At 39.9% G+C, this 72089-nt stretch overlaps 1 protein-coding gene across 6 annotated transcripts; it reads left to right on the forward strand.

Annotated features, from left to right (window-relative positions):
• The first annotated feature begins 7267 nt into the window (after positions 1-7267).
• Positions 7268-54063, forward strand: CD47 (CD47 molecule). Of its 6 annotated transcripts, XR_004138260.2 has the most exons (12): positions 7354-7586; positions 19403-19750; positions 23366-23455; positions 40944-41051; positions 42260-42352; positions 43405-43497; positions 44829-44921; positions 46809-46855; positions 49867-49898; positions 51238-51262; positions 51878-51910; positions 53820-54063. XR_004138260.2 is itself a non-coding variant. In XM_031456161.2 (11 exons), the coding sequence occupies exons 1-11, from the start codon at positions 7541-7543 to the stop codon at positions 53822-53824; spliced, it is 966 nt and encodes a 321-aa protein (XP_031312021.1). In that variant the 5' UTR covers positions 7268-7540; the 3' UTR covers positions 53825-54063. The 6 variants fall into 6 exon arrangements, 3 of the variants coding, with proteins under 3 accessions (XP_031312021.1, XP_031312027.1, XP_031312034.1); XM_031456161.2 differs by lacking the exon at positions 46809-46855 and having other exon boundaries at positions 7268-7586; XR_004138259.2 differs by lacking the exon at positions 51878-51910.
• Positions 54064-72089: the final 18026 nt, after the last annotated feature.

Below are 72089 nucleotides of genomic sequence, written 5' to 3' on the forward strand. Positions count from 1 at the left end.
CTTTAGATGGTATCCCTTCAGGAGAGATGACACATTTATTTCTATTCTAGTCATGTTCCCTTTGTAGGTCAGCTGGGGCTCTGCTTTGTTTCATCTTCACCCCAGGACCCAGGCTGAGGGAGCAGCCGCTGTCTGGAGCACTGCTGATTGCCATGCAGGAGGGAAAGAGAGAGGCAAATCTTAGGCTTTTGCTCAGAACGAACACATTTTATTGGCTACAGTGGGTTGAAGACTAGTCTCTCCAAATTCACGTCCACTCCTGGAACCTCAGAATGTGATCTTTTTTAGAAATATGACCCTTGAAGATGTATTTGGTTAAGGATCTGGAGATGATATCGTACTAAATTTAGGATGGGTCCTAACTCTAATGATTGGTGTCCTTATTAAAAGAGAGGACATACAGAAAGAGCAGAAGGGCATCTGGAGACAGAGGCAGGGGATGGAGTGTTGCAGCTCAAGCCAAGGAGTGTCAGGATCTACCAGAAGCTAGGAAGAGGTAAGAAAGGACTCTTCTCTAGAGCCTTCAGAGAGAGCATGATTCTGCCGACACCTTGATTTCAGACTTCTCGCCCCTAGAACTATGAAAGAATAAATTTCTCTGGTTTTAAGCCCCCTTGTTTATGGTCATTTGTGAGGGCAGCTCTAGGAAATTAATGCACTGGGCAAAGTTAGCCACACTAATTTCAAGGTTGGTTGGGGGGACCATCTTGCACTAATGTACAGTCTCCTCAAGATCAACTCTCCACCCTTCCAAACTCTGCTGAGACTGGAAAGCTGAGCTTCAAGAACTGCATGAGCAGACCCTGTCCCCTCTGGCTTCTGGCTGAGACTCCCACAGCAGGAGTCCAGAGGGTAGGAGAGAGTCAAGTCTGAGTACTGACTTTACCACCTTCCTCTCTACCAGGCAGGTGGTAGCTGGGTTCTTCTGTCAAAGGCCACAGCTCATGTCCAGCAGCCCTCCTTCAGCTTCTCCTTTCTTCTTCTGGTAATGGGGCAGCAGTTACTGTTAGCTGACAGCACTTGGCCACTCCTTGTCAGTTTCTCTTAACCCTTCCCACATTCTGGTAAACAGTCCCTTTATCAATCTCCTGTAAATAACTTCATTTGAGTGTGCCACCTGTTTTCTGCTGATACCCAGGGGATACACTTATCTGGTACCTAGAAGGGGAACTGGAAATTTGGTGGATACAGTGGTAACTGCCTCACTTTTAGTTGAGAAGTGCCAGTAAAACAATTGTTGGAATAGCAGTGAGAGTGACAGATCACACGATTGCTTTGCTCCCACTATTTCTTCTCTCTAGAAGAGGAAGGAGGGTGAGCGCTGAAGCAAGATTAAACTCCAGCTCCACCATTTACTACCTATGATATACCCCTCTCTGAATCACAGTTTCTTCACATGCACAGTAGGTATAACAATGCTTCCCTTTCTGGGCTGTTATGAGGGTTGAGGGACATAACCATGAAAGGAACCTAACTGTGGTAGGCAGAATAGTGCCTCCCAAAGATTTCCGAGTCCTAATCGCTGGGAATCTTCGAAAATGTTACTTTACATGGCAAAAGAGACTTTATAGCTGTGATTAAGGTTACAGACCTTAAAATAGGGAGATTATCCGGGATTACCCGAGGGGCCCCAATCTAATCACTTGAGCACTTAAAAGTAGAAGAGGAAGGCAGAAGAATCAGTCACACAAATGTGGCAGAGGGGGCGGCAGAAGAGATACGACAGCATAAGAAGGATGTTGTGCACCTTTGCTAGTTCTGACATGTTTGGAGATGGCGTGCAACTGCACACAATGGCCCAGAAGAGGCCTCTAGATGCTAAGGGTCCCCCCTAGATGGCAGCCAGCAAGGAAATGTGGACCTCAGTCCTATAGATACTGAATTCTGCCAACCGCCTGAATGATCCTGGAAGTGGATTCTCCCCTAGAGCCTTCAGAAGGAAAAGCAGCCCAGTCAATGCCTCGATTTTGGCCTCGTGAGACCAGACAGAGAAACCAGCTGAGCCCACTGGACTTCTGACCTACAGAACTGTGAGATCACAAACGCGTGTTGTCTTAAGCTCCCATATTGGTGGTAATTTGTTCCGGCAGCAATAGAAAATAATACCCTAGCACAGTGAGGTCTTGGTGCATAGTATGACCCACTGCATGTATGTTATCTGCCCTCAAAGAGGTGAGTTAGGCAAGATACATGGGGCCTTCCCAGGACCCTGCATGTTATGTGCTCTTAGAGAAGTAAGCCTGCTGCGATTTTACAACCCAACCTAGAAGCTGCCTTTCTCTAATGCTTCCAGCTGTCGTGAGTATGGGCTCCCCCACAGGAGTAGCCTCCAGCAGCAGCAGGAGGAGCAGGACATGCTGTGCTTCTCCCCGACCTCAGCAGACAAGCCTGTGCACACGTGACATCCACAAGGAAATTCACACCAGATCAGACTCATCTCTCTGGTAGGATTTCTCTTACTTGAAACCTTCCTACCATCCTCCCACCCTGAGGCAGATCATTTCCTGCTGCTGGAGCCTTCCTTCTGTTTCCCTAAGACAAGTCCATCTCTCCAACCACACGTCAGTATCTTCCAGCTGCCTAACCAACCAAACCCAGTCCTTGCCCAGAGAGCACAGGCCTTCACTGCTACACTGCTCTACTTAATGACCAGGGCTCCTAGGCTTTAATAACTGGGTCAAGTTGAAATAACACCCTAGGGACACTGGGCTCCGGGCCAGGCGACAGAGATGTGGGTCCCTCAGCATTCAGTCACCAACAAAATGCACAGAAGAGTGAGAGGATTAAGAACTGCCCACTGGACACAGAATCAAAATTGGAGACAGTCCAGCAACTCACAGTACTTTTTCAAGCCTCCAGACCAGCAACTGGGGATCCTTTGGAAATAATTTTCACTGCCCTTCTAGGAGGCCTATCTCACTATAAGGCCGTAATAATAAGGGCTAATATTGATTATGCGCTTACTGTGCACCCGGCACTGCTCTGTGTGACTGTAAAAGCGTTAACATTAAATGCTCAAGGAAATTTGAAGAGTTAATTTCTATATTACTTTTATCACCTAGCTTTGAAAATGAGGAAACTAGGGCTCAGGAAGGTTAAGTAACTTCTCCAGGGTGACTGGTAGTCCACGGCTGGAGCTGGAACTGAAACCTAAGCTAAAATGTTTCTGTAGACTATGTAGCACATTGATGTCTCCTGATTGATTTAACACACATACAGAGCCCTTAGATCTCAACCAGGCACTGTGCCAGACCCTGGAGATACAAATATACCCAGAAACATTTCACTTTTTTCCCAGCTAACACGGTAGAAAAGGAGACAGATATGTAGGAGAAATAGATATTGACACATTTTATAAGCAGCATGAACAGAAGTGTAATGGAAGAGGTTACCAGCTCTGCAAAGTGGCAGGGAGTTATGGGAAAGAGGAAAAGGAGGGTTGAGAAAGGCTGCTTGGAGGAGGTAAAATTTGGCCTTAAAGGATGAGTTTGAGTTCTTTGGGTTGAAGGGAGAAGAAGAAAACATGGGGAAGGACATATGAAGCAGAGGGAACAGCTTGATTAAAGCACAGAAGCCAGAGAGCAGAATAGTCCCAGCATGGAAAGTGCCTGACCACAGCACGGAAGTCACATTAGCCAGAAGTGTTAAAAATACAAGAACTTCATTTAAAAAACCAACAAACCAACCAACCAAACACAAAACCCCACAAACCCTGTATATTCAGAGACACTAAGAAGAGAGAGAATACTCATCATGTACTGCAACTAGCTTGATGATTGATAAGCCAAAAATTGGAACTTAGTGACTATAAACATGCCTGGTATATCAGATAAGTGTCAGGGTTAGTTTGATAGTTTAGCTCATAGGTTTTCAGTTCACTGGACAGCCCTTTATGCTAGTACTTTGCCAGACACTCATGGAAGACAGAGTACCTGTCCTTGAGTGGTTTATTTATCATTCGTTCATTCATCTTTTTAACATCCATTTGTGGGTGACCTACTACGCGCCAGGCAGTGGGGGTAGCAGTGAACACGACTCATGTGGTCTCCCCTCACTGGGCTTACAGTCTAGGAAAGAGCCACTATTGAACAGGAAGACAGCCACACAAATGGGTACTTTCAATATAATAAGGTAACTGATACACACCAAACAAGACTAAAACACAGAGAAGGGGACTTTAATAGCGAGATTATCCTGGGCTTTGGTCTACTGCGGGATCCTTTGATGTAGGCCGACTTATGCAGAAAGGTGCATCCGGCTCAGCACAAAGCACAGGCCATGCAGAGTAGGTTCTGAGCTAACTCGCGGGAGTATCAGGAGATAATGCACGGCACTGCGTGGCACACCAGCATGGGCAAAAAGAAATGTCTAGCTGAATGAAAATTACAGTGAGGATATCCCTGTATCACTATAAAATTTTAGGCAATTATCAATATGGACTATGGAGTAGGATGTAAATACAGTTTGGGGAGGAAGATAAAAGCAGATGTACTGTTAAGATGAAAGTGAAAGAAAGAGGAGTTGGCCATGAATTGAGAAGAGAAGTTTGTGAACATTTCCACTGGCCTTGGAGTCAGACCAGCCACAATCCCCACCCTGAGCTTGTGAGCAAGCTTCACTTTCCTCATCTATAAAGGATAATGACAATGCTAAAAGGTAGCAATTGTTCTGGGGTTGTAAATGTATCCATCTATAAAGGGGAAACAATAACATCTTTAATGTTATAGAGTGAAAAGAAAAAGTAGGAAAAAGGGGCCAAGGGAGGTAGATACAAACAAGGGAGACAGAGAGAGAAGTATCACACAGAACCATAGGCCAAAAGCTCATTATCTTTCTTACCTTTGTTTCCTTTGTTTCCTCATCCCTAACGTGAAAATCATAATGCCTATGCCAAGGCTGTTATGGAGATTAACTTAGGTAATATACCTAATGTGTATTACCTCTGTTCAAAATGTTCTAAAATGTATTACTCCCTTGGCTTCCACCCAAGAAAACCCCTCACGTGAAGATGAGCTCAAAATCCAAGTAAAAATGCTTACAAATGTTCAAAAAGAAACACAAATGTGAGATGGTTAGATACTAGAGAAGGGAGCCCAAGGTTATCTCAGAGAGAAGGTCATCAAACCTAGGCAGGTTGCTTTGGATTGTCTCTTGTGGCGCAGGCCTCCTCCTGCCCCATCATCAAAACACATCCCAGCTAGATTCCCAAGGACAGAGGTGATCACTCAGGTGGCCTGTCATTCACCTGACTTAAGTGTATTCCATTTTCTGCACAATGCCATTTTAAGCACACAGCCTCAGCAGCTCCCAGGATAAAACAGGACATCACTGATCTGTACCTCTGAAGGTTGGGGACAGTCCTTCCCAGTCACTCTTCAGCTTTAGGGAGGTTGGTTGATCTCAGGGACAGCTGACAGCCTTATTTAGCCAACCAGCTGCTCGGTGATACACAATGTCCCGAATGCTCAAAGTCTGATGGATGATTCTTTTGTATCCATAGAAGCAGCAGTTGGAGGAGAATCCATTAGTCCCTTTGGTAGCCTCAGGGTGTCAATGAGGCTGCCGTTCTAATCATTACCACCATAATTATTAACCATTGTTTTAGTGAGATATCTGCCAGGCAATTGTTTTTTTCTTTCTTTCTTTCTTTTTTGAATCATTAAAAAACAATCAAATTTCACTGGAGCAAGGCTTGCCTCAAGTCACATCAACACATTTATTAAACTCCTTCTGTTTGCCCAGTTCAACAGGAAGTCTTGCAGAAGTAGATACTTCAAATACTCTTCCTGTTTTTTTTTTTTTTTTAAATGATAATGCTGTGGAGAAGAGGTTTACACAACATAAATTATACGGAAAAGTTACATGGTATATATAACTGCTACAGAGGGTCAGAGAGTGGCATTTTTGTCCCCTGGATTTCATTTCTATGGGGATACAATGGAGGAGACGCCATGGGTAGATGATTTGGAGGAGAATATTGTGGTGGGAAATTGCTTTCTTTTCCAGCAATTAGGAGAAAAACAACCAAGAGAGTGGGCAGGATATGCACCCCCATTAGAGTAGCCACCGGAGCGTGACTTTTTGACAAGTGTTTTCATCATTGAATATAAATGTTAAAGGAGTTCTAAAAGGGTTTTTGCTTCAAGATGAAGTGTGATTCAGTGAGATTCTCAAAGGCCTTGTCTATATTGTGGCTTGAAGCCACACTTTGAACCCATTTTCCAAGCATGCTAAACCCAAATAGCATAGAGGAATGCACATGGCTAGGTCACAAACCGGGCTCAATGCACTACAGGAACAGATGTCTTGGATTCCTCTTCTAACATCTGCGACCGTACCTGATCGCCCCTGGGGTTTCAGCGCTAACCACATCTCAAAGTGTTTATTTACCACCACGGGTGGAACTTGTGATACGAAAAGGTTAGAACAGCCTAGCTGCCCAACATCAGCATAGTTGCGAAAGCTTAATCTTATTTTTCGGGGTGGGGGTGGGGCAGATGGGTAGATAACTAGATTTATTTGTTTACTTGTTTATTTAATGGAGGTACTGGGGATTGAACCCAGGGACCTCGTGCATGCTAAGCGCACACTCTAGCACTGAGCAGTCCTGTTCAGAGGTTGAAAACAGTACCAACAAGGCGACAGAGAAAGCCGAGAACCTGGGAGCCGCTGGGGGAAACAAAAGCAGATGGAGGCAAGTGAACGGAGGAGGGCGCGGGAGTCCAAGAAGGACGAGTGTACGTTCCCTGCGGACAGGCACTCGCCACCGCCCTGCCCGCGGCGGGGCGCCCTCGAGCTCGCTGCCGGCATGGGAAGCGTGGAGACGCCCCCAGGCGGTGTGCGCATCGGCGGCAGCGGCGGAACTTAGGGGAAAATGGGCAGAGGTGAGAGGCGTGGAGGCGTCGGGGTCGAAGCGCGCGGGAGGACGTCTGATGCCGAGAGGGGCGAGAGATCAGGGGCTGGTGCGGGGCCGGGGCTCCGAGGTCGGGGTGAGCAGCACCTTGGGATAGTTCTTGAAGCGTGGGGGTAGGAGCGAAAGCTGGAGGGTACCAGCGGAGAGGACGGTGGGGCCCAGGGCGGTGCGAGAGGTAAAAAGGGAACTGCAGACTGGGACGGGTGCACTGAGGTCCCCGGTGAGCGTGGGAGCACACCCTCAGCCTCCGGTGGGGGCAGGGACACTGACGCGGGGCGGAAGACGGGGCGGCAGGGCGTGACCGGGAAGCCCGGGTGCACGCCACCGCCCGGCAGCGGCGGGAGCGGGAACTTGAAGCCGTGAGTCGGAAGGGCGCCGCCGCGTCAACAGTCGCGGCGGCGGGGCGGGGGCGAGGCCGAGTGCGCGTGCGCGGCCCGCGCGGGCGGGGGAGCGAGCGTGGGGTGGCGGGAGCGAGCGTGCGCGCGCGCGGCCAGGCAGCCTGGGCAGCGGGTCCTGCCTGTAACGGGAGGCGGTGGACTGTCCTCTGTGTGACGGCGGCGGCTTCTGCTCCAGACACCTGCGGCGGCGGCAGCGGCGGCGCGATCCGACTCCGCGGCGGATGCGGAGATGTGGCCCCTGGTGGTGGTGCTGCTGCTGGGTTCGGCGTGCTGCGGTGAGTGGTCACTTGCTCTTGGGTCCGCGGCTGGTGTCTCGCCGCCCCCGCGGCAGCCCCGCGGGCGTATGGGCTGCGCCCCGTCTGGCCCGGCGGCGCCCTGGAGAGGGTGGCCGGGGTACGGGACGCGCGGGCCCTGCACTCTCCGGGTGCGGACGTGGGAGGGCCCCGCGGGTAATCGGCGCCCCCTTCCTTTCTTCCTTTTACCTCCTCTTCCTCTTTCCCCTGGGTGAGAGCGGGGCTCATCTTTTCCTATTTTCCACCTTCAGATGCCCACACCGAGGAGGACTCCAAACCGTTCACCTCGCGCAAAAATTAACTGTAGAGAGAAGGGGCGCGATCGGAGGCGAGAGGTTGGCAGCTGTTAGGATCCCCCCTTTCGCACTCCTCTCCCTCCTCAGTGCTTTAAACGCATTTGGGGTTGAAGGAGGGAGAGTGGGAGGGCCCGAGCCTCTTGCGATGCAAGTGCGCATTTTGGCGAAGTCTGCAAGAAGGGGTTTCTCCTGTTTGGCCTCCCACATGAACATAGGAGTTAAGGGGACATAAAGGACGCAATTAAGTTACATTTCCAGCCCAGCATTTAATCAGAAGAATCTTCTGGCCAACCCCCCCCCCCGCGCCCCTTTAACCATAGGAATAAGCTTCCTGAGTGGAAACTCTTTCACTACCCCCACGCCCCGTCAGCCACTTTAATACAGTCCAAATTGCATGTTCAAGTTTTCCTGCTTTATTAAAGGGAACCGTTCTAAAAGTAATCCAGATTTCGCTTGAAATATGAAGACAGTAACCTCTATATGAAGACAGTCAAAACCATACTTGCGGCAGAGTGGGATTTGGTGTCTGTCTTTCGACGCCAGAGGCGTGTTGGCCCCCCAAGCTTTTGGAATCCATTTCGCTTTTTTAAAACGTGTGCTTCGTCTGTAAAAACTGAGAAAGGAATGGGAATTTTCGTGGTTCTACAGTGCATGTCACACTTCACATCTATAGAGCCTCTTGTGAACTTTTTGTAAGATTCAGAATTGAGTTTGAGTAACATTAACAAGCAGTTGTTACATTTAATTCTAAAATGCTAAATTAATTAGATTTTAAACGGGGTATTGGCCTCACGGTGCCATTCCTAAAGGCTTGTGACTTCGAGCTATTTCCAAAATGCCCATAAGTCCAGGCTTAGCACTTTCCCCACTGCCTGAAACCTCCCGGGATGTTGGAGCTGTTAATAGTCAATGTTTGTTATGTAAAGGGTTGATATTAGTAAAGCAGTGTTTCCTGTTATCCTTAACGGCTTGTTGCTCTTACTATCATTATCACTCAAGTAATACTGCTTTCAAAAACCTGTTGTATGATCAGAAAGCCTTCTGGTGAACCAGAGAGTAAATTTGTAATAAAATATTACTAATTCAGACCTTTGGTCTCAAAGCTAGCTTGAAGTATAAAAAGTGTAAATCGTGTACTATTTTAAAAACAGAGGTCCTATTTTCAAGTAGATTTAAAAGAACTGCTAGAATGGTACTTTGGGGGATAGAAATTGTTAGGCCTCCTTTAGTGATACGGTGTGATCATGTATAATTAGCACTCATTTACATACAATGTTAATGTTCTCCAGTCCCTGCAGACTCATAGAATTCAGAATTTATGGTATCATATTGTACTTAGTTAATAATAACCTGAAAAAAAAGTAGAGGCAGTTTGCGTTTGAGTTCTGTTAATTGTTGACTATAAAACAGGAAGGGGTAGTGTCTGTCATGAGACATAATGGAATTTTGTGCCTGTTTGTTTAATATGTAGTTTTAAAAGGACGTGTATGAAGAGATGTTAACAGTCTCAGAACACAAGTGGTTACAAACCAAGATATTTGGGAGACTGAATTTAGATTCTGGAATGAATAAGGAAGTCATGGGTTTGTATGCTTATTTGCTCTGAAGTTTGATTTTGCTTTCAGTTTCACTTATAAATGATAGGTAATCAAAAGCTATTGCCTGGTAGCCACTACAGTTTCATTTGGCCTTCGTAGGAAAGGGAGTTACCAAAAATGCCCATTCCATCTAATTAAAGGCAAAATGCAACAGCCTGTATTGGCTTACAAGACACAGAATGAATGACTATTCTCCTTTCCTCCCCCCTCCCCCATGAGTCCAATTATACTTTGTTTAAAAGCACATCAGCAGTTTCAGTAGTATTCACAAACTGGTAAATAAAACGTTACTCAAATAATGACAGTAATATGAACTGTCTTTCAGGGTTGAATGATTTTTCTTTGTCCAAATGAGTTTTTAAGATCAGGGGTACACATGAGTAAAAAATATTTTTATTGTCTTAGTCTAGTAGTAATTTGGCTTGCTTGTACAAAAAAATGTTTTCTTTTCTTCTAAAGAATATATTACTTTTAACCACAATTTGCCATTTTAAGGAAATAAGTGCCTATTTAAAAGTACTTATTTCCGGGGCCACCCAGCAGTCTAGAGGCAGTGTGTTAAAGCATTACACTAAATGCCTGCGATTAGGACACTTGCTCATGCTGTCATCAGTGTTTTGGCAGATGTTTTATCTTTGCCACTGAGTTGTTAATGTGGATTTGAAAGGCCAGGTTCTAAAGATGAAAAATAGGTGGTTTTCCCCAAATTGATAAACATTCTGAATCCAGAATACTCTATTAAAACTAAGTTCACATTCCTAAACGTTAATTCAGCTCCAGCTGGTGTGGGCATTGGTTTTTTTTTTTTTTAATACATTCATGTTCTTTTTGTGACATATTTTTCATATAACTATTTTACCCATTTCAGGTTTTTGTTGTCATAGCTTTTTATAAAAGATAAAAATTCCTGTATTTTTATATCTTGTGCCTCAGCCTGATATACTCTCGGGTTGTGATAAAGCAACTTTCACTTTGTGTACCAGTGCACATATTTCCTCTATAATAAAAGAATAAGAGTGTTAGTGTAGGATCACTTTTACTAAACTCACTGTGGTACTAAAGTTAAAAAAACAAAAGAGAGAGCACACAGGAAGTTTGATTCTAATATACCTAGACTAAGACTGAGACAGGAGAACCTAGGTGTTCCCTCTTTCTGGTTACTAACATGGAGTTCAAACAGGAATTAGAAGCTGCACCTTCCTCTGAATATTTCATTCCATAGCCATGGGCATTGTAAAGAACTCAGAATCTGGCCAACCCCAGGGTTTGAGATTTAGATTAAGAGAATAAATGTGCATATTTGAATACATGTTACACTTACAGGTTAAAAAGCAAGGCAAGGGATTTGGCAAGGGCAAAATTGCCAAATCTGTCAAAACTGCTTTTTCTCTTTCAAGCAAGTATGAGCCCATGTTATATTCTGAGAAGCACTTTGCAAGGTCCTCTTGGACATATAGACAAATTTCAGACTATATGCCTCTTCGTAACTTAAAATGTAGTTTTTAAAAAGAAGGGATTTTTTTTGTTTTTATACCTCAGTGGTACTTAATATATTTTAAATGCTTGATAAGGTTGTAATTCTGGATACTACTGACTTTAAACTGCTCTGGGCCCTGTAATTCTAGGTTGACCACTTCTATTCTTCTGAGGCCACTTTAAAATCTAGTAGGGGATTAGTCTGAGTCAGAACTAAACACAGGTGGACACCTCCATTTTACTCCAGACTTTAGTTGGTTTCTGTTGAGGAGAGATCTGACTAAATCCTCCTTTTGTCCCTAATTCTAACCTGATTCAGCTTGAGATTCCAGTTCTTCATACCAGGGCCCAGGTCTGATGGCAAAGATTAGTAGGCTTCGTTTCTAGCGGGTGCCTTTTACTCATGAGCTTTACTTCCTTTACCTTAGTGACTGCTGGGGCTTCTTACCCCGTTCCTGAATGTCCATTCCAAGCAGGTAATTAGCTTTCTACTCCACGGCAAAAAATAGTGATGTGTGCTGTGGAGTCTCTCAACTTCCCGCCCACCATTGTTAAACTTGTCTGTAATATCTTAGGTAGCCTTCGTCTCATTCTCCTCCTTCACTCAGGTCAGAAGTATTCCTTTTCCCCTTTCCAAGGAAAGGACCACCTGTCTACAGCTCTTTGACTTCCACCATCTTGGAGACCTGCTCACTCAGCTTAATTCTTCAGTCTTATCCCTTAGATCTTTCCCTCTCCTCTCCCCTGGTTCCTTCATCTTAGCTTGCAGACATGGTCAAGTTTTACCCCATGTTAAAAACAAACAAACAAGAACAACAACCCAAAAAACTGGCCCTTGTCTCTGCCTCTATGCTTTTTCCATTATGGCCTCTCTCTGCTTTCTTATATTGCCAGGTTGATTCAAAGAGAATCACTGCCTCTTCTTTCTGCTCTCCCCTTCACTTCCCAAGTGCAGTCTGACTTCTAATCCCTATGCTGTTGACATTGCTGCAGACAAAGAAGCTGATGATGAAATTTTTAATCTAGAGGCTGTTTTTACTTATCCTGCTTAACATCTGTTTTGTCCATATAAGACCCTTCTTGGTGCCTGTGGTGGTGTTCTTTGCTGCCTCACCTACTTTTGTTTTTCCCCCCCTCACATCCTTGGTTTGTTCATCTTTAACTGTTTGCTCCATAAATACTGATGTTCTCCAACATCTTATTCTCTGATGCCTGCTCTACTTGCTTTGCGAGGATTCTCTGGGTGATCTTGTTTATGCTCACAGCTTCAGTTACCAGCTGTATTCTTGGTGATTCCCAAGCCTTTGTAGCTCTTAAATCCAGAGCCATATACCTCGGATCTATTGGACACCCCCATTTCATTGTACTACAGGTACTTGAATCCTGAGCCTACTGAGTATTGAAAGAATATTCACCCCTAAATCTCTTATCTGTAGTTAATTCACAATCTAACTGGTTACACATATTATTTTAGTTAACAGATCTTAATTCTTCTCTCCTCTTCCTCCTTACCTCCTGTATCTGACTTTTGTTGACTCTGCTTCTTTGTTTTTTTACTGTAATTTTTGGCCTTCTCTCCAGTTGTCCTTTAGCTGGACTATTACAGTGATCTCTTTATATATTTGTATTCTTAATGGGTTTCCTTTCCCATCTCCCTTCCTGCCCTCAATTCACCCTTTTTACTACTGTATTATTCTTTAAAGTGCAAGTAAATCTGAGTGGTTTGCTAATGCTTGTGTTATCAACTCCAGAGTCCTCAGAATGACATTCAGGGAAGCCTGTACAATATTTCTTAACCATCTTTTCCAGCCCCTTTTCCTGGCGCTCACCTAAACAGTATCCTGCTTCTGATTACTTCACTTGTCCACGTTGTGTACTCTGCCTAGAAAGCTCTTCCTTTTCCATAATATTCCTACTCATCCTTCAAGCCCCAGTTGAAATACCACCCTATCGGAAAGAGCATTCTTAGACACATCATGTAATTTTTAAGGAACTCTTCCATCCAGTCTGCAACTCACTTGATAGAGATTTTTCATTAAGATGTGTAGCTTCACGGTAACCATAATCAGATCTATAGAAGTGAGAAACAGTGGAGGATTCTTTTGAAATATGGAAGAAAAGTGAATCTCCCCTGATATGATATTTAGATTTTCCTTTCTTGAGATTCATACTTTAAATTTTTACATTCAGATAGAATGTATTGAGTCCTACTTGCTGGACCCTGGGTTGGAGCCATAGGATACCAAATGAAGCCATTGTTCTTGCATTTCTACCTTTTGAGCCTAAAGGAGAGGTCAGTAAAGTAACACGGTGATTACAAGATTAGGTAGTAAGTGCAGTGACAACACATGGACAGGAAGCAAATGGGAGCAATAAGGAGGGATGAATACAGTTGAGTAGCTGCAGGGAAGGGGACAGGATTGAACAGCTCAACTGTGCTTTAACAGGAAGAGCCCGAGTTAGCAAACTGTAGCTGCCATTTGCTGAAAGTTTACTATGGATGTGAGAGGCACTGCAGTAAGAACACTATGTTCATCGTCTCATTAAATCTTAACAAAATCTCTTTGAGGTGTGCACTGTCACTATTCACATTTTACAGATGAGGAGACTGAGATACAGAAATTAAGTAACTTACCTAAGGTCATACAACTAGGAAGAGCTGTCGTGAGCCAAGGTCTGGCTCCAAGGTATGTGCTCTTACCCATACTCCCAGGAAGGGTATGGGCCTCTTCAGGCTGGGGATAGGCTTGTGCACAGGCAAGGGCATGGAGATGAGAGTGCATTTGCATATTCATGGAAGGGCAAGAAGTTAATTATGATTGGAGCTTGGTTTGGAAATGAGGGAGTATAGGAGGTGGGGCTGGACAGGATCTTGAAGGACCTACTTTGTATTCCATGCTAATACACTTAGAATTTAGCCTGAAAAGGCCGGGTGGGGGGTGGGGGATTGTTGTTAAAGTATATTAGGCAAAAGAGTGCACATTTGCATTTAGAACAGTTATTTTGGGAACTGTGGAAAATACAGTGGGGCAGGGATGGGGAAATGCTGAGGCTGGAAGCAGGGAGCTAGCTAGTTAGGAGTGTGTGGCAATAGTTAAGGGAGAAATGATGACTGTCTAATTAATTCATACGACATTGGGTTTAGGAACTATTCAATGGGTTGAGCCTAGTAAGAACTTTCCATGGCTCAGGAGAGGGCAGAATCCAGCATAATTCTTAGGTCCAGTTCTGGTTGACCAGTAGATAATAGAAAATACTTTAGGGCAGCAAGGATTTGGGATGAGGGCAGGCAGAGAGTAAACAGATTTTTGGACATTTTGACTCTGAAGGAACTGTAGGACATACAGGTGGAAATGCACAGCAGACGATTGGCTTTCTGAGTTCTGCAGTGAAGGAGAAATTTGGGGCCTAGTTGAATTAAAAGTGTGTGGGTAGTTAAAACCACAGAGTAAGAGAATACTGGAGCGGGGCCGGGTGGGGTGCAGTGCTGGATAGGAAGTCCTTAGGAAGTCTAATGTTTATTGTGAGTCAAGGAAGAGATTTCAGTAAAGAAAGCAAGCTGCTGTGAGGTGGACAAAATATTAGGAGGAAATTCAGAATCCGGAGATACAGAGGCCAAGAGACAAGAGCAAGAAAGGAGCTGCCCACTAGTTCAAGAACTCTAGAGAAGTCGAGATAGAAAGTGAACCACGTACCTTCAGTTTTCACCAGGGATTACTGGGGACTTTCCAAAGAGCTGTCACAGTGAAGAAGGCAAGGTGGATGCCAGGTGGCAGAGGTTTAAGAAGTAAGTAAGAGGTGAAAAAGTGCATTTAGATAATTTTTTTCAGGATGCTAGGGAAGAGAGAGAGAAGTATGAGGAATTTTTTTTTCAGTTGACTAATACTCAAGCATCTAAAAAAAATGTTTTTAAACCTGTATGAATGAACTTGGGGGCTGTAGGAGGCTGATAACCCAGTAGGGAAAGTCCTTGAGGAGGGTGATGAGTGTGGAGGCAGAAATGGAAACTAGCTCTCAGGTGAATGGGTTCATTTCTGAAGAGGAATTGAGGGGAAGAAAAGTGTAGATCGTTGCAGTTGCAGGTACATTTATTGGTGGAATTGCTGGAAGCTTCTGGCTTCTTATCCGGAGGACTCAATTTGAAATGAAAAATAGGAAGAGAGGGCTCCTTTGGAGGGTATAGGATAAGCTCTTACAAAAAGACAGCGATGTAAGAGTTGTTACAAAGGACGGAAATACATGAAACATGTGAAACGATAAAAGATTGAAGGCCCATGGGAATGGGGGTATAGCTCAGTTGGTAGAGCAGAGCGCATGCTGAGCATGCACGAAGTACTTGGTTCAGTTCCCAGTATGTCCATTTGAAAAAAAAAAAAAAAAGATTGAAGGCCCAGATGGGTGGGGTCTTGTTGTTCCCCTAGGAGCAATGCCAGTTTTCTTAGAAATCTGTAAGACTGACTGCTCTCCTGCCCGTCCATAGCACTTTGTTCATGCCCGAAGGATAGCACTTACGATCTTATGCTATAAAAAGTATGTGTCATTCCCCCAAGTGAGGATTCTAAGCTCCTCAAAGAGAATTTCTACATATTTTTCCGTTATTGTATCCCCACATCTTGTCACATTATTTCAGATCAGGTAATTCTCAATAAATGCTTGTTGCATGTCAGAATTTCTAAGCTAGACCTGTGTACTGTGAGGACCACATATTGAGCCTTCTCTGCACATAAATAGGAGCTGTTTTCAGAATTGTAGTATGAGATGGTTCAAATCAGTGGTCTGTCTTCACAGAGGTTGTAAGGTCCAGTATTTTTGACATTTGATGTAAAATAATTTCCCCATTTCATTTGCTAATTTACCTGTAACTCCAGCATCACTGATGATTATACTTATCTGTTCCTATCTGATTTAGACTGCTGTAGGCATTTCTTGATTATTCAGAATGTACTTATTCATGTTAATCATCTATGTTCCTTTATTTGCTTTCTGTATTTTAGATCTTCTCTCTGCTGTTTCATCAAAAGGCAGTAGGCAAAAGAGAGAAGACCCAAATCAGATAATTTTATTACTTAATAGTTTTTTAATAAATATTTATAGAGGATGAAGTTGTAGTTAACAGCTGGCAGAGGAACATTTCTGGGCTATCTTTATTTATTAATTATTAGTGACAGGGTTATTCAAATTAATGTTTATCCAGGTCAGCTTTACTTTGAATTTTATTGACAGTATTTATTCTACTTAAATTGCTTCAGCTATAACAGTTTTTTTAAATGTCAACAAATAAAGCAGTGCAATCAGTGCTTTCTGTATTCTTTAGAAAAAAAATTCAGTTTCTAAACATAAGTTTTGAACTCATGAAATATTTACCCACCACTTCTTACCTAAAGGCTTCTAAGAAAGTTCTCTGGGATAACTGAGTTCTTCACTTGTATCTCTTCTATTAAACGGTAATTTTATTTTTAAAAAATATTTAAATTGAACTATGATTGATTTACAATGTTGTGTTAGTTTCAGGTGACAGCAAAGTGATTCAGTTGTACATATACACATATTTTTTTCCAGATTCCTTTCTGGTATAGGTTATTACAAGATATTGAACATAGTCCCCTGTGCTATACACTAGGTCTGTTTTATATCTAGTAGTGTGTTTATGTTAATCTCAAACTCCTACTAATTTATCCCTCCCCACCTTTCCCCTTGGTAACCAAGCATTTGTTTTCTAAGTCTGTCAGTCTGTTTCTGTTTTATAAGTAAATTCATTTGTATCATTTTTTTTTTTAGATTGCACATGTAAGTAATATCATATGATAGTTATCGTTTTCTGATCTACTTCACTTAGTATGATAATCCCTAGGTCCATCCATGTTGCTGCACATGGCATTATTTCAGTCCTTTTATGGCTGAGTAATATTCCATTGTGTGTATATATATATATACACACACACCACATCTTTATCCAGTCATCTGTTGATGGACACTTAAGTTGCTTCCATGTCTTGGCTATTGTAATTAGTCCTGCTGTGAACATTGGGGTGCATGTATCTTTTCAAATTAGAGTTTTCATCTTTTCCACATATATGCCCAGGAGTGGGATTGCTTGATCATACGGTAATTCTATTTTTAGTTTTTTAAGGAACCTCCATACTGTTCTTCTTAGTGGCTGCACCAATTTACATTTCCACCAACAGTGTAGGAGGGTTCCCTTTTCTCCACATAAAGGGTAATTTTAGAAGGTAAAATCTTAACTTAAACAAATATAAAATGAACATGTATCAAAGATTTTATTTCATGCATTAGTTAAGCAAACCAGCAAAATGGTACAGCCATCTTGGTTTTAAAAGAAGATTGGAAGAACAGACACATGTACATATAGGCAGTCAGGAATGCTGAAGTGAATTTGTGAATAGATGCAAAATTGGTCAGTATCCTTGGGGCAACAAAATGTGATTTTTTTAATTCCTCTCTTCCACCAGGTGGAAGTCAATTGCAGAAGCAAGTTTATTCGTATCTCTGTGAGCATGGATCATTTGCATTACCATCAGTTTTCTACAACTTAGAAAATTATAAAAATAGCCCAAACACAGGCAAAAGGCACGAGCCACTATAGAATTAGAGATTCTGAAAGGATCTGTCAGACAATGCCCAGCACTCTATTGAAAGGACTCATAGTAGTCTTTTTTGTCCACTTAAAAATCGTTGATCATCATTTCTGACACTTGCCTTCCTTTCTAATTCCAACATCATAGGCGCTTTCTTCCCTCCTTGTGTACTACCGTCTTCCCCTCAGTTCTTCTTTCTCAGGGGAAATAGTTCACAACTCCAAGGCTTTTCAGAATGCAATTGGAAGCCTAGGTTTTGCCTGGGGCTTCCTGATATCTGAGTGGCTAGAAATGTAGAGAACTGGGGAGAGGTGAGCTGTGAAAACCTGCAAGGTTGATTCAGACTGTGGATCCCCAGAAATGTAGCAGTTTAGACCTGTCAGTCACAGACAGTCCGGAGCATGACATTAAATGCTATAGTGCCTAGTTGTTACAGCATCACCCAGCATATTTACAGCAGAGTATTGTTTAGAGAACACCTGCTAGTATATTTTCTCCTTTCATGCTGATCACAATTCTGTGAAGTTGCCCAGTGTTCATTTTTGATCCTCTTATACAGAGAGTGAACCAAGGCCTAGACAAGTTAAGTGAATTGCTTAAGGTTGCATACGGAGAAGTGACAGAGATAGGATTTGTACTCAGGCTTTCTGAACAATTGTTCAGTTCATATTTCCACTCTGATCCTAGTGTTCAACTCAGTCGGCATTTATTGAATAGTAATTATGTTCCTAGAGTAATAACATCCTATGTCCCCAATGAAGGAACAAATCTTAAAGATGAATGATTAAACTTGATATTTTATTTGTATTTGTTAGTGGGTTTTTTGAGGGAAAAGCCAACTAACCACTTAGTTAAAGAGTTGATAAATGGCTGAAAAAGATGGAAGACAACTACAGTTGTTCCACATTTTTGCACATTTTAGATGAAAGATGAGTGATTGCATTTACTATTTCAATCTTGTTTATAAGATAACAACTGGTAATTTATCCTATTGAGAAAATTTGATAGAATACACACTACTTATGAGCAGTATCTGCTCTTGGTTTCAACTTGCATCTTAGCTTTATTTTGTGTGATTTATGGTTTATGGAAGGAATACCTGTAATATGCACTTGGAAGTTGTTGTTCCTTAGTCTCAATGAAGTGTAGGAGTGGGAAAATGCCATTCAGTTGTGTATAATAATTTATAATACTTGCGTACAAAATGTCTGTGGCTCTCTGCATTTTGCAATAGGAAAATAGCCATAGAAAAAGTTTTTTTTTTTCCTTAGCATTATAAGACTTTTCATCCTAGTGGAATGATGTGATGTGATTCATCTGATTTACTTTTTATATTAAAGTACAGTAGAGCCTGCCACCTTTTTTGGAAATGCAACATAGGGATGGAGATAAACTTCATATTAGTTAAGCAAGTTCTTACCGAAGTTGAGTCTGAATATAATATTTGATTCTATTTTCTGTTTAAAACTTTCTCATGGCAAGGACAGTATTTTTCTACATATATCAATAGGCAGTAACAATTACTTAAAAGCTTCCAAAGCCAAATACTACACCTGCATGTTCTAACACAGTTGCTAAATTTATTCCCAAGACACATGAGACTCTATTCTGCATTACTGGGAATGAATAAGGAAAAGATATGGTGTTGTCTGTCAGCTGTACATGTTAGTATTAAAATAATTTGTTTCTTCTTTTCACCTTACCCATCTCCCCCAAGCTGCACTGCTTTCTTAAGTGAATAATAGAAATATTGCTCTTAAGAATTTGTAGCATACCTAAGATCTTATAGTATAGAATTCTGTAATTAAATGAAACAATTTTCTCTTTTCCAGGTTCAGCTCAGCTAATATTTAATAAAATCAAGTCTGTAGAATACACCGTTTGCAATAAAACTGTTGTCATCCCATGTTTTGTTAGTAACATAGAGGCGAAGAGTATTAGTGAATTGTACGTCAAGTGGAAATTGAAAGGAGAAAACATTTTCATCTTCGATGGAAATCAAAACCAGTCCAGTCCCAGCAAAAACTTTACAACTGCAAGCATCTCATCATCAGATTTACTAATGGGCATTGCGTCTTTGAAGATGGATAAGCATGATGCCGTCGTAGGAAACTACACTTGTGAAGTAACAGAATTAAGCAGAGAAGGTGAAACCATCGTAGAATTAAAATATCGTATTGGTAAGACTTCTATAAAGTTTCCCTTTTATTTCTCCTGCAGCAGCCTGATCCTGTTAGAAACGCGGCGGTGGGGGCACAAAATGGGGCTAGGAATTCCGTTGAATCAAAAAGCAGGCTATTAATAATAAATGTTGATGAGATGTTTATCAGCTTTAAGGTCATGAGTTTTATCTTACTTGCGCTTCTGCTCTTCGTTTGTTAATTTGTACATTGTGTGGTTCTCAAACTTTTGGTCTAAGGACTGCTCTTTTGGGGTGAGCAGTCCTGGGGTTGTCTATTCTGCATTGCTGTTTGCTGCCGTCAAAATTTTCTTTCACGTGATTCATTTTCAAGCCTTGTTCCAATTAGTTAGCCTTTTTCTTTTTTTAACCTTATACTTTGATCAAGGGTTGGCAAGTCCCAGCCATGTTTCTTCTGGAAAGACTAGATTAGGAGGAGAATTAGAAGATTAAAAATCAGGTTATCCTGGATGATTCCTTGAGGCTCCCCTGTGCTTAGCCTTGCTTTGGTTTTCTTTTCCTTGGCCAGGGTGTGGGAGCGCTAGAGATCCCAGTTAATTTATTTAAATTCAGCCTTGGTTATAGCACCATGATTCTGCTCTGTCTTCCCAAACTTGAGTTTTGGTGAGTTGCGTAAAGCAGTCAAGTTAGCTGATAAAAAAAAAAGTCCCCTTTCTTTTCTGTCCTTTGCTGTTCTAGCTGATTTCTTCAACCACGTAGAAGTACACTCCAGTTTTATATTTTGAAAGCTGTTTAGAATCACTAGACATAACACTGATCTCAGGATTAGACCATGCTTTGAGAACCTCTGCTTTAAATGGGATCAGATCAATTCAGTTGGGTCCACTCTTTGCCCCTGTTCTTCTTTTGCTTGCTGTTACAAAATTTCTGTTACCAGACTGGGAATGAGGTGCGTAGTTTGGTGGAATATTTTGACATTGTTTAGGATTAGGAATCAGGAGATCAGAGGTATATACCCTGTTCTGCAACTTAACTCTTCACCTGTATGATATTGAAAAGCTGCTTCACCAAATTACCTCATCTCTAAAATGGGGATGAAATAGATCCCTGCTTTTATGAATTCTTTTCTGAAGTCTAGTGAGCACCATATGAGATCGCTAGTGTGCAAGTGCTTTGTGAGCCAAAGTGCTTTTGCAAATGTAAATCGTGTTCCTGGGATGTTTGCTTTATGAAGGAAGGTATCAGGTTGCCGAAACTGGCCCGGGTGTTGCGGAAGGGATTTTCATGCCGTGAGGATTGGGCAGGAGATGGCTTAGAGCAGGCCAGCAGAATCTGGAACGCTTTTATGCTCAGAAATCTCTCTTATATTTTAACTTTTATTAATTTAATGTTAATTTGAGTTAAAGAGATTTTTTTTTTGAGGTATACCTTTCAGCAGGGGTCTAATGTGGAATTAGATAAACTAATATCTAGTTGAAATTTTTCTGAGGGAATGTACAGATTCATTGAAAAGAAAAAACAGGACATGGGGGTGCAGTAATTTTGGGGTGTAGTGTAGGTCACTGAGAGGCAAACGATAAATCTTATGTTCACTAATAGATTTTATGAATATATCCTAAGACTGTTAAAGATTGTTCTGTGTATAGAGAGGGAGGCCAGTGAAAGAACATTTCATTGTCAGCCCACCTTGAATGTGAGATCAGATACTGGCTATATTTTGAAGGTAGTGACCACAGGATTTACCATCAGACCAGACGTAGGGTGTGGGAGAAACCAGGGAGTCAAGGATGACTCCAAGATTTTTGGCCTGAGCCACTGAAGAAATGGAGTCACCACTACTGAAATGGGGAAAACCAAGGGGAGGTTTGGTGTCAGGAGTCAGTTTGGGACATGAAAATTCAAGTTCCTTAAGACCTTTAATTCACTGTGCCTCAGTTTCCTCGGTGTTAAGGAGGAGTTCATAATTCTTCATATAATAATTGTGAAGATTTGAGGAGTTAATGTATACAACTCAACAATAGAGAAAGCAAGTAGAGATAAAAATAAGTTGATTAAGAATAGTTATTAGATCATAGAGCTTTTTCCAAATACTTTGGGTATTAGATATGAAAACCTAAGGATAATTTATGAAGGTTTTTCCTGGTAGGATTTTAGACTGAATGGGAATGGGTTTTCTTTGGTATAGGAAGATGCTCAGTGATTCAGTTGGACCATAAGGTATTAATTCAGAGTATCTGAAAACCTTTGTCTCTTGGTAGAGCTCTGCAACCGGGGGATCATCCAAAAAAACAAAAAACTGTCTTTCATTCACTCACTAAACTATTTTGTGACTATTGGAACCTTCAGCAACAAACCAGCTGAGTCTCTACTGTGGGTAGGGCAAAATGCTAGGTGATGGAAAGCTAGTATCTGTAAGATAGAAAATTTAACATTATATTCTGGGGATTATTGTGAACGTTTACCAGAGTTTAAGATTATAAGCTTAACACAAGAAATGCATGGGTAGCATTATGGTATGAAAACCCACGAGATTCCTTCCATGCCAGTACAAAGAGGCAGAGCAGTGAAAGATGTGAACGGGTTAATTTTAGAGGAACACGGGTGGCTAGCTTTGGGCAGCATTCAGAAGTGTTCTTCACACAGCACGTTCCCTCTATACAGGCAAACTTTGAAATACTTTCAGTGCGTTTACTTGGCTTTATTGTTAGAGAAGAAAATTTCACAGGTAAAATTATGGTCTTAAGAGTTGATAAGATGCAATTAAACTTAATTTTTTAAACGTTTTTAACAAATCTTATCTGAAGTCTTAACATCACCATTTCCTTTATATAGAATGTGTGGTTATATTATCCCTCTCTAGGTAACGTGTGACCCACTCAGTAGAAGCTTCCTTAATACCTAAAGCCCCTCACATTACTTTATGTGTAAACAATCATTTGAAGCCTAATTGTTCATGAATGCATCTTCTGGTCCAGAGTAAGTTCGAGAAAAGCTAGGGCTCATATCTGTCTTGGTTTTAGTCGGAGTCAGGCGAAGGTACCTAGCTATATGACTTCCTCACTTTGGTACCCCGGGTGAGTCTTTGCAGGAAGACTTCACTGTTGCTTTAAGGTAAATTCTTGGCATTTTGCGAACACAGGTATCACCACAGAAGCACATAATACTAATTGTAGTTAATGTCTGAGGAGCACTTGGTAAGGGCCAAGGTTTGTTTTAGGCCCTTTGCATGTATTAACTTTGTTAACAGTCACAATGGTCAGTTTACCAGTGTAACACTGGAGGACACTGATGAGCAGAGAGGTATTAAGACTCTGTCCAAGGTCACAGAAATTATAAGTTAGGGTTGGGTTTCAAAACCAGGTACTGTGGTCCAGAACCTTGTTCTCAGCTCCTGTGCTATACCACCTCCTTCCACAAAGCATAGGTTAGGGGAAATGTGGTGAAAAGCACTTAAATAACTTTCTTTCATAAGTAAAATTTGTTATATAAGTAAATTATACTGTAACTTGTTACTTATTTATTTTAAAGCCAAACCTTTATTTGATTATTTTTATTTCCCGTCTCCATAATAAAATATATTGTTGACCGTTTATTGGCAGGAGTTCAAGTGAGTATAGTAAATGTTAATTGTGATTTTTGTTTTCTTTCTTCCCAGTTTCATGGTTTTCTCCAAATGAAAATATCCTCACTGTTGTTTTCCCAGTTTTGGCTATACTTCTGTTTTGGGGACAGTTTGGTATTGTGAGTAAGTATTTATTTCTGTTTTTGGTTTCTGTTTCAGTGGTTAAATTGTTATTTCCAGAAGGCAGTTAGTGAAATAGTTTATTTAAAACCAAATTGTATTAGAAAGTGTGATAATGTGATAAATAAGAATATATAGTTAATATTAATATTCTCCTTGAATTCTGTTTTATCCCTATAATTTGCTACAATTCATTTTTAATTCCTAAGAAGGTTTTTTTTTTTTTTAACTTCTTAAGAATAATCATTGGGAGTCATGATAATAACAGTACCTTTAACTCAGCTATTTTTAATGTTTATATTTACACACACATGTTATTTTCCTTGGTAAAGAGAAGGTCACAGCCTACATTAGCATTGAGATACGATGTCATAGAAGCAAGGGATCAAGATAGCAGAGTAGGAAGATCCTCAGCTCTCCTCCTCCCACAGCACACCAAAATTACAGCTACTTACAGAGCAACTATCTCTGACAATGACCTGAAGACTAGCAGGAAAGATCTTCTACAACTAAATATGTAAAGAAGAAACCACCACCAGATGAGTAGGAGGGGCAGAGACATGGTCTAATCAGGACCCACACTCCTGGCACAGTGACCGTTAAGTGAGAGGAAAATCACAGTGATGGAGGTCCTCCCCGAAGACTGAGAGATCAAGCCCCACATCAGGCTCCCCAGCCTGGGGTCGTAAATGAGGAATATGAGCGCCTAAAACGTCTGACTTTGAAAACCAGTGGAACTTATGTTTGGGAGAGCCAGGGGGTTGTAGGGTACTGAGACTCTGCTCTTGAATGGCACATGCGAAAACGCACTTGCTCCAAGTCCCTTCACAGAGGCAGCAGTTTGAAAGGCACCTGAGTCAGACCCACTTGCTTGTTTTGGAGAGCCTCCCTGAAAGCAGGGGGCAGCTGGGGTTCCCCCTAGAAACTGAGATGCTGGCAGCAGCCATTTTTGTGATCTTGTTCTACCAAACTGACACCTGCATTGGTGGACACCATTGTGAAACCCTCACTCTAGCATATTAGCACCAGGGGCTGGCCCGGCCCACCAGCACACTTGTAGCAGTCCCATGCTTCCAGGTCTCACAGCCAGCAGCGCTTGGGGTCCAATCCTGCCCACTAGTGTGCCCACGGGAGCCACACAATTAGCCATGCTGGAGGGCCTGCCTCCCTGCCCCCCGCAACATGCCCACAGCAGTCAGCCTCACAGAATAGAAGGATATACCCAGCCCACATAGGGGACACCGGACACCCCTGGAGTATCTGGCTTTGGTAGCCAGAGGGAAGCTTGCTGCTGGGCCCCATAGGACATCTATATAGGGCCACTTCCCTAAGATCACGAGATGTAATAGAACTACCTAATACATAGAAGTAAACACAGAGCATTAGGCAATATGAGGAGACAAAGGACTATGTTTCAAATGAAAGAACAAGACAAAATCTCAGAAAAAGAGCTAAATGAAATGCAGATAAGCAATCTACCTGATAAAAGAGTTTAAGGTAATGATCATAAAGATGCTTAATGTCCAAGAAGAATGAATGAACATGGTGGGAACTTCAACAGAGAGTTAGAACACAGAAGAAAGAACCAATCAGAGTTGAAGAATACAATAACTGAAATGAAAAATACAGTAGAGGAGATCAGCAGTAGATCAGGTGATACGGAAGGATGGATCAGTGATCTGGAATACAGCATACTGGAAATCCCCCTAACTAAGCAGAAAACAAAACAGAACAAAAGAAAAAACCAAAAAGAATTTTTAAAAGTGAGAGACAGTTTAAGGGACCTTTGGGACAGCATCAAACGTATTAACATTCACGTTATAGGAGAAGAAGAGAGAGGACAGAAAACATATTTCAAGAAATAATGGCTAAAACTTCTCTATTCTGGGGAAGAAAAGAGATACTAAGATCCAAGAAGCATAGTCCCAAGAAAGATGAATCAAAAAAGATCCACACCAAGAGATATCATGATTAAAATGACAGAAGTTAAAGAGAGCTTTAAAGGCAGCAAAAGAAAAACAACTGCTGATCACAATCACAGGAACTCCCAAAAAGCAATCAGCCAGTTTTTCAGCAGAAACTTTACAGGCCAGAGGGAAAGGCATGATATATTTAAAATGCTGAAAGAGGAAAAAAAAAAAAAAACCTTACAATCAAAAATACTCTACCTGGCAGGGTTGCCATTCAGAATTGAATGAGAAAGAAAGAATTTCCCAGACAAGCCAAAACTAAAAGAGTTCATCACCACTAAACCAGCCTTAGAAGAAATGTTAAAGGATCTAAGTAGAGAATAAAAGGCCATAACTAGAAATAAGAAAGTATATGAAAGTCAAACTCTAACTGGTAAAGGCAAATACATAGTAAAGGCAGTGGATCATCACTTAAAAAGTTAACATGAAGGTTAAATGACGGAAGTTGTCAAATCAACCAAAACTACAATAAGCGTTATTTGTGTATATGGAGTAAAAATATATAAATATAACATCAAAAATGTAAAACATGATGGGGGGAGTAAAAATGTAGTTTTCAGAACGTGTTTGAACTTAAGTGACTATCAGCTTAAAACAGTCTGCTGTGTATGTAGGTCCATATATATAAACCTCATAACCATAAACCAAAAACCTACAATAAATACCCAAAAAGTAAAGATAAAGAAAACCAAACACAAAACTAAAGAAAATCATCAAACCACAACAGAAGAAACTAAAGGAAGAAGAAAGGAACAGAGAAGAACTACTAAGACAACTAGAAAACAATTAACAAAATGACAGTAAGTGCATCTCTATCACTGATCACTTTAAGTGTAAATGGACTAAATGCTCTAATCAAAAGACACAGAGTGGCTTGAATGGATACATAAACAAGACCTATCTATATGCTGCCTACAAGAAACTCACTTCAATCCTAAAGACATATACAGATTAGAAATGAAAGGATGGAAAAATATATTCCTTACAAATGGAAACAAAAAGAAAGCTGGAGTACCGATACTCACGTTAGATAAGATAGACTTTAAAACAAAGACTTTAACAGAAGACAAAGAAGGGCGTAACATAAGGATAAAGGGGTCAATCCCAAAGGATAGAACTTTATAAATATTTATGCACCCAAGAAAGAATCACCTAAGTATATAAAACAAGTAGTAAACATAAAGGGGAGAATTGATAATAAATAAAACAAAAGTAGGGGATTTTAGTACTCCACTTACGTCAATGAATAGATCATCTACATAGAAAATTAATGAGAAAACATTGGCCTTAAATGACACATCAGACTTGATGGAATTATTTTATATATATGTGTGTGTATGTGTATGTATGTGTGTATGTACACATACACACACACACACATATATATATACACATACATACATATAGGACATTCCATCCAAAAGCAACAGAATACATACTCTTTTCAAGTGCACATGGAATAGTCTCCAACACAGATCATGTGCTAGGCCACAGAACCAGTCTCAGTTTAAAAATCAAGCATTTTTTCCTATCGCAATAGTATGAAACTAGAAATGAACTGCAAGAAGAAAAATGGAAAAAAATAGTAACATGTGGAGGCTAAACAACATGCTGCTAAAAAACTAATGAGTCACTGAGGAAATCAAAACACACCTGGAGACAAATGAAAATGGAAACACAATGATCCAAAATCTATGGGATGTAGCAAAAGCAGTTCTAAAAGGGATATTTATAGTGCTACAGGCCTACCTCAAGAAACAAGATATATCTCTACAATGGAACACTGCTCAGCCATAAAAAGAATAAAATAATGCCATTTGCAGCAATATGTATGGATCTGAAGATCATTCTAAGTGAAGTGGGCCAGAAAGAGAAAGATAAATGCCACATGGTATCACTTATAAGTGGAATCTAAAATAATAATAATAATAATAAGGATACAAATGAACTGCTTATTATTTATAACTAAGGTGATTGATTTCTTGAATATATGTAAGCTGTCTTTTATGATTGTATTACCACATTCTGTTGATTCTTACTTTGTGGTTGGCTTTATTCCTTTGATAACTATGTAAGTTTAAAAAGCTAAAGCTCTAATCTGTTCTTAGAAACAATGATCAGTACATATATGTAAACTAAAAAAAATGTGCAGTATATTATATGTATGTATTTACTTGCAATATAATGTATATGTGCAATTGAACTGTAGTAATTCTACCTAATAAAACTGAAAAAGGAAAAAGAAAAGAAACAAGATACCTCTCAAATAAAGAGTCTCACCTTATACCTAAGGAACTATAAAAGAGGAACCAACAAAGCCCAAAGTTGGTAGAAAGAAGGAAATAATAAAGATCAGAGCAAAAATAAATGAAAAAGAGACTAACAAAAAAATGGGAAAGAATAGTGGAACTGTGAGCTGGTTCTTAGAAAAGATAAACAGAATTAATAAACCTTTCACCAGATTCATCAAGAAAAAAAGAGAAAGACACAAATAAATAAAATAAGAAATGAAAGAGAAGTTACAACTGACACCACAAAAATACAAAGGATTATAAGAGAGTACTACAAAGAATTATACACCAACAAATTGAACAACCTAGAAGAAATAAATTCCTAAAAACATACAATCTTCCAAGACTGAATTAAGAAGAAATAGAGAATCTGAACAGACCAATTACTGAAAGTGAAATTGAATTCATAATAAGAAACTCCCAGCAGACAAAAGTCTGGGAGCAGACAGTTTCACAGGTGAATCTACTACACATTTAAAGAAGAGTTATTTCCTATCCTCCTCAAACTATTCCAAAAAAACTGAAGAAGGAACATGCTTAAAATTTTCTATGAGGCCAGATTTACCCTGATACCAAAACCAGACAAAGACACTAGGGAAAAAAAAAATTTCAGGCCAATATCCCTGACGAACATAAATGCAAAAATCCTTTACAAAATACTAACAAAATGAATTCAAAAATATGTTAAAAGGATCATACATTATAATCAAGTGGGGTATATCCCAGGGATGGTTCAGTATCTTCCGATTGAATGATAACCATCCCAATAGATAAAGCATTTGACAAAAATCCAATATCCATTTATAATAAAAACTCTCAACAAAGTGGGTATACCCAACATAATAAAGTCCGTATATAACAAACCCACAGCTAACATCATACTCAGTGGAGAAAAGCTGAAGGCTTTTCCTCTAAGATCAGGAACAAGACAAGGATGCTCACTCTCACCACTTTTATTCAACATAGTATTGGAAATCCTAGCTATGGCAATCAGACAAGAAAAGGAGATAAAATGCATCTAATTGAAAAGGAAAAAGTAAAACTGTCACACTTGCAGATATGATACTATATATAGAAAACCCTAAAGACCATCAAAAAACTATGAGAACTGATAAATTAATTCAGTTTAAGTTGTAGCATACAAAATCAACGTACAGAAATCCGTTGCATTTCTATATACTAAGAATGAACGGTCAGAAAGAGAAATTTAAAAAACAATCCAATTTACAATTGCATCAAAAAGAATAGAATAAAAAAAGAAGAGTAGAATACATAGGAGTAAATTTAACCAATGAGATGAAAGACCTATACTCTGAAACTATAATACACTGATGTAAAAAGTTGAAGATGCCATGGATAAATGGAAAGATATTCTGTGCTCATAGATTGGAAGAATTAATATTGTTAAAATGTCCATACTACACAAAGCAATCTACAGATTTAATGAATCCCTATCAAAATACCAATGGCTTTTTTTTTTTTTTACAGAACTAGAACAAACAATCCAAATTTACATAGAAACACAAAAGACCCTGAATAATCAATCTTAAGAAAGAAAAACAAAGCTGCAGGTTATCGCTCTCCTGATTTCAAACTATACCACAAAGCTTTATTAATCAAAACTATATGTTATTGGCACAAAAACAGACACATAAATCAGTGGAACAAAATTAAGCACCCAGAAATAAACCCACACACTTATGGTCAATTAATTTACAACAAAGGGGCCAAAACTGTACTGTAGTGGGGAAAAGACAGTCTCTCTTTAATAAACAATGTTAGGAAAACTGGACAGGTATGTGTAAAAGAATGAAACTAGACTACTTACTGGCACTATATCCCAACGTGAACTCAAGTGGATTAAAGACTTAAATGTAAAATCTGGAACCACAAAACTCCTAGAAGAAAATGTGGGCAGTACGCTCTTTGACATTGGTCTTAGCAATACTTTTTGGCTCTGTCTCCTCAGCAAGAGCAGCAAAATAAAAAATAAACAAATAGGAGTACATCAAACTATAAAAAGCTTTTGCACAGTGAAGGAAACCATCAACAAAATGAAAAGACAAACTACCAAATGTGAGTAGATATTTACAAATGATGTATCTGATAAAGAGTTAATATCCCAAATATATAAAGAATTCACACATGTCACTATCAAACCCCCCCCCCAAACCAAAAACAAATAGTCTGGTTAAAAAATGGGCAAAAGATCTGAATAGACGCTTTTTCAAGTAAGTCATTCATACGGCCAACAGACACATGGAAAGGTGCTCTCTGTCCCTAAGCATCATGGAAATGCAAATAATAACCAGAATGAGAAATCAGTTCACGTCTGTCAGAATAACTATTATCAAAAAGACGACTGACAAGTGTTGACGAGGATGTGGATAACAGGGAACCTTTGTGCACTGTTGATGGGAATGTAAACTGGTACAGTCATTATGGAAAACATGATGGAGGTTCCTCAGACAACTAAAAATAGAACTACCATAGAATCCAGCAATTCTACTTCTGGGTATTTACCTGAAGAAAATAAAAACACTAATTTGAAAAGATATATGCACCCTTATGTTCATTGTAGCATTATTTAAAATATCCAAGATATGGAAGCAACGTAAGTGACCGCTGTTAAATGAATGGATAAAGAAGGTGTGATATATATAATGGAATATTCCTCAACCATTACTTGCCATTTGCAACAACGTGGTAGGACCTAGAGGGTATTAGGTAAGTAAGATAAATCTGACAGAAAAAGGCAAATACCATATGACTTCACTTATATATGGAATCTAAAAAACAAAACAAATGAGCAAACAGAACAGAAACAGATACAGAGCACAAACTGGTGGTAATCAGAAGAAGGGAGATTTGGGTCGGATGGGCAAAATGGGTGAAGGGGATTAAGGGCCACAAACTTGCAGTTTTAAAATAAATAAGTCACAAGGATGTAACGTGCAGCATGGAAAATGCAGTCAGTTAGCTTTGTATGGTGACAGATGGTTGCTAGCCTGATGGTGATCAGTTTGTAATGTATATAAATGTCTACTCCCTGTGTTGTGCATTTAAAGCAGATATAATATTGTATGTCAACTGTGTATTTCAGTTTAAAAAATAGGATGTTATTCTTTTGAGTATTGACTTCCCTTTCTTTATTTTCCCAGTTAGAACCTCTGTATATATCTCTTCATCCTTAGAAAAGCCCAGTTTGAACCATGTTTTGTCATCCTTACTGTGTGATTCTGTAGCTTCTGATGACGTAGCCATAGGAGAGCTGTGTTTTTTGATCACGTTTTGCTATAATAATTGTGTGACCAAACTTTTCAGGGCAAATCTTGATGCTGTATCAGATTTAACATCAACAATGTAGAATTGTCACTAGTGGGTAAAAAGGTATTTTGCATTCTGGTTGATATTTATATACAATCATATTTCCATAACAATTTGGTAAAGGAGATTTACTAAGTTAGTGAAGTTCTAAGGTGAGAGTCTAACCTTTTAAACTTTTACAATGTAAAATTTATTTCTTGTCCCCCTGAAATAGTCAGTCACTGAAGGCCAGTAAATATTTATGTAAGCATTAAATAATGATGATTTCATTTATTTATTTCATCCTGCAACCTTTATAAAAGTGAAAGCTAGTAAAATGTTGTAGTGGATTGACCTGTTATATTTTGGTGGATTTTACCTTCACTCAGAAGTTTAAGTCGTGTGTGTCTAAAGTGATACGTAGAAATGGAAGCAAGATGACTGATTATGTATTCTGAGGTCTGTTCTTTGTGTATGGCACTCTGGAAATGCTTTGTGGTATCAAAGCTGTTCTCAGCTTTTGTCTAAAAGGCAAAAAAGGGAAGAAAGGGCTAAGGGAGACAACTGTCAAGATATTTCACAACTCTTACTTTCAAAACCATGTCTAGAATTCTTGTGAAAATTTTCTTAGAATTTTGGTAAGCCTTTTATTTCAAGAAAAAGACTGGTGTAGCATGAAGTCATAGTCCACTGATGTTAGGGCAAGCCATTAACCCTATTGGCAGATCCAGGCCTTAAGGCCAACGTCATATCATTTAGGTAGGAAATAGCCTTCTTTTAAAGACCATGAAATCGTTTCAACAGTAGTGTGATTTGTTACATGTGGATTGATTGAACTGTTCTGATCATGGCATTATCATTAGTAGCACATCATTTTTAGTGGACTGAACCAGAATGATGTTCACTATCAGCCATATTTTTATAAAATAAGCTTTACAATTGTTTTCTGACTTAAAAAAAAAAAACAATACATAGTACTTTAGAAACCCTTACACAACGTAGGAAGTTAGAGGAACAAAAATCATCTAGAGTCCCACAGCCTGGAAATAAAAACTATTGATGCATTCTAGTGAATTTCCTGCTGCCTTTTCTGTCTCTTGACTTAAAAAAAGAAAAACCATAAATGGACTCGTATAGTCTACATACTTGTACATGCTGATTTTCCTCCCATGTTTTCAGAAATCTTTTTATAGCTGCTGTGCTCTACGTAAATTACGGGTGTACTATAATTTAGTTAACTCTCATCTTGATGGATGTTAAGGATGTTTCCAATTTTTTTTTTTTTTGATACTACGGAAGTAACTGCTGAAGATATGTACGACTGGAAATGGCAGAGAAGGTGTTTTAAGGCTCCTGATGCATATTGGCAACATATTTTCCAGCAACATTGCATCAGTTACTACTGCCGATGAGAATACCTGTCTTTCACCTCACAAGCTTGACATCATTCTAATTTTAAAATCTTTGGTAATTTAATGGGTGAAAAAACATCTTGTCTTAATTTTCATTTTTGTGTTAGGATAAATATTCTGTTTTATCTTTATTCTACTGGTCACATTTTAAGGAATGTGTTTATAAACCTAAAGAAACCATTTTGGTGGCAATGTTTTATTTAGGCTCACCTTAGAACAGGTAAATGTGGCGTGTGTTTGTGCGTGTGTAGGAGGTGCCTGTATACTTGATCATCCAGCCTGCACTCACATTTCAAGGTGTTTATGGTAATAATACCGAAACATTCGTAGAGCTCTTGCTTTTCATGACAGGCACTATGCAGAGTACTCTACACTTGAAATCACATTTCTTTCAGAACCACTGTGGGGGTAGGTACTGTTATTCTTCTTATTTCGTAGACAAGGATCAGAGGCACAGACAGGTCAGGCAGTTAGCCCACAATTACTCAGCTGTTTCTTAGTAGTACCGGGATTTGAACCAGTGCTGTTTACCACTGCGTTATACTGCCTCCCTGTCTTAGACTTACTTTTAGAGGGGTTTTTTTTTTTCCCTCCCTTCCACGAAGAGTGAACCTATGTTGGGTGCACATACTGAGTAAATGAAACTGTTACTGATAGAGCAGAATTTGAACCCACTGTATGTGTTCAACAAATGTCTTTTGACAGGGTGCCTACTGATTGCTAGGCACTGGGCTATATGCGAGATTGTGGAAGTGAAATATATATTGCCCCTGGCTTTGTAGCACTCCCATTTCTGTTGAGGAGATATGTGAGTGTGCGTGCTTGTGCCTTTTGTCACATCTTTGGGATAGACATGACTCTAAATCTACTTTTCCCTTGGTACTTTTTGTAGGAAGCCTCCTGTTTATGGCCTGGGGATTCCACCAACAGGAAAGCCCCTCTGTTTTCCACTCGCTGGTTGCTTAGCATTTTTAGAGTGCAGAATCTTAGAGCCTCTGAAGTATTAATAGTAATTCAGATCCATGACTTTCACTTTCTAGATTTTCAGTTCCTTTTAACTTTTTCTCTTTACCGTTTATGGTCTGTGCTTGACCGCAGGGAATTTCTCTTTGGTTTTTCTTACTCTGTATGTCATTCCTTTTGGTGGTCCAAGACGAAACCTAGACCTTCTGTCAGCTAAACATCTAGTAAAGACAGCAGACCGTGCCTTCACTTTAAGGAGAAAGAGTTTTCTTGTACCAGAACTGTGTCTTGAACTGTATCTCATAATGCCATTGATGCTGCTGAGAACGAAGCCTGAGAAGACATCTAAACTCCCGAAACCAAGCCAAGGGCTCCCGTGTGTGGTGAGCCCTGGACCACATTTTTGAAGACAAAAGACTTGCAGGAAAATGTCCCTAGACACCTTCTCCTTTCACTTTAACTTACGAACTTTTACGCAGAATCTTATGCTTAGCAAACAGCTCAGAGATTATTCGAATCAAACACTGAGCTTTAACCTTAACAAATCTCTAATAGTATTTCATTTCAGGTACTTTGTTTTTCTTCTGAAAACTGTACCAACTCCATTTCCCACTGCACTGACAGTTATGTTCCTGGCTGATTTTCAGGGTTCTTCTTTCTCACTGTTTGACAATGTAACAAGTATTTTCCATCATTTAGATGTTTGATAAATAATTGCAAGTACTGCCCATTAAGACCTCCAATTCCTTTAGGATTAAGATATAACTCCATGTCAAGAACTGGGTAACATGTTGGAATTCTTTGGGATAGGTATATCTATTCATACTTTTTCTTCCTTAGAACAATTGTTGTACACAAGGAGTCCTTGCTATGAGAACTACGAGACCATCAACATGACCATGTAAGCTGAAATCCTACAAAGCAATCTGATAATAAATGCCAGAAATTATTGGTGTTCCATTACCTTTAAATTTTTTGTCAAAACAGTAAAAACTCTATTACTGTCAGTAATATCTATATGAGGACATAAAAAAATAGTAAAACTAATATTTAGTGCATGGAAAATTAAAACATTAAAAGCAGTGAGAACTAAAGTGTTTTATCAAGAGTGGTTTGAACAGTGCTTGCTTTCTTCTTGTATAGCTTTGAATACAGAGCCGGCATCTTTTCTCTACCTTGGTGAATTGTCGTACTCCTTCCTCAGTTCGGTCCACTTGCAGTATTTTATCTTCTGCGGTTTCAATGTCGTGAACTAGCTCCAGGAGTTCCTCTCATATGAAATGTTTTTCGACAGAATTGCTTTTTCCAGGACATCTTCATTTTTTTGTCACAGCCTCCTCACTGTCCTCATGCATGCCAATAAGTTGACTTTTACTAAGTTCTCTCTGAGTATCTAGAGTCTCTTGAATGGCGATAGGGTTGACATTCCCACGGTTAGGTGTTCTATAATGCCATTTATGATCTGTTTGAATTTCATTCACTTCCAGCATTATTACGTCTTATTTCTTTGTTCTTTCATCGTTATTGCCCAGTTTCCTCTCTTGACTACCTGTTGTAAAATGTCACAGTGGTTTATTACTGGGAGACAGGAGGTTACCCAACATAATGCTTTGCTGTCTGTGCGTGAATTGTGTAACGGATGTGCAGGGACCAATCACAGCAGCCTTTGAAAAAAGTGACATGATTGGTCACTGATGATGATGCACATCTTTTTTTATGTAGTGATTTGTGGACTGAAGAGGGAGCAGTGAAGTTTGCTCTTCATGCAGTAAGTTAATATATTGTGGTAACTGAAATTTGAACTGTGTTTTTGGGAGACTTGTGTTAATTAACTAAACCATGGTAACTGAAATTCATGCATATTAGAACCAGGCAAAGCAAGGACAGCTGTAATTTATTTCAAATTTGTGCATTCTAAGCATTTTTCATTTTGTTTTCTAACTTTCTAGTTCCCGCTCACAATTATCCTACAAAGACTTTGCTTACTGCCCAGAGATATTAGTTACAGATCCCTGCAGAAATCATTGTTGGAAAATTCAAGGAAAAAAGTTTTTCTCTCACAGCAGCCTTAAGATCCTGCCAAGTCCTTGAGTTCAATTTTGAGGAATAGCTTAATATTGAAAGTGATTAGGCCATGAAAGTACATTTTAAAAAAGTAATGGAACAGAATTCTTTGTTGATTAGAAAAATCATTCTGAAGAAGTAAAGACAGATACTAACTATACCAGGAGATTTCTACCCAGGAAAAAAAAAATCACAATAAATATTATTACAAAGTTCTGTTAAATAATCTTGAACTCTCATTGCTTCCCCTTGGTCCTGTCCACATAATTACCAAATTCTGTTATTAAATCATATTTTTATGCACTGATTTTATTGTAGAAAGAACTGAACAAAACTTTATGCAGCAGTATGCTTTTTTGTAGAAATATGGTTGCTGTTCCTTTTGCTGTTCCTTTGACCCTTTCCAAATTCAGACATCCCAACTTCCTGCCTATATTCTGAAGTGTGGCATCATCCACAAGACCAGGGAACGTTTGGAACCAAGGAAAGGAAGTTGGTGTGTTGGACATCCTCTTTTATCTTTGATATTCAAAGTCCTTCAAAGCTCAAGCTTCACAAAGCTTGGACTCTTTTATTCTGAGTCCTATAAACTAGGAATGTGATTCCTAGTCAGTCTTCATTTTGACAAAATTGTTTCATTAAAGCAAGTTGGACAGAGTTCATTATAAAATTATTTTTCTTACCTCCTGGCAAGGAATCAGTTTATTAATATTAATCAGAATATTAATGCCAATAATACATTAATATTCATTTTTATTCAGTACCAGTTTCACAAAGCCTTCATTGTTTTTTAATGAGTGTATTAAATATTTTTTAAATAGTAATTTAAATTTAATTAAATAATTCAACATTTTGAAATCTTATTTTAAAACATCAGATTGTTTTATCTTGCATCAGAGACAATGTTGATTTGCAGCTTAACAGATACCAAAAAATCCTAAAGTTCCTTACCTACAGTTATCAGACAATAGCACTATATTAACAAAGTTAAACATATGTCTCCATCTATGATTTATTCTTTATTTGATGTGCATTATACCTCACTGGTTAACCTTTCTGTCTCGCCACTAACTCACTAATCACTTGGTAAAGGGTCGTCTAAACATCATGTGTTTAGGACAGGCATTGAATTCATGGATTTTCAAGTTTTGTTGGATGGAGTTCAGTCTCTGTGAATCTGTATGGGCTTACTGAATCGCATCTTTGGAGTATTGTGAAAACTAAGATGATAGATTTTATTTGATCTCTGAGTTGAGCCTGGTAATTTCACTACATTTAGCCACATTCTGTCTTGTTGGTGCTTTATGTAAGTACCAAAGAGATGTGAAAACCTTGATGGAGTATCTGTTCATAATATTAGCTAACTGTTTCTTCAGGTGACCGGAAGGACATGTCATTTCTCCATTCATATGAATTTGAAAGATTAAATACATAAAGGGGCTTTCTCAGGCTACAGTAGACCCATACCTTTTATTTAAGTGGAGAAGGAGATCTGGGGTTGGGGGTAACACTCCCCATCCCTTCTCCCTCCTGCCTCCCCACCCATACACACTCATTCACATATTAGAGTGTAAGGGCATCGAGGCAGAAGTGTTTGTCTTTGTTCACTGCCAGCGCTTAGAATAGCAATTGTCATGTAGTGTAATGTATTCAGTTATTATTGAATAAAGTGAAGTCTACTCCTGCCTCATTCTGGTTGATACAGCTTGGACTAATAAAAGGACCCAGTACATTGTAGGTACACAGTAAATATTTGTAGGGCAAATGAATGAACCAACCCATCTCCTTTCTGAGAAGTAGCTGGCTAGATTTAATTATTTTATAGAAGGTATACTTTTTTTAATAGAAGGGAAACTTTTAGAATTCCTAATTTGTTGAAAAAAATTGATACTGTCTTCCCATATCCCTGTGAATTTCTGTGTCAGGCAGCACTGAATTTATAAGTTTTGTTGAAAGATGTAAATACTGGCCACACTAAATACCAGTCAGGATGTAGAAACTCTCATTCATTGCTGGTGAGAATGCAAAATGGTACGGTCATTTAAGAATACAGTTTGGCAGTTTTATACAGAATTAAACTTACTCTTTCCATATGATCCTATAATTGTACTCCTTGGAATTTACCCAAATGGAGTTGAAAACTTAAGTCCACACAGAAACCTACACATGGACAGCTTTGTTCATCATTGCCAAAACTTGGAAGCAACCAAGATGCCCTTCAGTAGGTGAATGGATGAGTAAACTGTGGTACATCCAGACCATGGAATATTATTCAGCACTAAAAAAGAAATGAGCTATCAAGCCGTGAAAAGACATGGAGGAACCTTAAATACATATTACTAAGTGAAAGTAGCCAATCTGAAAAGCTATGTATATATACTGTATGATTCTAGCTATAAAACATCGTGGAAAAGGTGGAACTTTGGAGAAAATTAGAAGATCAGTGGTTACGAGGGGTGGGTGGCTGAGAAGAGAGGTGCATAGGCAGAGCACAGAGGATTTTTAGGCAGTGAAAATACTCTGTATAATATATAATATTGGACATGAGGCATTATACATTTGTCCAAACCCATGGAATGTACAACACCAAGAACAAACCCTAACATAAACTAAAGACTTTGGGTGATTATGATATGTTAATACAGATTCATCCTTAGTAAAAAATGTATCTGATAAGTGATGTTGATAATGAGGAAGACTGTGCAGGGAGTATGTGGTAATTCTATGTACCTCCCTCTCAGTTTTGTTGTAAAACCTAAAACTGCACTTTAAAAAAAGAAGTCTTTAAAAAGTATAAAATACTGTATTTCCCTTATTTTATTTTGTGCCTTTATTTCAGTACTTTTAGTTAAGGAGAATTAAAGTATGCAGCTCTTTAAAATTATGTAGATTGTCTTGCCAGGCAGCCAGTAAAATCATACCAGGAAGTTTGATAAGAGCTCCCAGTTAAGAACACATTAAATTATCTTTTGCATAATGCTAAGTGTTTGGGGAATTGCTTGAATTGATTTTCATTGTTACATTTAAAATTTTGATAGATTTTATAAATAAGAATAAATCCACTCATTAAAGGACAAGAAAATATCCTTCAGATTATTGGATTCTGTGGCATCTGTATCAGATTCCTGACCCTTTAGCTACACTGGAAAAGTTGCCAGCTGGACCTCGCAAAGAGGTACCTTCTCCAGACTCGCTATGGACCTGCTAAAATGCGGCCATTGTAAGCAAAGAAGATGAGTCGAAAGAAATCCTTTTTAAAGGTTCACTAAAGAAAACATGGAGATACTCGTTCATTGCCAGAGGTTACTTGAATAGACCCCACAAATGTATGTTAGAAAAGGGTTCTTAATTTTAAGGAAGAGTTTAGGTAGCCCTGGAAATACGTAGTACTTGAACCAATCAATAGGAGCCAAAGCTACCTCCAAAAGGTATTGAAAAGGCCATTTTGTGGTAAAACATTGTCAATAGTAGTATCCTGTGGCATTTTATTTTTGTTGCTGTTGTTGACATTATTTTCCTCTCACAGCTCTTCTAAGCCTGAAGAGGGTGTATTTTGTATGAGGTTCAAATTCTTTTGTTAAAAAAGCTTTAAGTCGGCCTTTTTGCATGAACGTCTATACTCTAAGGTGAATTCTTGCTGCTTGATCTTTGTAGCTCTTTTATGTGTCAAATTAAACCTAGAAGAGTTTCTTATGAATGTTTGGTTGTGAGGTACATTTGAAATGGCTTCTATCTTATAATTGCAGAACTTTCAAGCTCTTTTTAGATAACAATATACATGGGATTAAAATGGAAACCCTGACACATGTCTAGAGAAAGTTTCTTTTTCTGTCTGTGTCTGTGCCTTTTGTGACCTATGCACTGAATTTCATCCTGGTCAGTGTTTGAGCCTAGAGAATAAGGAAGCTCAAAATCTGTGCCCTTATAAGAAGGCAGGGATATGACTGAGTCATAGGCACCTAAATTCCAAGGCTGGATGGATCAAATGAAAGCTTGGGGAACTAGCCAGGTTATTTCTTGCTCTTTTCTGATTAATGTGGATTTCAGTTACTCAGCTTCAGGACTGACTACTAGTTAGCCCTTCATCTCCACATAAAGAGGACAAAGTGGGGGTTACAATCTAGAGTATGAGTCAAGACTGTAAATTCAGGTGCTAAATTATACTTAAAATACTGTCAACGTAGATTTTATCATGGTCACTTAGGGGTTTGTTGTTTTAACTGTAATTGGTCTGTTTGTCATTTTAGTGAGCACAAATTAAATGCTAAATATAAAATTATTTAAAATTTCCTCCTCAGGACAGTCACCCGTTGATTAATGGCATGGAGAGTGAGAATATCATGTGTGGATAAAACACAACAGGATTTCGGTCATGTAACTCTGTTTCTCTTTGCTACTCAGTCTGCCTTTAGATTATTTTTAACAACTTTCTTGGTGAAAAATTAATTTTGATATGAACCAAAACAAAACCCAAAAGGTGAATGTATGATTAAAAAAATAACATTTTTAGGCTTCTGCAGTACATTATTCTTTTAGAGAAGCTGGATACTTGACAATAGAGCTAGCCTCAAAAACATAACATGTATGTTGAGACCTGTTGAGTATTTGTAGTTTACGAAATTATTTTAGTTGAATGATTTAAGCATTTCCCCCCACCTCAGGGTTTCAAGAGGGTGTGATTTGTCCACTGTTTATTCTACTTCTTCAAAACAAAATATCTAAATTTCCAGATGCTTTACTAATTTTATATAAGGTGGAACAAAGTTCTCTTTTTCCCAGTATTACTAATTAGCCAATTATTTCTCATCAGCATTGGGCATATCAGTTGTAAACCTGAGGCAGTTTTGTTCTTCAGGTGACATTTGATAATGTCTGGAAACATTTTTGATTGACACAACTTGGGGGCTGTTACTGGCACAAAATGTGTAGAGGCTACAGATGATACTAAACATTTTATAATGCACAGAGCAGCCCCCCGAGAATGACTTATCTGATCCAATATATTAATAACACCATGATTGAGAAAGCCTGGTGTGTGTGTTTGTGTATACATACATATATAACTTCAAGGGGGATAAAGTATCACCTATAAATTCAGCATCCAAGGTGGGAGGGGTGTGGCTCAGCGGTAGAGCGCATGCTTAGCATGCATGAGGTCCTGGATTCAATCCCCAGTGCCTCTGTTAAATTAACTAATTAATTTTTACAAATAAATAAATAAACCTAATTACCCCCCAAATAAAAGTACTATAGTTAAAGAAAAAACTTAATTCAGCATCCGTATTTAAACTACTGTGACACCATTTAGCCATTGACTTATTATGAAAAAGATTTGAGATGACTTAACATGATATGAAGCAGTTTTTCCTCAAAGGTTATTCAGTAATAATAAGTTACCCATTTAATCTCTGCACCTTGTAAGTTACAGAAATGGCTTTACTTCTTATGATTGAGTTCATGTAATTCTTTGTGTTCTTTTTTAAAGCACTCCAATATAAATCCAGTTTTACGAGGGAGAAAACTATTTTTTTATTAGTTGCTGGACTAATGCTCACCATCACTGTCATTGTTGGAGCCATTCTTTTCATCCCAGGTAAGACACACAGTTATCGTGGGGGAAGACAGGATTGACATGGCTGAGGGCATTTCTAGGGAGGTGCACGTTAGTTTCCTAGGGCTGCTGTAACAAATTACCACAAACGGGGTATCTCAAAACAATAGAAATTCTCTAATAGTTCTGGAGGCCGTAAGTCTGAAATAAAGATATCATGAGGGCCACATGCTCTCCCGAGACTCTAGAGGAGAATTCATTCCTTGACTCTCCTAGCTTCTGGTGTTTGCTGACAATCTGTGCAACTCCTTGGCTTGGAGCAGCATAACTCCAATGTCCTCCCTGGTCACATTGCCTCCTCCTCTCCTCTGTGTCTTCTCCATGTCTTCATTCAATTTCCCTCTGCCTCTCTCTTACAAAGACTTTAGTCAGTGGATTCAGGACTCACCTGGGTAATCCAGGACAAGCTGCTTCTTTCGCATCCTTAATCATATACTTTACTATGTAATGTGATGCTTGCTCTTTTGCTATATAAGTTAATATTCACAGATTTGGGAGATGTGGAGGTGGACAGAGCTTTAGAGCTACCATTCAACCCACTACAGAGGCACTCTTCATTGGCCAAGACACAGAAGTGGGAATGAATGTGGGAAACAGATCTATCTGAAACTTGCCCTTGGAGGATGGCAGTGGGAGTGGGAGATAAAAGTGAGTAGCACATGGTAGAAACAGCAGAGACAGGCTGGGACTCAAAAGTGTAGACTGTAGAAAGCCTTTGTTGCTTTTTAAGCAGAGTACAATATAGGTGTAAGGTTTAGGCACATAAATTTGACAGCTGTGTTTGCAACTGGAGTTAGTGAAAACATGGGGAGGAAGGAGATGAATTCAGAAGACAACTTGAAAGAACAACTATTTTGACTTTGGGACAGACCGAATATAGCAAATGAAGGGAATGGTAAGAGATGACTCCACTGGAATTCTGTAAGGTAGTTAAGAAGGAGGCAGAGCCAGTTCAAGGTTTGACATACTGAGACTTAGATGTTGACATTTGTATGTCTTAGTTTGGTCTTGAATAATTAAAAAATAGTCATTTATTCTTGTGAGAAGTTTTGGGAGAAACATACATATTTTTAAACCCTTTGCAGTTTATAAGAATAGTATTGAGATTGATACATTTAATAAGTACTTTAATGTCCCCATAAAAGTAGGAGGTATGTAGGAAAATAATAATTATTATTTTTAATTAACAGGTGAATATTCAGCAAAGAATGCTTGTGGACTTGGTCTAATTGTAATTCCTACAGCAATATTAATATTACTACAGTACTGTGTGTTTATAATAGGTAAGTATTTGATGTTTCAGCATGATTTTGCCCACCTTTTTCATTTAAAAAGTGGCATTTTGGGTCAAAATATTCTTGTAATTTTTTTAAGAACTCAGGAGAAGTCGGTTTATTAAAAGACTTCGCAGGCTATTCTTAGTGACATTTCCCCCATATGGATTAATTTTAAGATTAGCTTAGGTATTTTTCAAGGCACTCAGTCGTCTTGTAAAAAAGTGATTTTCGTATGTCTTTGGTATCAGTGAATTTTTTAAACTATGCTGTATAATCTCTTAATGATTATCTTCATGTTTTTGTTTTTGAAGCTATAAGTAGATATTAAGCATGCCCTTTCTCTTCGTTCGCTAGGCCTCTCTGTTTAAAAAAAGTACTTCTACAATATAGGGCTATAAATAACAAATAGCGGCTTTATTTATTATGTTTTTAGTAACTGGCAGATCTTAACATTGTAGTTTTAAAAGATGACATAGATATCCAACCTATAATTGGAGTCATTTTCACTGCATTTGGGGAGTAAGTCACTAACATATTTTTTTATTGTTGCAGAATGTGTTTTTTTCTATTTGCACATTTAACTCTTGGCCTGTCTTAGAGCCCATCTCTGGCTTGCTGTGCATTGGAAGGGTGTTGATTTGTTATAAAAACACAGATCTAGACACACAGGAGATAGGCTAGGACGTTTACAGTGGCATTTTTGCGTAATGGTTCTCCCTGCCTGAGCAATTTTGTGTGCGTGTGGTAAAGCTATACATAAAAGCCATTCACGTTGTGAAATGCACAAATTTGGTGAAAGCAGTATTGTTTTAAGATTTGGGGTAAAAACTGCCAGTCCAGCTTAGCTCACTGTGGAACTGAGAGATTGCTGAATGTGTGAATCTGGAGCTGACTACCTATGTGGAGAGGCAAGGTTTAGGTCACTGGAAAAGAGTCTACCATCTGACAAGGAGCTATGGAGTCAGTCTTTGATCAAAGGATATTATTCTTGATTGCACAAAATACAAGTAGGAGTGACTGCTTCTTAAATACTCTCAACCCACTTTTCCTCCCTCCAGCTATTGAGATGTCCTCCTTCACCATTGCCATACTGATCCTTCAGGGCCTGGGCTACGTGCTCTCTGTGGTTGGACTAAGCCTCTGTGTCTCAGGTAAGAGTCCTAAACTGCTCTAGTCTCAGTTTGTCTTAGTAAGATTTCTCTTGGACGCAGCTCTTCTTTCTTGTTCTTTTTCTTTCTTTCTTTTGTTTTTTAATATATAGACTTTATCATTTAGAGTAGCTTTAGGTTCACAGCAAAATTGACTGGAAAGTGCAAAGTTCCCGTATACCCCACATAATAGCCTCCTTCACGATCAGCATCCCCCAACAAAGTGGTAAATGTGTTATGGTCATTGAACCAACGTTGACATATTATCACCCAAAATCCACAGTTTACATTAGGGTTCATGCTTGGTGTTGTACATTCTATGATTCTGATAAATGTATAGTCGTAGACATAATACTGTACAGAAAAGTTTCACTGCCCTGTTAGTCCTCTGTGCTCTGACTGTTCATCCACCCGCTAAACCCCTAGCAACCACCTCTTACTGTCTTCATAGTTCTGCATTTTCCAGAATGTCTCACAGTTGGAATCATGCAGTATGTAGCCTTTTCCAGATTGGCTTCTTTCACTTAGTGTAATAGTCATTTAAGGTTGCTCCATGTCTTTTTGCGGCCTGATAGCTCATTTCTTTGTAGCATTGAATAACATTCCATTGTATGAGTGCACCACAGTTTGTTTATCCACTCACCTATTGAGGGACGTCTTGATTGGTTCCAGTTTTGGGTGGATTAAGAATAAAGTTGCTCTAAACATCCACATGCGTGTTTTTGCGTAGATGTAAGTTTCAACTCCATTTGAGGTAAATACCAGGGAGTGTGCAGGTGTTGGGTTGTACGTTAAGAATATATTTAGTTTTCTAAAAAATTGCCAGACTGTCTTCCAAGGTAGCTGCACCATTTTGCATTACCACCAGCAATGAATGAAAATTCCTGGTATTCCACATCCTTGTCAACATTTGGCGTTGTGAGCTTTTCTTTTGTAACTCTTATTTTCACCCCGCTGAGAATAGTGCTTTTCACACTGCCGTGAGAAATATTGGCCGTGTATGCTGTATTTGTGGGAGAACTTTTAAAATAACCAGGCTCCATCCAATTGGTTGGAGCCTGAGGCTTCTATACACTGTTTTCCATTAGTCTTGATGTAATAAGATAACATGTTGTACAGATAAAGGCTCGTTCATTTCCATAATTTGGAGTCATTTCACTGACTGACTTAATAGTGATGAACATATGTCGATAATTTTTGTTTCTTAATAATTAGAAAAAGAATTACTCTCCTTAAAACTTGCTATTATTGCTGTTATTGTTGATTCTTTAAAAAAAAAAACGTGAAGTTATTTCATGAGAATTCCTGATATAAAATTTCATTTGTTTTTACAGAGTGTGCCCCGGTGCATGGCCCTCTTCTGATTTCAGGTTTGGGTATTACAGCTCTAGCAGAATTACTTGGATTAGTTTATTTGAAATGTTTTGGTAAGTCAACTTTATTTTTGTTAGCCTGTGCCAAGAATTTCAAATGTATAATCTGGATAATGATTTTGGTTGATTCTTACAATTTAGGACCGAAGAAATGTATTGGTAACTCCAAACACGAGAAAGCACAGCGAATGCTGCTGTGCTTTTTTAAATGATAAAATTGCAATGCTTTGGGGGCAGTAAAGGAGGGTAGAAGCCGTATGAATGAATGCAAAGTTTAGATTATTAGCTGGTTTAAAAGAAAACAGCTTCTTGTTTTAGAATGTATAGACTTTTTTATACGAAGTGAAAGGAGAGATTGTTGAGGATTCATTTTAATTCATAAAATAGGATGTTTACTTGGCCCATTGTTTGCATGGTAGAGCCCTTTCACAGGGCCCTGTTAGTCAGTTGCCCCTCTTCTTGCAGACCATTTACAGCCCTGGACTCCCCTAAGTAGACAGGAACTGAAATTCAAAATCTGTCACTTCCGTTAATCAAAGAGCAGTGTCCTCTGACTCTTGGATTTTAACATATTTTTAGTTAAAACCAATATGATAAAAACACTGAGTTTTAAATTTAGGCCTTTACTACTCTTCCAGTAGTTGTTAGTAAGTATGGACATGGCTTAATGTCTCTAAACTTAATATTTAATCTTCTAGTTTTCAAATAACAGATTTCTGTATGAATTCTTATTTTTAATGCATTTATAAAGATAGATGCTTTTTAATATATTAGGTACTTAAAACTACTGTGATGTCTTACTTTAAGCTAAAGATGTTCCCTACAATCTGGTTTATATTAGTCTCCCTTTAAAAAAAAGATTTCTGTTTTTTATTTATGAAATAAAGAAGACTCAAACATTTGTCAAAATAATCAAAAGTTACAAATTAATAGAGTAAAAAAGTCAGTCTTTCTGACTGACTTTCTTTAGGTGAGCTTTATGTGTTTCTAAAAGTTAACTCAAACCTTGAATTGTTACAGTTAGAAAATTCCCCACATGACCTGCACAGTACTTTCAAAGAAATTTTACCTTTATTTCTGAACTTTAGCTTTCGTTGACTAATCATTGAATTCAATTCTGTTATATATTCTTTGTCCCCTTTAATTAATGCTTATTTGATAAACAATTAAAATGCTTAAGTAAAATTCACCTATCTTTAGTTCCTGTGTCATAAATTACGCTGGTTTCAGAGGCTTCTTAGGGATGTAGAGGTGGAGAAGAGGGGAAAGCAAGAAGTTGTTTCCTTGATAAAATTTTCTTAGTTCAAGCTGTAAAATAGTTTAGACTTCTGAAGCAGAGCGGCATTCCTTTGGTAGCCATCATGAGCGTCGCACTACGAATGTTGATACGTACTCTGTTTTTGTGAGTCTTCTAGTCACCACTTGTCTGGTTCTTGCAGCTGGCACTGCTGGTGGCAGTGCTCCCATCAATGCTTGAGAACAGTATGTGACCTGCAGCATCCACGCAGCGTGATGTAGTGTTAGGTGTCCGTGACGGGTGCTCAGTGCTTTGTTCTTTTTTCCCCTCATTATCTGGACCGCTCTCTTTTATTCCCATGCTCTCCCAGGCCTTCTGTATCTAACAAAGACCAACAGGTCTGGAGATGCTGACTCAAATGGGAATAGGCATTGTCTAGCTGCTACCCTCTCGACCTTTCTTTCCCCACTTCCCCACCGCTACACCCCTAAGAAGCCTGTGAACATGGTATAATTACAAACATGCTATTCTCACATTAAAATCAAAGTGAAACTGAAATCCTGAAAAGTTCCCCCAATTATTTTTTCTTTATCATACCTTAACATTTAAGTATACCATATGTAAGTAAAGAATTTAGTCCAATTTTTTTTGACATTTTGAGAATATTCTAAATTAACCTTTTAAATCAACTTGTCTGATGCCAGAGTTCAGAGAACCACCTTCGGTCAATTGAAGGGCAAGAAGAGAAAAGGTACAGGAACGTAGCTCTTTAAATGATATGGTAGACTAGAAAATTTGACGTGTTTTTCATATGTAATCTGAATGTGTACCTCATGAGTATACATAACATTAAGGTTGCAAATTTGAGCATTTGTATTGGGAAGTAAAAATTGTAAGTGCGACCAATGTAACTTTTACTTGTTACAGATGCTCTATTTTGGAAAAGTCTAATGAATGTATCTTGACTTGAATGTAATAAAATCCTCAGTTGATTTAAAAAAGAAATCCAGTCTGTCTTGGAGTAAGTGTGTGTCCCTGTAAGAGGTTTAACTTTTATCATTTCCAAGTTTAAATTTGTAGCCTTAATTGTTACTTTAAAGTGTAGGGTTTTAAATTTCATTTTCTATGTTCTTCCTTTGTAATGGTGTTGAGTTTTTTGTTTATTTTTTTTACTGGAAACGTTTAAATTTCATAAAATGAAATTGAGGACTCAGAACAATAACAATGTAAAAACATATAGAAGATTGAAAAGAACTAACTAAACTCACTGACGTTGGGTGTGTTGTCTATACAGGCATTTATGTTCCTTCTTTATAATGGTCAAAACTGGTTAAGTTTTTTAAGCCATTACCATTTAGTTCCGTATGAGGGAATATAATCATGTTTCCATACAAATCAACCTACTAGCTGTCAGAAACTCTATTTACCATGATATTTTAGAATGGCATGCAAAAGATATGTAAAATTCGGTGATATTTTCTTGCCCTTGCTGGCGAGAGGTGAATCTGATATCAACATAAAAAGTATTCCTGAAAATTCAAAACCTGGAAATATATTTATGGCATGTGTCAAGTGTTTCTGGGAGAAAAGAACAAATCAAGAAGAAGCATTGCAAGTGAGCTCGTGTGGAATGTTCAAGGCTTGTGATTTCAAAAAAAAAAATATATGTATATATATAGCTGTCAATGCCTTATGCCCATGGTAACAGCGGATAAATAACAATCATTCTTTAGTCACATAGGTCATATGCCTATTGGAGAGGATTAACTCAAGCGAAATTAACTTCTGCACTGTTTGCTTTTATAATATTAGAAGGATCACAGCTGACTAGTGCCCTTTGAATCACTATTCTTTGTAGATCTCTTTGTTTCAGAAAGGGCTAGCCAAATGTGACGTTCCTTGGACCTGAGATTTAGAACTCAGAGGCTATTCTTTACTCATTATTAGGGTTATTGAAGGAAGTTTCTTGGCAGTTCTTAATACTAATTCTGATAAATAATTTATAAGCTTAAAAATATACCTCTAAAATCTTACCTCTGACCCTTCATGCCTTCACATTACCAATCAGAAATTTATATAGCTGCTCAGTTCTCTTTTCCTTGATAAAACATAGATGCAAGACATGGTTTAGTTGAAGTAAGTTGTATATACATGTCAGTATCGTGATTGTCCCTAATAAAGTTCTGTAATTCTGCTTTGTTTATCTGGGAGGCTGCTAAGTGTGATTTACCCATATTCCCAACATATTTCACTCCATAGTACTTTAAAAAGAGGTTTCCTTCTTGTTTAGTTGCAAGGACCAAAGCACTCCCAAGTGCCTCCAGTGGAGATTTACTTTAAAGCTACACATGGCACTAACAGAGGTGGAAATCTCATGAGAGCAGATATGTAACCGGGCCTCCCCGAGAGTGCAATAGTGAGTAGTTAGGAATTGGAAGAATCCAGTGCATCTCTAAAGACTGGGTCATCATTTGCCCTCTCAGTGACAAGAGGGAGCTGATGCCCTTCTGCCAGTGATAGCTGCTTGGTTCCTCCCTCTTTAGTTCTTCACCTGCTGGCCAACTAGCTCATCCTCTCCTCAGGGTTCTCTTCTCCTCTTCGTGTCTTCTCACTGATGTATCTTTCTGACCTTTGGCTCTAAGCCTTGAGCTTCTCCTTGCTTACTTCCTGTCTCCTCTTCCCCCTCCTTTCCCATCACCAACTTTCTAGCCGCCTTTCTGTGCCTCCTCTTCAGGTTCCAGTGGGAGAGAGAGACTTTACGGGCCAGTCAGTGGCCGTCTCCCCTGTTGGAGCCAGACTGAGCGGCTTCCGGCTCGTCTGTAGATTGGCTGCCCTTGGGTCAGGTCTCAGCCCCATTTCCCCTCATGGAGTGGGTGTGGAGGAGCAGGAGATAACGAGCACAGAAGACCAGAGCCGTTCTGCGGGCCTCCGCAGTCTGCTCGGGGGCAGACCCAGTGCCATTGCCCAGTCCAGGGGCAGTGGGACTGGCGACCCTCCTCCAGAGTGATTCACAGGGTGCTGTCACTGGACGCTTCTGTGTCTGCAGGACCCTGACTCTGTCCTTAGGACTGGTTTTAGCTGCCTCGGGGCCTCCTCACTGGGTTATTGTAAGTTCTCTCTTCTTCCCTGTGCAACAAGAGTACTTCTTTTCCCTTTGTCACTTTCTTCACGCCCTGTATTCCTTCATCTTCATTAACCAATCCTTTCAGAAGCAGTGAAGGGTAACTTGGAAAGCTAAGAAGCAGGAGAGGGGGGCTTGGTTGTAGCTAAAACTAGTTGCCTACAATCATTCTTTAAACTCAACAGGGATCCGAATTTTTGTTTGTTTAGTTTGTTAGCTATCTGGAGCTTTGAGAACTGTAAGGATGGGAGAATAAAAAAAAAGACTGGGCTACAGGAAACAAGAGCAGTGAGCTAAGGGTGGGGGATGGAAGAGAGGCAGAGAGTGGTCCTCTCCCTGTTCTTTCCACATTCCAGCTGGGCTGAGTAGGGAGGGATGCAGAGTCTAAAGTGGGAGTGAGTAGAATGTGTATGTTTATTATTTGATTTAGGTGGATCATTTGCATTATTTTATTCTGTCAATGTGTATAATTAAGAGTGTTCTGTATTTTTAATAGACTGTCAAAGCCAGAACTCTTTCAGTGGAGATTCTGACACTTTTAGTTTTAGTCCTGAACATTTTATCTTAAAATTAAACATAATATTGCCTTAATTTCTTCCATTTATTAAATTTACTTTTTTTTTTTTTTTAAATTTTATCAGCTTCTGATCACAGGACTATACAGCCTCCAAGGGTAAGTTAAAATTTCTTAAATGAATTGCTTAATGGTTTAGACTGAAGAATGGTAATTGAGATATTGAACCCCTTTGCTAGCTGTTTAGTGTAACATCAAATTAAGAGAACACTGAAGTCATTTCATGACCTTTGCATGAATAGATCCAATCTATTTTAAAACCTCTGGCCATTTAGTAGCAGTGGGATAGAATAAATGATTCCTTAAGATTATGCAGACTTCTCACACCCAGAACTGGAAAGTTTTTGTGTAAGAATAACGGTCATTATCTGCTAAAGGAAGCTGATTACAATATATTGCCTCACCTGTTGGATCCATTTGATGTGCATACACGGAATGAGATTTCAGGCTTAAAAATGAGGGAGAGGGGTTTATAATAAATGGATTTCATTAAAATTGACAGTCTGTAAAATAAATGTAAATATAGCTGAAAAATGACTGTTCTGAATTAGGATTCATTTCCCTCTTTCCCTCATTTTATAAACATTTTTCTTCCTCCAAACTGTACTGTCATTTTCACTGTATCTTGGATACCTTAATAAGCTATCTGAGGAAATTCCAAGGAAAGGAGCAAATTTAGGAGGTAAACTGAGAGGGATAAATGAGGGGGGTGAAAAAACCTTTATAGAGAGAGACTCATCATGGTGACAGGCACATGGGCTACTTTATGGAAATAAGATCTAGAAAGGACTATATGTCATCATCTTCCTTTAAAGGATTAATGATCACTCATCCGCAGTGCCAAAAGCAAGGTTCCTGTCCATGGCAGGAAGTGGAGATTATCTGACAAGCCTCCACAGACATGCCTGAAAGGCAAGGGAAGTGAGGGTGCATCTTACACAGGTGTCCATTTTAAAAAGACTGATGCCATTGCTACCTTGGTCACAAACAGCCAGAAGTTTTAAAAGTACCTCTGTTAGAGACAATTCAGCCATTAGACCCTTAAATCCTAACACATTTTCTTTCCCTGTTACTGAGTTCAATTTGCATGACTTGAAAATGATTCTGTTTTGCTCTCATCTCTGGTTTAACTGTATTATTTATTATATTACTATTCATGTTTGTGCTTCAAGAAGTTAGGATTTCTTGAACTGAGAGAGGCAGGGTGGGATCGGAAATTCTGCATGACAAAAAGTATATTAAGAGAATAATGCAGTTATTTATTATAAAACTTTGCAAGCTTGCTTTTCTAACTAACCTATGTTGCCTTCCTTTTTTTTTTTTGACTATAGGATTCACTGTTTATTATATAGTTTAAATGTTAATGTATATAAATTTTAGTATAAAAGGACATGAAATAAATTCTATTTTATGTAAATATATTTTAAATATTTTCCAGAAAGCTGTAGAGGAACCCCTTAATGGTATGTGGTTATTACAAATTTGTATATTTTTGTTGATCCGTTACCAGATCATAGTTTGAACTGGCCCCCAAAGCAATTAAAGTGCTGTCTATGCCTTGGGAAGAATCTAGGATTTTTCTTGCCTTAACCTCTCTTTTCTTGATTTTTCATCAAGAATTGAGTGTTGCTTTTGTAATGTTGTCACCTCTGAGAAAAATGCACTGTTCTGTGTCTCTTGAGTAGTTGCCTGTGCTAGCCAAGTGATATTTGGGTGAGGGGACCACTGCCTTTTTAATTGGCCACGAGGAAATGTAACACCCCTAGTAGAGAAGAATCCCAGATAATTTCAGCTTCTAATTATAAATTTCAGGAAGACACAGGCTATCATCATGGAGGGAGATGAAAACATCTCACTTTCTTTCTCCCTAAATCTAGATCTTTATTTCCAGCTGACTTGTGTAGGCTGTGGGTATGATCCACAGAAAGCTTTTGTAATCAAATGATAACCTTGAAATTAACTTGGCTTTAGAGCTGTGGAATAGTTGGCATGATCCTGCTGCATATTAGTTTATTTAGAAATGATTTCTAATTGCGGAATCTTACTAACTGTCTGCTTGGCTTGTTACTAATTCTTAGCATTTAAAGAATCAAAAGGAATGATGAATGATGGTAAGTATAAAGTGCACCTGTAGTTATAGGTGGGTTAAAATACGGACATTGAAAAGAAATAAAATTGCTTCTTGGAAGTGTGGCTTTTTTTTTTTTTTTTAGTAAAAGGGACACTCAAATCATAAAGGCCTACATTTCTTGGTTTATAAAACTTAGATCTACTGTGTTAATAGTTGCAAAACTAGTAATATAAATGCTGTAGGGTGTCACTAATCAGACTTTCCAGTTATATTGCTCGTAACAGAGAATTACTTTTAAAAACGTTTTTTAAAAACATTTTTCAGTTACAGTGTCGGGTGACTGTAACTTTAAAATGCTTTTTATAAGACAGATAATCGGGCACAAATCTTTGTCGTCTTGACAGGGTTTCTTTCGTGCTTGTGTTGGTGATTTTATTGCATTTATCCCATGGAGACTTAATATATCTGCTTTTAAAGCAAGAATTGTGTTCTAACCTTTTGGGAGAGGATTTACAAAGAGAGAGAGAAATGTTTATTCGCTCCAGCTTTTGCTTTTTTTCTGGAACTTTGGGCTAATAACTTCTAATTTATATTGAATATTTCAAAGACATAGATCTATCAGTTCTTATAATAAGTGAGTCTGAGATTCTGAGTGCTGTGAGTGTTTGTTTTGATTTTACCATAACATGTCGTGATACTTCAGTTCTGTTAACATTTTAATAACTATGTTTTTATTTTGTCAAAAATTTCTTCCTACCTTCGACTTTTATAATCATTCCTTAATCATGTAAATAGTTTGCTTTCTATTTTACTGTTGTAAAATCTGTGACCTACCTGCTCACCTCTAGAGCAAAGTGCAGCATTTAACCCAAGAGGCTATATTCCCTGAGTGCAATTAATTTTTGCCTAAGATTGAAAACATGCCAGTTGTGTGTTGGACTCAGTTTAAAACAATGCTTATTAGACTGTGTTCAATAAGCAGTCACAGAATGTTCCCACTTTTTTAAGTTTGTGTCACAGCTTTTATTACAAAAATGCATGTTTTGTTATTCTAACTACTGCCCTCATTAAAAAAAAAAATCATGGTTAGTAGGAATACATTAAATAACATTAAAAAAGAACTGGTACCTGAAAGTGTGGCATGGTGTGTCTGCGTTTACATTCTGGTGTTAATTTCTTTGTTTTTTTCCTTTTCCTACTGTGATGTCATTCTTCTGTAGTTGTATGAAGAAACTAAATTTTTCTCCATTTTCAGAAAACCAGTAGGAGAAACTTGAATGCCTCTTCTTTTGTTAATTTCCCTTAAGATGTGACTCTGTCTGTGCCATTGTAACAGGAGTTATAGCTGTTTTTGCATGTTCGTAGCACATGAAATCTATGACGACCTTTGAAATTCCCTTAATTTTTAGCTGTTGAGAATTTGTTGGGTTTTTTCCAAATGCCTGTCTGGTGGGCCCTTCCTCCTGACAGTGTACAGTGCTCACAGTGTGTCTGCCTTGTCAGTGAGTGAGGTCCCAAGCACCCTCTTGGGACCACAGTACCATTTCCTCTTTCACTTATACCTAATCATGTGTTTGATTGACTTAAGCAAGTGAATGGTGTCCATCTAAAGTGAATGTGACAGAATGTTTATTCTAGGATCAATATCTTTTGCTTTGAAAAATCAACATCTCTTGGCTTCTCATCAGCCAACCCAGCAAACAGAGAATATCAGACTGATGATTTTTATTTCCACTTGGAATTGGCTTTTACTTAACTGTAACCAAAAAGGCTAATGATTTACCAGGTTTATGTCTGTGACCTTTGCAAATCTAAGATTAAATAATTTTTCCTTATTTTTAAATACTGTATATCCAAAACTTATTTTCAATTTTTTAAATATGTCAACTTGTTAATGCATAGAAAATAGACACACATAGCAATTATATGTTCATTTTTCCATTTTTCAGAGTAACTGAAGTGAAGGGATGGACTCTGATTCTGAGAGTAGTAAGACGTGAAAGAAATTCACCTGTGTTAAAGCACCATGGCCTTGATTCACTGTTTGGGAGAAGAAAACAAGAAAAGTAACTAGTCTCCATCTGTGGGAGAAAGTAAATTGTTGGCCTTCGAATGATTATTACAGTTAAGTTTTTATTTAAAGTGTTTTTAATTTAGTTAATAAAAGAATTATGATCTGTGTTGTGTGCCCAATTGAGGTCCAGTTTTTTGTTGTTGTTGTTATTTTTATTCAATTAGGAGCAAAAGTAGAGTGTGCAACTTCCAAGAATGATGCCTTTCAGATCTTGGGCCTCTTGACTCCAGGCCACCAGTTTAAATTGGTTCCAGATGAGAATTACCTGGCACTAACCCGGTTACCCACAGATAATTGAGAACAGTGGCTTCCATCGAACCTTAGCAAATTCAGGTTCACAGCCACTTTGACAGTTGTGATGTTAGCAGAGTAGTGTGTCCTCAAGGGAACAACACATTTAAGTACAGATAGGAATTTGGTTGGGAACATCGTGTATGCTGCCTATGTGTGATTTGTCAGTCATGGGGTTCATGGTCTTCATTCCTGGGGGTTGCCACTCACACATTTTTCCTTCAACATACAGTGTAACAGACCCTTTTCAGATTTAGGGTAATTTTATTGATGGATATGTTTTTTTTCTCCCCCTCACACAACCCTTTACATCCTGTCTTGTCCTCCTGTTATTTGCTTCTGCTGTACAAGATGTAGCACTTTTTCTCCTCTTTGAACATGGTCCAGTGACACGGTAGCATCATTGCAGAAAGGAGCCAGACTTATTCTCAGAGAACTATGTTCACACTTTTCGGCAAAAATAGCGATGGTTGTAACATATGTATTCCCTTCCTTGGATTTGAAGGCACAATCTACAATGTTTCTTCACTCCTTTTCTGATCTGGGGCATGAAAAACCGAGATTGAGATTTGGACTGTGAGTCTCCTGCATGGCAACATACTGTGTGTCACCGTCAGGCCAACAGGCCAGCCCTGAAGGGGGGCTTTATTACTGTGTATCTGTGTTGCATGGTTAACACCCGTCATCCTCCTCCTGTAGTCCTGCCTCGTACTCACCTTACTCTAAGATTGAAAAGTAAATCAGAACCCCCACGTTTCCTACCCCCTGTTAGAAGAAGATTAACACTCTGACAGTTGTGATCGCCTGGAGTACTTTATTAGAGTATTAGCGCTCGTTTTCTTCCCTGTGGGTGTGTTTGTGTGTGCACATGTGTAAGATAGGCACGTGCATCTTCTGTATGGACAACGGCGGGGTGCCTACAGGAGAGCAAATGTTAATTTCATGCTTTTAGTAAAAACAGTTCAAAACGGATCTTTATTGGGTGGACTTACATTTGACGTGCATATTTGATCACTTAAAACCTTAAAAAATTCTAGGTAATTTGTCAAGCATTTGACTGCTCACCAATGCCCTCTAAAAATGCAAGTTATTCTTCCTGTTGGTGTAATAACAATAAGACGTTCCTATTTGTAGTTGCATTATTAATGGTTATTTCTCAGTCCACTGAATGTTCCCGTGTACCTCTTTTATGCCAAATCAATTGTCATATTTTATGCTGGGACCAAGTGGTTTGCCCGTGGCAAACCGAAATGTATGACCTGCTGATGCCTCTCAGAAAAGTAAACACACTATGAAGACAGCTCTTCTTGAAAAGAAAAAGAAAAAAAAGTTCCCTAATTGTGTTGCTGTCCAGAACGTTACCATATGTAGAGGGAGCTGTACTCTTTATACAAATCTAATGGCTCCTGCTGCTCTTTTTCCTTCTGAAAATATTTATATTTTACTAATATCATTTGTTACTTTAGAATCCAGTTTTGATGAAAGGAGGAAAAAAAGCCGATGGACTTGAAAAAGATCCAGACTGCTATTCTCTATTGAGAAAACAGCCAGGTGTGAAAATCTTTATAGTAAACTTTTTTATGAATTAGACTTTTACCTTTTAATATGTAGTCAGCTCTCATTTATTTGGGGTTCAGCCTTGGAGCTAGCTTATCCTTTGTGTTTCCTTTAATGCTGCCTGTCTTTCGAGGCATGCGCTGCCCTAGACATCGCACAGAGGTTGCAGGAGAAACGCCAGGTGATCTTACCCATCATCGGCTTCTGTGGAAAAGGGACCATGGCAGCGGGAGCCCTGTTGCTTGGGCATCGCTGGGCCAGTTCGTTCTCTTTAGATTAGACTTACACTGGCTCCCAGTTTTCTGCCACACCAAATTAAAGTTGCTAACAATGTTTTGTGCATCAAATACTTTTCTCCCCATAATCTGCTTTTTTAGTCACTGGTCCCAATTTTTGCCGCCGACTCTTTGTTCATTTTTATTTACTGTATGTCCTCAGAGTGACACCGTTTGTCATTTTGACAACAAATTTTTCCAGCCTTTTCAGCCAAATCAAATTTCTCTCTCCTTCAAACATCCTCCCAGCCTTCCTCCCCCACTGGCTCTCCTTTGCAGTCTACCCCTGTCTTTGTAGCTGCCTCCTTCATCTCTTACCTTCCTTTCCTAGTTCTTCATGTGTCTCTGTGTAGCTCTATTGGATTTTTGTCTTCTTTCTCTCATTCAATTTAAAAATTCCTTTTTTTTTTCTTCTCTTCCTGCAGTGTTTTGCATACATTAGACACTCACTGCATAAGTTTGATGATTGAGAGTATTTAGATTTGCCACTATTTTTAATAGGGTGAGCTAGAGAGTTTTCTTTATAGACAGATCTCACATGCTCTGAAAACGGTAAAAGGTAATGATTTTTTTAACCTGGAAACCCCATATCCAGCCTGTTTAAATTTCTGTGAATGTTAGAATTACATCAATGGGGCTATCCTGTAGTTGGGAGTATTGCTCTCTTCAGGATGCTGTAGTCAGTTTAGTAAGTGACCGACCAAATTGTAGTTTGAGTTATAATAAAGCTCAAAAAGTGGTACGTTTACTCTTCCTTCTCATTAATAATAATTGAGCTCTTTGTTACCTGGATTTCGCTAGCCCTAACATGAGTATTCAAAAACAGACATCTGTGGTGTATGTATAGAACTACACACCCTTTTTTCACCTGTTGTTGGAAAGTGGAGAAAAGATTGTTGGGCAACCCTTTATCGTTTTATCATGTTTTATTTGATGGAGAGTTTGTTTAGAAACCTTAGTTTTACATGTGTCATGTTTCCAAAATCACTAACTGCCATCACCCACTGGGGTCCTTTGTTAAGTCATTTTCTGTGGCTAATGGGGATAATCCAGGTGACTTAGGAGATGAGCAGTAAACAGGAAGTTTTCCTGCCTTTGGCTTTTGACAGCTCTTACTTAACATGCACAGCCAGTTTCCCCATCAATTTAGCTTTTTGAAAAAAAGAGAGCAGTCGTAATAAGCTTCTCTGTAAGGCAACATCAGTGGAAACTTTAAAGTGTTGTTATCAAAGTTGGTGAGACAAGGAAGCATTTCTGTTTTTATTAAGCAGAGCATTATTTACAAAAAGCCATCATTGAGAATTAGATCACACACCGTATAAATACCCATTAACCATTCTAAAGAAAGAAAACTCCAGTGTTGCTATGTGCAGGATCCTCTCTTGGGGGCTTTTTTCCATAGCAATTAAAGGTGTGCTATTTGTCAGTAGCCATTTTTTGCAGTGATTTAAAGACCAAAGTTGTTTTACAGCTGTGTTACCGTTAAAGGTTTTTTTATATGTATTAAATCAATTTATCACTGTTTGAAGCTTTGAATATCTGCAATCTTTGCCAAGATACTTTTTTTATTTAAAAAACATAACTTTGTAAATATTTCCCTGTAATATTATATATACTTAATAAAACATTTTAAGCTCTTTTTGTTGGGCTAATTTCTGTTGCTGCTACAGCAGACCACAAGCACGTGACCGAGACGTTCGGTTTATCACTGTATTTTCAAGTCCATATCCTAGGTAACAGTGCAAAGGATGACTTAAAATATTAACTTATAAATTATTTTTTAAGTATTATAATAATATCCAATAGGTAAGCTTTTGATCAGAATAAAGTTTTAATTAAAAGTTTTAAGCAAGTCCAGCACATTCATTTTCCCTACAGTAATAGTGAAGATATCACCTGAGAAAGCAGGGGACCTTGGTTCTAGTCCCACTGTCAACTAGCAGAGGGCCTCAGCAAGCCACTCACCTGCCTCACAGGGTCCCTCCTTATCTGTAGGAGATACGTCTCTCCCAAGACATAGATGTCAACTAAAATCATTTTCCATTTTAATTGGTTACCTATTTTGATTGCAAATGAAAGTAAACCTAAATCTAAGAAATGTGGGATTTATTAATGTGGGCTAATATAACTGAAAATTCAGATGTACATAAAACTAGATAGTGGGCCTCAAAACAGTGTCCTAAGGATCCAGTGTCTCCAGTTTTCAGCTTTCCTCCTTGTTGCTTTCACTCAGAGGTTGCACGTGATGGTAAAACGGCTGACCACAATCCCAGACCCACCTTCTCCAGAGTTCAGGGGGTGGAGAGGGGAGGAAAAGAGTGTACGCCCTTTGTCAACAGTCTCCTCCACCCCTCACTGCCCTTCAGTGCTGACTGGGCCACGTGCCTCCCTCCCTCAGGCACAGAGACAGTCTGACGCTCTGATTGGGCCAGCCTGAGTCCCACGTCTGGCCTGGAATGGCACTGTGGGCTCCATCGTAGGTGGGAACGGGGGACAGAGTGGAAGTTAACTTGAAGCCAAATCAGGAGACTGTAAAGACTGAGATGGCATGAGATTTTCAGGCACAGAATTCCTGGTCAGTGCTGCATTCCTTGCAAGTATGCACTCTCTGGTTCTGCTTTGTGTGTGTGACTGTAGACCATTTAAATGGAAAATAATATTTGGTAGCAAAGTACCGTCTCATTCCTTACCTCATAGGCAATTTAATTTTTATGCATTTATGAGGACTTTTTCACTCTCGGCAGGAGTAACTAATGGAGTTCGGAAAGCATTTAATAGCCTACCTCCTGCACAGAAAGCTGTTCTGTGTAGCACAGAACTGCACTCAGCCTGATTTGAGCTCCCATGGAGGTGTAGGCTTCCAGATGCAACTGGGTTTCATTTTTGGGGGCGGCACCTTTCCAGCTCAAGGCCTCCAGTTTGACAGCTGCAGAAAATAATGGATTATGGCAACACCATCCATGTAGGACATGATCCCACCAGTAGCTTAGAGATTTAAGCACAACTGACAGTGTTTGGTGTCAGAAGTGAGACTGTGCCGGAACTCTCCCCTGGTGTTTACTTTGATTTTATAAGCTTCGTGCTCAAGTACCCATCCATCAAATCGGAGGGAAATGAAGTATTTAACCTTACATTCTGGATAATTGGATTGATTATTTAATGTTTAAGACAGCACTGCATAGCAGTGATAGTGGATTTAATGGTTAAACGTAAACATAGCAATCATTTAGTCATCTGGCTCTAAGACAGCAGCTTTTCAGCTCTGTTAATCGTTGTCGAAGACCAAGTATCTTTCCTCAGTTTGGATGATAAGAAATGCTTAGTAAGGAGTCCAGTGTGGAGAAAAATGATTTATAAAAGTCTGAAAACTGCAACCTGATGTCAGCCTTGCTGCCAGACTGGGCGCTCATGCCACAGATTTGCAAAACTGAAGCTCTTGTTCTCACACAGATGTTGTAACACTGATGTGGGACTCAGCGCGGGGCTCCTGCTCTTCAAATAGTCTTATTTAATCATAGACCTGTCTTCCAAAACAGACAACTCATTCTGCTTCCTAATTTTCTTTGTGAAATTCCTCAAGTTTGAACTGACAACATAAAATCCGGTGGACTTCCATTCTAAACAAGTGGGTTGTTGGCAAAGTTTAAGTGTGTTTGTTTAAAACATGGACTGTATCTTCCATGGAAGCTCTCTACTTGTTAATTTTTAAAATAAATGGTAATTTAGCTCTTTCGGTCAGTCCATAAAGGCTTTCTTAGTCATTTTTATTAAAAACAGTGTTTGTTTTGGAGGTGCTGAGGTTAGGTTGCGTTATGGGTGAACTTTTGTGTACATACCAATCATTGTATGAATTCTTTGGGGGGAAATTTTTCTCTTGTGCCCTCATGCTGAGGGCAATTGGAAAGTACTGGAACCGTTCCTCTCCCCACTGCTACCTCTTTCCCTAGCAGTTGCAGGAACAGCCGCCCACCACCTCGGACGAGAGCCCCGTGCTGGGACACGTCCAGCTCCACCTCCCAGGTAGCCCATTCCAGGAATGTGTCTCACTCTCCACCCCCAGCTCAGCCAGACATTTTTAGAATGTAATGTTCAAAAGTCTCATTTTTGCAAGTTAGAGAAGGCATATATTTGGTTACCTTAAGAAACCTTTATTGCAATGTTACCAATTGTTCAGTTCTCCCAGTTGGAGTGGTTAAACATATACTTTGGATTTTTTTATGCATCTATTACTGTTTAAATGGTAGTTGATTTACAGTGTTGTGTTAATTTCAGTCGTACAGAAAGTGATTCAAGTATACATACATATGGATTTTTAAAAAATGTAATTATCCTGGATTCAATAGAACCCATGTCTCCTCATATCTTTAGCTTATGCCCAACTAGCAACTAGGGATTGTTCTGGTAACAAGTATTACTAAATGGAGCAGAAAATCTTACCCTGGGTCCTATGCAGGAACATATTTGAAAACATCAACAAATACCAGTTGTTCTCACCTCCATTCAAAGAAAGATGTTGGAAAACTATAGAATCTTTATGATTTAAGCTGATTGATTAGATTGTGGAATCTTTATTAACTGCCTAAAAGAACTGTGCTTGAAATTACACCAAAAAATCTGTCCGTTTTTTTCAAGAGCATCACAATCAGTAAAATTAAATACTCTTGTGTTAGTTTTACATCTCTGAAAAAAAGTATTAGATCCAGTCTCCTGGAATACATTTGGCTAAAAAGTTTGGCTGGAATAGGTACCAAATCTCATCCTTGGGCCTTCTGACTAGAATCGTTTTCTTTACTGTATGAATAGACTAGACTTAGTAGTGAGACCAGCCAGCTCTTTGCCTCCCTCCTCAAAAGCAACTGGGATTCTCCAAAGGAGCTGTAATATAAAGTAATGGGAACGGAACGTCTCAGAACAGACTTTTCCTGAGCGACTGAGTCCCCTGGGAGGGCGCTCAGGTGCTTGAACATGTGTTAATGAGGCCAGTGATCCCCACCTGAGCCAGTTACTTATTTCTATGACTCTGTCTTGCTCGTCAAAGGATTTAAAGTGCCCCATTTGGGTCAGGTATTTTTACACAGAGAAAAGCCATGTTCCATGATCACAACCACTGGAGTTGTGCCACACGTGGGTGCGGGTGCTGGAGAGGAACAGAGCAACAGGGTAGAGGGGGACAGCAGAGGCTGGCGTCTCAATGCCTTGCTCAAAGCCACCTGGCACGGAGGCAAGGCCAAGAGATTAATTTATTCATATAAAGAGCAGTTTTATATTTCTCCCCTGAGAAGCGAAGCCACTACAATAATTTTCACTATATGTACCAAACAAATTTATGTTAAAACAGAAACAAAAATCCCCGAGTCAAGCACATTCCAAGAGCCTGGATGCTGTCCAAGCAAACCTGGCAATGACACAGGTGCTGATGAAAACAACATTTTATGAGGCCACCTTAGCTAGTCCTCCTGGGCATCTTTAGTCTTCAGACTGGAGGTAAAAATAAGATTTGAGCTCTCAAGTTGAGGAGAGAGGAGCATACGTTCTTCAAAAGACTCAAATAGATAATTGATTTTTTTAAAGCTGTTGCTGAGTGTAACTTACATCTGGTTTCAGAGGGCTTTTTTTCAGATGAAATCTTTGCAAACAATAGTAAAGAAATCTAGAACCCCCTGGGGTGACAGTTCAAGTACTGTCAGGGATTTATATCTAATTATTAGCCTGAAAATAAAGAGAAAAAGAACCAGCCGAGTGTCAGCCTGGAAAACAACAGCCGTGGCGTTCAGCAGCCCAGTCATTAGTGCCTTAAAGGACAGTTCAGCACATTTATTCTTACCCTGGAAAGAAGGCCACAGAGGTTTCAGTGCTTTCTGATAATAGTTCCTTTTTCTATGGAGGAGAGATGCTGCCTGTGCTTGTAGATTTCATCCCTTCTGAGCATCTAGTAGACCTGGGAGCTGGCTCTCACCACAGGCGCTTAGAGGAGAGGCAACATGCAGAGTCAGAGCACTCCACGCTCAGCGCTTCCCCGGCTGCGTGACCCTGTGCAAGTGACCTAGCTTCTCGGTGTCTGTGTAGAGAGTCAATGCCATAATGCACGTGGAGTACTTAGCACAGCACCTGGCCTAAGGTGAACACTCAGAAACTAGAAACCATTTCTCTTTTTCTGCTTATTAAATTCAGCTGAGGAGGAAAAACCTTAGCAGGATAGCCTAGAGATGAGCATAATATACAGCGGAACACGTATTTGCCCACGTTGGGTCGTCGCCAAAGACGAAATCGAACATAAATTGAGTGTAAACTGATGTGACAAGCACAGCTACACTGCAGACGATGACTCCAGGTGCAATGTTCTTGGGAAGACACCCTCTGGTTCCCTCAGTGAAACCAGGGGACAGGAGGTGACATTAGAGAAAGGCATCATCAGATAACCTGCTTTGCCCCTTCTTGGAATGGAAGTGAAGGAGCTCCTCCTCGTAGCACACAAATGGTCTTTGGAACCCATTCTCCTGTTAGCAAAACTCAACTCGCCCATTTATTCATTCACGTCGGGGACTGAGGCTGAAGATGTCCAAAAATGTGTGGAGAGCAGGCCCTCCCATCACCCTAGGTAGGATACAGTTTAGGACTTAGAGCTGCCTTTCGGCTAATAACTGGCAGAAACTAAATCCAAGCATATGGGAATGAAAATGGATATTGAAAATACTGAGGCCTAGTAAATATTATTTCACAAATGAGAGTATTTCAGTTGGGGGTTTTGATAAGGCATAGGTTATGTGCAATCAGCTTGCTCTCTTTTCTAAAATGATTAGAGTCTCTGCTCCACCAGTCCCCCTGGGTATCTGTAGAAAGCGGGAAAAAAAAAAAAAAAAAAGGCAGCTGGAGACATGCTGTGAATTGGAAATGGCTTCTGTTTACTTCTTCTCCACCTACTCATCCGGCCACAGATGATGCCCAGTTCAAGGGGGAACTGAAAACCAAGTAGGGTTATCAGGCTGGGAAACTTTGAGGGAAGCGCAGAGCTTACTTCAGAGAGTGCTTGATTGAAGGCCCCAGATTCATTTTCAGGCATGGTTTTCTAGTAAGCCTTGAATGCTTAGACTATTGCATACATTCCACAGAGAGAGCATCTGAGCTATCCTGATATGTCGGTGTTTTAGCTCCTGACTTCTAACGAGGCGAGAGATGTGCAGTGGATCAGTCCATTAAGGTGCTTGGCTGTTTATGTTTGTTGCATGTTTAGAGATGCAATAACTCTACTGGAGTCTTTTCTTTGTCATCTGTCTCTGACGGAACAGAAAGGAACACTGAGAGCCAATCACAGCACCCTAATTATATCAAAAAGTGGACACATGTCCTTCATTAGAAACATTACCTTTCCACGCCACCCAGTGAACAGTCTTTTACAGTCACCTCCCTCTTATTTCTTCCCCCAAATCAATTCCTCACTTCCTTCCACCCAAAATAAAAGCACACTGTGAATCATGGCATTATTGATGGATTTCAGTAGGAAGGATGTTCTAAGCAGTGAAAAATACAAATAAATTGGTTCCACACTGGAATTAATGGTGAAACCAGGAAGATAAACATAGCACAACTAATTGCATCCAAGCAAGATTAACAAGAATGTTGTTCTATGGAAAGAAAAAAATCAGCAGCATTAATGAAAATTAAGCAATATCTTAGTGGAACTAGTAAATAAATAAATATATATCTATATGTTTAATTAAAAGCAAGCCTCAATTATGTCTTGTTTCTTACTGAGCTGCTTAAATCAAGAAAGTCTAATGTTAAACGTGAAAATCAACTCAAGGCCCCTTTTCATCTGCATTTAATTAAGACTTCTGTGTCTCAGACAAGCTTTTGAGACAGGTGGTGGAAAGTGTGCACTTAGGAGTCCTGTGTGAAAGTCCCGTGGCTTCCAGTTCACAGGTCTGTAGATCTCCAGTTTGGGTATAGAAATCTCCTAAAGTTTTGTGGTGGTGAAGCTACTTCTTCTATAACTTCCGCTTTGATTTTGATGAAGAGATACCATATCAGACCAGCATAAGCAAAGCTTATATCGATAGCTATAGCAGGAGGTTCTTTTTTCTAAGAGTGAAAGCAACACAGAAATACTCAGCAAAGCGATTATATGAGGTTTTGCTTCCTCTGAGCTCAACTTCCTGCAGTGTTCTAGGTATCCCAGTAGTGTGAAAGGTCAGATTTGGGGAAGAAAACAGATTCTTCCGGGGGTTGGCCCCATCTGTGTTTTCTACAAACCTCTCCACAGTCAAGTTGTTTTCTTTCCACCCACTAAGAGCCCAAGGTGAATTTGAGTTAATCCCCCTTGCTGAGTCCGGCAAGATGGTCTGCTCCTTGGGGATGGGAATGGGGTAGCAGGTGGAGAGAGGGCCGTCTCCCCAGAATCGCCTGAAGAGATCGCGCTGGAGATCCCAGTGGTGCCATAAGGCATGTGCGTGGAGCAGGAGGTGCCCACGTCCGGCCCTTGGGTTGCACGTGTGGCCCTCGCTAAATCATTCCATGCCTCACCTCCCTGTACTTGGCAGGAAGATTGCTGGGACTGGTGAAAAGACAAGTGAGGTAACTGTCAAGTACCTCCAAATCCTCGGAAGAAAGATGTTGTGGTATAAATCAAAGTCATTCCTTATTTCACTATTAATTATGCAAACCTCTTTCTTCTCTTCTTCATCCCACAAGGTCTTTTTTCATCTTTCATGAAGGTCCCATCGCTCACCGGCCCTTCCACCCTAGGAAATAATATTATCCGCCGCTAATTATTGAGCACTTGTTCTGTGCCAGGCACTGTGCAGAGGCCTAAGAATACAGCCAGGATCACACAGACACCAGCCCTCCAAGCTGAGCTCTGTATTTGTAAGTTTCTCACTTTCCCTGAGCCTCGATCCCCTCATTTGTAGCATAGGAAAAACTAAAAACAAACAAAAATCACTCCTTACAGGACTGTTTTGAGGACTATACAGATAAAATATGTAAGCGTCTAGCGGACTGTAACTGGGAGCTTAATAAATGTATTTCCCCACCCCTACCATAAGCAGGGAAAGAAAATGAAAATTAAATGTACACATTTCCCCATTTCTCTTTTAAAAAAATAATTATTTAGTTTTATTTTTTCTTGCTTTTTTTTTGGGGGGGGGGAGTAATTAGGTTTATTTTTTAATTTATTTTAAGAGAGGTACTGGGGATCAAACCCAGGACCTTGTGCATGCTAAGCATGCGCTCTACCACTTGAGCTATATACCCCCCCCCGATTTCTTAAGTTTTTTTTTTTTCAAAATACGTTGTTGTTGGATAGAAAGTTGAAGCTCTTAATTTAAAAGAATGGGCCATTTAGGATGAAACAGCAGGTCACAGGTTAGAGGTCACAGGACAAGCAATCTTCAAGCCACTCTCTCCAAGCCACTCTTCCCCTCAGGGGAAGCAGATCCTTCACCCCAAGTAAGAAGTGTGTGAATCTGAATCTCAAGCGAGTGAAACCCTCTGGGCGGGGATGGAGGGAGAGGCCTTGGGAGGTGGAACGGGGTCTCCGCACGGCAGAGCCTCATCGTCTCCCCATGCTCATGCTCTGAGCACGCTGTGAGGATGGGGGAGAGCAACGGGTGACACACCTCTGCCAGGGCCGCACTCCTGTCAGGCTTGCCTGCCATGACCTCATAGTCTCCAGGGGCAGGATGTCCCCAGACCCAGGTGACAAAATGAGCAAGAATCCCTTTCTGGATGGATCTCAGGTGAATTCTGCTCACCTCCAGAGGAAAAGGAGAGTATTTCCAATTTCTCCCCCAACCTGAGTTTGCCCTCTGACCCTCCCGGCTTTTCGCAGGCTCAGCTCTCTCAAGTCCACCGTTCATGCAGTTCCAATGCCCATTTAACTAGAGAGGTCTTGGGGCTGGGTGTGCCCAGCAGAGGCAGGAGCAGCAGTGAACAGTGCTGGACAGCTGGGCCAGGGGCCTAGGACCTCAACCTCATGTTATCGGGGAATGCGGGCCCCAGAGAGGTGGGCGGGGCTTTCTGCATCTCTGCTTCTTTATGTGCAACGTGAGGGGCCTGTCCTAGATGCCTGAAGGGTTCTCCCCAGTGCAGCTGGTCTGTCATCTCTCCCAGGAAGTCAGTGAGGATAGCAGGACAGTGTTTCTTTTTAATCACCACCCCAGGAGAGGTGAGGAGGTGGCCTGCAGAAGAGGCCAGTGCCCCAGTCACTACCTCAGGGCAATAAATCCCAGGAAAGAAATTCTGCTGAGAAAAGGAGACTGCACCTCTCTTCAGCCTGCACCAGCCCCTGGCATCACCTGAGGACACAGTCAAGGTCAAAATCATGGCCCCTCCTGATTACCGAGGAATCCAAAGTCTCCCAGGTTCCCAGCTGCGTGAGGAGGGGCACCTGGAATGCCAAATCTGGAACAATTTGGCAAGAAATCATCAACATTCAGAGTACTAGATAGAAGGCGAGATACAAATGGGCCACAGGCAGGTAGGCCTTATTTGGTGTACACAAAGTTTTAAACAACATTTGAGCCATTGAAAGAAAAGAAGAAAAACAGAACAGCAGAAAGAGGAGGTTCTACTTTTTTTTTTAAATCTGGATTTACAGCATTTGTTAAGTAAACAAAATAGAAGATCTGACCGCATTGGCCTCCATGCCCACTCCCAGTGATGAGCTGGGGTCGCACAGCTTCTGCCCAGTGTGGGTGGAGCATGCACTCCCTGAGTCTCCGGACATCCTTCAACAGCAGCTGCTTGAGTCTGTATTTTAGCATTTTGCTTGTAGTAGAGAAATAATTTCTCTGTTCTCATGAATCCACAAGTGAGAAAACAAAACACATACCTGGAGGACCACTTGCTTTGTGTGTACCAGCAAGTAGAGGAAGCATCGTTGTGGAAGGGACATGGTTGATGTTTGCTACGCAAGCCTCTAGCATGCCCTACTCATTTATGTTAACTGCCTGGCTCTCAAAGCCATTTTATCCCATGTCCTCTCCCTGGAAACCTTGGAGGATGGAAATCTGCAAATAGTCTGCAACTTTCATCCAGTCCTTCCCCCTCCAGAGCTATGCAAGGTCATGATGGGGTTGGCTGGGCCCCTAACCTTGGCAGGAGTTCTGTTGTCTTTAGCCCTTGCTTGCTTCATTATCTGCAGCAAACTTAACAAATCTCATCCATCAGTCCTTGGGCGGGTAGGAATTTGGGAAATTAACCTTTAGTTTGTCTGCTTGGGTACTAATAATATGGTTTTCTATCATGATCTTCTCCATCCTTCATACAGATGAGGAAATTCAGGCTCAGATAGGTAAGTCACGTACCCCAAGATACCCCAGGGGTAGAATCCCACTGTCAGCTGGTCTGTAAAGGGGGCTGGGAAGGGAACCTTTCCTTGCTCTTTCCCTGGGGAAAGCAAGGCGCCCTTCCAACACAACCCTTCCCTGATCTCCCAGCACAGATGCCACATGCGCACACACACACCATAAGGCTGTAAGCTGGCCAGCTCCTCCCAGCCTCCACTGGTGTCACCCTCATCTAGCAGATGGGGCAGTGCAGGGAGAGGAGCCAGCTTATGTCTCCATGCTGTGGGCCTGCTGCCTGTGGGATGGCCACTGCCAGCTACTGCCACCCAAGGCTGATCGCGAAGAGCCAGGTGCTGGCATCCTCAGCAGGCGTGGACAAGGACGGGTCAGAAATTCTCCCAGTTTTCTGCATAGAGCTGCACAGTGCTTCCTGTTTCCCTGCAGGGAGGGCATTGGGAAGGTGGGAAATGCTTATCCCCAACTCTGAAATGGAACTGAGACCATTCTGCTAGGATGCAGAGAAGAAAGATGAGGACTATCATGATACATGGCGGGCTTGTAAACCTTCTAGCGAAAGACCAACCCTGCAGCATTGGTGTTGGTGGGGCAAAAGCACAGCCCTGGACGTGGACCCCAGGTGGCCTCTCTTCAGTCAAAACCACCTACTTGGGCCCTGTTTGATAAGTGCCTACTTGTCCTAGGTCCTTAGACAATACACAGTTTCCCCAGCATCGCTGGCTAAGGCCACGTGAGCCACAGAGGAGCATGTCTGCTGAGTTTGGGTCAGATCTGGAGAAAATCCTGAGAAACTTCCGAGGCTTCTGTGTATGAAATTCCAAGTCATTGTGGAAGCAGCCATTTCACCTTTTAAGGACTGAACGTTTCTCCCCGAAATTTGTATGTTGAAGCCTTAATCCTATTGTGATGGTATTTGGAGGTGGGGCCTTTGGGAGGTGACAAGGGTTAATTAGGTATGAGGGTGGGGCCCTTATGATGAAATTAATGCCCTTATAAAAAGAAGAAGGTGGCTGCCTCTGCAAACCAGGAAGCAGGCTCTGACCTGACATCAAATCTGGCTAATCTGGCGGCACCTTGATCTTGGACTTCCCAGGTTCCAGAACTGTAAGAGCTAGATGTTTGTTGTTTAAGCCACCCAGTCGGTGGTATTTTGTTTTGGTAGCCAGAGCCAACTAAAATATCCCCCAAATTCAATTCCTCAGCTATGAATTCTCCAAATGACCGCTTTGCAGAATGACCCATTAACTGTGGGTACCAGTCAGAAGGTTGGGCTAAAATTTTCCAACTGGAGTAAGTAGGCACCTGACCATTTTCCTGTGTTCCAGAAAAAATGGTAAGAACTTGAGTTTAGATGTTCTGATATTGCAATTGGTGCTTTTATGTGTGTCGTTACTCCATTTAAATCTCAGAACACTCAGCAGTAGTTTCTTCAGACCTAGTTTATTCATGAGGCATGTGAGGCTCAGAGAGGGCAAGGAAAACAATCAAGGTCACCCAGTTGGTAACTGAGGCAGCCAGGATTCAACCCAGTTCCTGCTGTCTCAAAGCCCTAGGTCTGTTCTCTGTGTTCAGCTGTGCCTGGGCGAGGCTGTGCTGCAGGAACATTATTCGGTCTCAGACTGTTGAATTCACCTTGAATCCTTGGAAGTATTTTAAAGCAGCTGCAAACATGGTTTCTAAAGAGTGTACCCATAGTTCTTGTGTCAATATCTTCTTCCAGGTGACTGAGACACGTCTGATAAGACCAGATTAACCCATTTCAACTTGATGGCTGAATTCCAACACAGTGGGAAAAAAAAAAAAAAAGGAAGAAAGAAAGAGAGAAATACATAAAGGACAAGAACCACAGTTACACTGAACACAATAATATTTTTTTCTTAGGAAACCTTCAGGTTTTACAACTTTAGAGCCAAAAGAAAAGAAGAATCACTGTTCTTCCTTGATTCTGTTTGCATGGTCTGAAATCCGGGCTTCATCTTAGAATAAATGTGTAATTTTAAGGTGGCCCTCTTTCTCTTCTCCTCCCCGCCCTAAGTGGGCTTTGACCTTCAAGTAAGGAGACATGAAAAGCTGCAATTAAAATAACTGTGTGTCTTTAAAATCAATGGCATCTTAGAAATAGAAAATACAGAGTGATGATAAGTCTGACCAGAAGAACACTAATTTGTTTCTATATCCCCAACACCTAGCAAGCAGTATGATTTCAATATATTTGCTAAAAGGACAAAGGCCCCAATAAAACAGAAACTGATTTTTTCATTAAGGAAAATTTCAAATGTATACCAAAGCACAGAGTGTATTATAACAAACTCCTATTACCTTTCAGTATTTTCAACTCAGGCCGATCTTGTTTCCTCCTCCATCCTCTCCCTGACCCAGATCATTCTGAAGCAAATCTCAGACGTCAGAGCACGTCACTGACAAATTTTTCTGTACATATTTGTAAAAGACAAAGACGGCCCTTTCAAAAAACAATGATGAGGGCATCCTCACACCTCCCTAAAATCAGTACTAACAATTCCTGAATATCATTAGATATCCATTTAGTATTTACATTTCCCTGATTATCCTAGAGATGGTCCCTCTCTCCTGGGTTTTTTTTTGTTTGTTTTTTTTTTTTGTCGTCGTTTATTTGCCTCAGGATCCAAACAAGGCTCACACTCTTTTTCTCTGTTGGTTGTGTTGTTTCTGTTTTAGGTTTGACTCCGTGGATGGAATCCCCGTGACATCATTTAATATGCTTCCTTTTCTCCTCTATTTCCTGTCGGGTGGTACTCAGAGCTGGAGGTTTATGCAGACTTAGTTTGGGGTGTGGGGTACTCCATCTGGAGGTACGTAATGCGCAGGTGTCTCGGTCCTTGGATGTCGTGAGCTCTGATGACGCTTGCTTAGTTCATAACTAGCACTTTGAAATGACTGCCCCATTTACTAAAACTACCCCAAAAATAAACACAAGACGTCAAGAATCTGAGATGCTGGATATGCTCCCTATCAGTCGTAGGTCCTGCTGGCTACAAGGTAGAGCGATTTCCCTGGGTTGGACCAGAGAACAGTAACTCCAGCACAGTGAGAGCTGTGCACCCGGGCATCCTTCCCTCAATCAAAACGGCATTATGTAAACTTGTGTTTTCATTAAAAAGAGAGAGAGAGAGAGAGGAAATAGGGACTGCAGGAGTCGCTATAACAAAATCATTACCATAGTTGTACGTGTGCTGCTGGAACACTTAAATGCACAATAAAAATGCAGCATGAGATTCCATCTAGCGCTTGCTCAAGCGTCACGCGTTCGGCATCAGCAGTGCAGCGCTTCTTACCGTTTCCAGCGCTTTGAACAGCTCTTCCTCTGCCTGCACGAGCTACCTCTGCACGGGTCGTAAGAGTCTGTACCTGTCCCCTGGTTAATCAATCATGTTGTGTCCCATTTGCAGTATGAAAACTCTGTGTACACAGAGAGCAATAAGGGAAGGGGGATCTCACAGGCTCCCAGGGAAAGAGCCCGGTGGTATATAAGCAGACCTCCTGGAGACCTTAACTGGGTCTGAGGCAGCGGCAGGGACCAGAGCAGCCACTGTCAACGTGTCTCTGTGTGTTCGGTTCCTTTTGGCTCTGTCCACAACTCTCCCCAGGGTAGACTCGCTTCATTATGCTTTACCCTGCATATCTCTGTGGGTGAAACAGGCATTAGAATGCCCAACACATTCAGCAAACGCTTTCAAACCTTTTTGGCCACGGTTTAATACATTTTCATCACAGCCAACTACACACAAACATGCAGGTGTGTAGGTGAATGTGTATGCTGTGCTATAGATACACACACACACACACACACACACACACAGTCATTCAAACTAAACTTTCACTCACTGTCATCCTTACTTTGCATAACACATTCTGATATTTTCTTGTCTATTCCATTCCTTTATTAAAAAATACTGGTTATAAAGCATGGAATTTATTTCAAAACCCATTGATGGGTCATACCTTTCATCTTGAAAACCATACCTTCCAGTAAAGGTAGAGCTCAAAGGCATGAAAGTACAGTTCTTGGAAACTGGACTGACTCCAAATGCACCAGTTAAGACTCTTAAGAGACAGAGTTTCATTCATTACACTGTGAATTAGACCAGAAGTCAGAGCCTGTTTATATTTGTCACATAATAGGACATTACTAGTTCCATCTTAGGTGACCAGACAGCCCTTTGGCTGTAATTTGTGATTGAGTTAATCTGGAGAGTAAATTTATCAGGGAGAGAGAAGCCAACCAGCCCTGGAAGCTGTCCGCAAGCCCGGCCTCTCCTATTGTTGCTGTGAGGGATCTGCACTTCCAAACAATAATCATCCATCACATGAACCCAATTCTATTTTTCTAGCTGAACAGGGCTCACCGTGCTCTCTGAAGCCACAAAGGGGAGAAATGTTTCCTCCAACCTTCCCGCATGATGAATTCTTCCACCTCTACATAAAGCCCTGCTTACAGGCCTTGTCTTGTTGGCTTTTTGAATGTCCCAGCTATGACAAAAGAACTGGTTTGAAGAATGATAATGTTGTTGCCACGGCCAACTCATATTGCCTTACATTTTTCACCTCTTTCCTTACAGAGAGCTCTAAGCTGTAAAGGGGGGGGGGGAAGGTGAGAGGAAAGGAAAACCCACATAGCATCAATAAATTTACTCTTGAGATTAAGTCACTTTCTTAGATGGTGTTTTCACAACATCAATT

The sequence above is a fragment of the Camelus dromedarius genome, chromosome 2, assembly GCF_036321535.1.
Source record: "Camelus dromedarius isolate mCamDro1 chromosome 2, mCamDro1.pat, whole genome shotgun sequence".
Taxonomy (NCBI): Eukaryota; Metazoa; Chordata; class Mammalia; order Artiodactyla; family Camelidae; genus Camelus; species Camelus dromedarius.

Excerpts from the sequence above, each read along its gene's own strand:
- CD47 (XM_031456161.2), top strand. The coding sequence starts at position 7,541 with ATGTGGCCCCTGGTGGTGGTGCTGCTGCTGGGTTCGGCGTGCTGCG. Across the intron at positions 23,456-40,943 it reads GGGACAGTTTGGTATTGTGA|CACTCCAATATAAATCCAGT; the intron begins GTAAGTATTTAT and ends TCTTTTTTAAAG. Across the intron at positions 44,922-49,866 it reads AGTTTATTTGAAATGTTTTG|CTTCTGATCACAGGACTATA; the intron begins GTAAGTCAACTT and ends AAATTTTATCAG.